Source organism: Chlorocebus sabaeus, chromosome X, assembly GCF_047675955.1.
Source record: "Chlorocebus sabaeus isolate Y175 chromosome X, mChlSab1.0.hap1, whole genome shotgun sequence".
Lineage (NCBI taxonomy): Eukaryota > Metazoa > Chordata > Mammalia > Primates > Cercopithecidae > Chlorocebus > Chlorocebus sabaeus.
Window position 1 is genome coordinate 9,249,733 of NC_132933.1, and position 72,089 is coordinate 9,321,821.

Here is a 72,089-nt window from a genome sequence, read left to right on the forward strand (position 1 = left end):
GTTCAGTCTGCTATTTAACCCATCCAGTGACATTTTATTCTTCAGTTCTATAATTTACATTTGATTATTTTTTATAACTTTGTTCTTTTAGTAAGATATTTCATGTTTTTATGTGTTTCAAAAGGATTTGTAATTGCTTTTGAAACATTTTTATAATGGCTGCTTTAAAATCCTTGTAATATAATTCCAACAGTTGATTCACTTCAGTATTGGCATCTGTTGATTACCACTTCTCATTTGTGTTGTGATATTCCTAGCTGTTGATATGATAAATTTCTTTCTTGTATCCTGTTTGAGATGTTATATTATGTAATTCTGAATCATGCTTAATATTCCTTATTAGCAAGCAGCCCTCTCATTGAAGTGTAGTGCAAGAGCCTCACGGGTGTGTAGGTTTAGCTTCCCAGTGGGCCCCACCAACACTTCCAGCAAAAGTGAAGTGCTGACTTATACAGCCTCATTACAAGTGGATAGACTGGAAGTTTAGCTCACCCCTTCACCTTTCTGATCCCTTCACAGAGAAAGTAGGCACCAACTCACAATGTCTTATTTCTTCTTCCTGCGTATTCGAGCGGCTCCACAGTGGGCTCACTGACATGAAGTAAGAAGAAGTTAAGTTGTTAGCCCCACTTTACAATGCTTCCTTCTGCCTCAGTGATGCTAACTGGGGGTAAGCACTCAATACCATACCTTCTAGCACAAGGTTAGGCAAAAGGAGCTTAGGAATACCACCTTACCCTGCCTCACACCATATTCCTCAGTCTATTGCTGCCAGTTGTGTGTAAACATTATTTATCACTGGGCCCCACTGACACCAGCAGTGACATATAGTGTCACTTAAACTGTACTCATTCCACTTTGTTCAGTCTTGTTCCAGCCATTTGAGAATGGAGACTCAGCTACCAGCTGGATCCTGCTAACACCTGGTACAATTAGTAGTGAAATGAAGTGGAGTAGCAATTTTCTCTGATTTGAACAGCCTCACTAACTTACCTTACAGAAGGGTGAGAGTTGAGGCTCAGTTTGGTGAGCCTTGCTGATAATCAGAGTACCACCTGATTTCACTGGGTGGGGAATGGAAGATAAATTCCCGACTCAATCCCAACTACACTAAGTTGGTTGAGGGAATAAGACTATTATCTATTTCTGCTAAGCATGGAATGGAAGATCAGCTCTCCACTTGGTTCCACCAACACAATTTCCCTAGAGTAACCAGAGAATTCTGCCTGTTTCTATGGGGTTCGATGTTGGACATTGGGGTGGTTGTATGGAATATCAGCTCCCTGTTCAAGCCAGCTGAAACTTCCAGAGGTGGAGATGGTGGTTATATGCATTTCTGCCACATTTGTTGGTGTTTGGCTGGAGTAAGATGGGTATTGTCAAACGTTTTTCTGATCTTAGGCCTCTCTTTTTTCAGTCCTGTGGCTAGGGGAACAAGCCTTTCAAGAAGATTATCTGTGCCTCTTGATAGTCTAGGTTTAATTCTTTTCAAGAACTCTATTAGGGATATGTGAAAGGCAGTTAGGAAACCCAAGAAACACACAATCATGTTATTAGTCAAATCCCAATGTCTCTTATGCAGTCTGCCTTCTTTTCTTCCACCTTTCAAAGACTTCCTATGTTTTTTTTTTGTTGTTGTTGTTGTTGTTGCTGTAGAATTTTTAGTTGTAAGCAGGGGACCTGAGAGGAATGGAGTTACTCCATCTTGACTAAAACCAAAAGCAAATAAAAATATCCATCAATATTTTTAACCTGCAATTGAGTAATAGAAAGTCAAATAATTTGTTCTCATGCTACTTGTATTATGTTTAATCTTGTTAGAGTTTCTTTTTCACCTTGCCATATTTATACGTCAATTTGCAAATGGCCTAATTTCTGTATTGTATGCCTACAACAGTATATTACCCTCCAGCCTTTGAGACTATCTTTCATGAGCACAGACAAAATTTAATTGTGGCTCCCAAACCATAGTAACCCAGATTAGACTTGGCCATTGTATGATGGGAGCTAAAAAGCGGAATTCAAGCCCCCCTCAGCCTTCTTAGCAAGGAGTGTTTTTTCAAGCCTTTAGTAATCACAGAGTGGAACTACTGCAGTTTCCCACTGATGGAATTTTGCCTGATGAATTTCAGCTCAATGTCCATTTAAATTGTGTCTCCTCTCCCTCCTCTTCCTTCCCATTTTCCTCCACCTCCTTTTCCTTCCTTTCTTCTTTTCTTCATTATTGATTATTGTCAGTATCATTATTATTATTGTTGTTACTACAGGAATTAATTCTAAATAGTTACAATGGCAAGTGAACTGTCTCCAGAATAAGGCAGCATTTCCCAAGCCTTTCCCTTCTCCAGATCTTTCCCAGTTGTATCATGCATTATAAGACACCAGAAGCAGCATCCCAAGGCTACTTTTAGAGCATTTTGACAGCACAAGCAAACCTATTTGTTACCAGGAAGCTGAACTAACGTTTCTTTAATCTCCTTTTACGTTGTGTCTCTGGACATTCTGAAGCCAGAACCTAGCAACCTTAACTATGATTCCTCTGTTCTGTCCTAGTGGCAGATCATTGTCTTACATATTTCCTTGCTGAGCTTCTCAAGATTTACCTCTTCTTTAACTTTCAGGTGAAACAAAGGCCTTGGTAAGTGATGAGGCTTTGTAAGGTTGGGGTATTTAATAACTTTCCCTGTAAAACAACAGGTAGTGGAAAGTGCTACATTTAATGGATGTCTGAGGAAAGACTTTGGTTTGAATGATGGTATCCCATCCAGAATTCATGTAGAAACTTAATCCCCAATGCAACAGTATTTAAGAGATGTGACTCCTGGAATGTGATTGAGTCATGAAAGCCATACCCTCATGAATGAGTTAGCATCTTTATAAAAGAGCTTGAGTTTGAAAGGAGCACTCTCCTGCCCTTCCATCCCTTCTGCAATGTGAGAACACACTGATATGTGAGGAACTCCCCTCTGGAGGATGCAGCAACACACTACCATCTTGGAATCAGAGAGCCACCCTCATCGGACAACAATGCCAACCTTGATCTTGGACATTCCATCCTCCATAACTGCAATAAATAAATTTCTGCTTACAAACTACCTCATTTCAGATATTTTGTTATTGTAGAACAAGTTGACTAGAACAGGAAGATAACAAGAAACCAAGTATGTAGATAAAAATAAGAGTAATTCAATTGATTGCCTCGCTTTGGCAATACATGTCTACTTTAATACAAGTTTTTACATGCTTCTTCGAAAGCTTTCAAAACAGTGAAACATTTTATTCAACCACTATTTAGTGCAAATTATAAGTCAGAAAGCAGAATTCCTGTATATCTTACGTTAGCAATTTTCAAAGCATTTGTTTTTGAAGCTTCTTTAAACTCTTAATATTCTGGATTTCCAAAAGCTTTCTCTCATATAATTCATGTTTATTAATATATACTACATTGTAAATTAATGTTGAGAATCTTTAAAATGTTTATCAATGCATTTTTAAAACTAATAATAAACTTGTATATTGACAAATCATGAATTTTATGAAAATAAATGTTTTATAAGACAAAAAATTGAGAAGAATGTACTTGTTTCACCTGTTTGCCAGTATTTTTCTTATCTGGGTCCATAGAAGAGAGCTAAATACTCATATTTCTACATTCATTTTTTTGTGATATGAGATATTGTAGAGAATTCTTCTATACACTTGTAAGAGAACCAGAGTTTAAAAGGTAACTGTTTTAGTATTATGAACATTCTTATGACCATGTGGACATATGAAAGAGTTTTATGAACCTCCCAAGCTCCCAAGACCACAATTTTAGAAATATTGTTTAACTTCCACTCTGGATCTGAACCATTTTGGTGATACCATAGTATACCATGGTCTCTGTGAGGGCCCTGATAGAAATGATAAAAGTTATTATTCCCCAAACGGAATATATAACTAGTGTGCAGAGAGTATTAACTGATTGACCTCTCAAGATCTGGTCTCTACCATTCTTCACCCTGTTCTTAGCTCCAGAAGTTGACCTATATGGTTGGCATCAATTGGATTTCCTTGCATTCTGCAAAAGATTAAGAATGGATATAGAACGAGGTTTGGGGATTCATTCCCTAGGTTCCCTCTTTGATGGGCTTTGTATTGATAGTGGCTGCCCCTCTACAAAAGGCCACAGACCTCTCTTAGAAACCCATTCACTACTATCTCTGCTTTGTAATAATTACTCTCTCCACTTGCCCTTCAGGCCTAGGGGTAGTAATGGCTGCCTGCTGTTTCAAGCCTTATGACATTTTATTCTATAAAGTTGGTTGCTGTTAATTGTCTTCATTTCTTTCTTTCAGTGTATTATCTGTTTTTTTTCCATAACCTGACTAACATATCTAATAAGTAAGATACAAAATAATAATAAATGGCTTACTTGAATTATTTGGACCTGTATTAAATATTCTTAGAATAAAGAAAAAAGCAATATTTTTGTTTTAATAAAAATACTAGTAATATAATCATTACCATTTATCACTGTTTAGTATGTGTTTGTATATTTATTTCATGTTTACCATCACATTATTATATTAACTTAGTCATTCAATGACTATTTGAGTGCCTACAATGTGCCAGCAATTCAGCAAATTATATGGGAGATATAGAGGTGACTCAGTCATTCAACTATTGTAATGAATTCTACGGTATGTCTCCTAGAGTTTCAGTCCAACTTTAGGACTGAAAAAACCTCATTGCTCCAGCTGCTATTATAGTATTGGCAGCTGCTATTTATCGGCCAAGACTCTCTCTGAAAACTGTTCTTATCTGAAAAGGACTACCTTGCTCAAGGTCATCCCATCTTTGCAGATGAGATATTGTAGAGAAATCTTCTATACACTTGTAAGAGAACCAGAGTTTAAAAGGTACACCCAAAGAGCGATTGTTTGCTGGAGTATAAATGTGTGGATATCTTTCGAAAATTTAGACAACTCTGAGTAGTCCTCCCAGTTCAAGTGCTCCCTTCATGATGAGCTGAAGCTTTTGCTGCAACTGTATGGCAATTAAACTCTTCCCTCCAATTATCCCTACTTCCCTACTTTTTTCACTTCCTCACAGTTGTGAAAACTCCCCCTAATAAATTTATTGCATACAGTTCTCCACCTCAGAGTCTGCTTTCTAGGAAAACCAACCTGCAATTTCTGCCCTTAAGAAGCTTAGAACTTAGGTAGAAAAACTTTATTTGGGGGCTTATTTCTATGAAGAAAATGAGCAGTGATGTTATGAAAAGCATGTAAATACATGGTATGTAATGTCTCAGAATGCTATTATAATTCATTTCAACATGTATGTAGGAAGGCCTCATATTTACCATATAATTTTCAGACAACCTGAGGTATGAATATATATACATAAAATGCAGTATCTTCAAGAGTTTACAGGAATTGAAATAGGTCATTTGTGGGCAGGGCAACGAGGTGGCTATATTATGTTCTACTTATTTAGGGTGACAGCATGTATGTTGTACCCTAATATCTTTTCTGTCCATATTCCAGGGGTTCTGTGACTTCTACCTGTAGAGTAGCTTCCTTCTATGAATTATTTGATGAAGCATATCTCACCAATTTTGTTTCCCAGGCCCCAACCACTGTTAAGTGACAACATGCAATAAACAACCATGAGGAAAAGACCTACATCAGTGAAGAGAAAGGCCTGCTTCTAACTATTCCACACATATAAAATACTGGTAGAAATGGCTGAGCCTTCAATTACAAGCAGTATTAACATTGGCAAGAAGTGGTTATTAGAAGGAATTATAGATGAAAACGAAAAAACAAGGCAATGTATAAAGCATGAAGCATTATGAAATAAGATTTTGTAAATTTTGGAATGGTGTGAAAAGCCACTTAAATGTTGACATTTACCAAATAAAGAGACATTAATCAATGCACATTCTATAATTCTGAAGACTGGGATCAGTGCACAGGTGACCATTTTCTATAAGTCAGTGAGGTTTCCAAAATGCGGCTCACAGGGAACTTGAGTTCTAAGGAGTCCTCTTATTGGCCACCCCTGAAATATTATTATTTATAAAGATACCCCTAAGATTAAAATAATGTACACATGGAGTTGACAGTGTTTCATAGCAAAAACCTATACAATAACTTGATAAAAATAACATAAATTATTGAAAAGTTATAAAAATTGAAAACTTATGCAATTTACCTAAAGTTTAAATATTTTTAAAGGCATGAAGGCTATAGATGTCAAGTGATTTTCCCACTGTTGCCTAAAGATATATTCTTGAGAGTTGCAACACATTCTTTGTTTCAAAAGTCTATGGCACCAGACAAGATTGATAAACTGAATAACTGATTAAGTAAATTTGCACGTAGTCATTAGCAGTAACTCTAATGAGGATGCTTACAGAGACCTTCAAACTTTGCTCCTAATTTTAACCTTGAACTTCAACTCTTAATGATACAGATTTCATATGATTATCAGGAGATTCAGACACCCCATTAAAAAAATATTCGGAAGATTCACACAATTGAGAAGACATCCAGTATTTCCTTCTCTGTGTGAAATGTACATGGATTTAAAATGTTCGGAAGCATGTTTTCAACAAAAATGAATCCAGATCACTTTTCTAAAAATACACCTTGAATCTCCAAACTTTAATATGTAAATTTTTCCCATAAAAGGAACTCAAGAAATATATAATATTTATAGCTTTATGATTATTTGCCCATATACATATATGTCTGTTTTCTCCACACAATATTCCTGAGAGATACAGAAATAATTACAGCCAATCCTCATTTTGAGATGAGAGAATTAAGCCCCAAAGAATTTGAATGATTATCGTAAATGCATATGAATAACTCACTGTTAAAACCAGCATTGCATGTAGGTTATTCAATCCACATTCCATGCTCTTATGTACAATAAAGATGTAGTATATGATTCAAAATAGCTTGAAACATTTTACAACAGAAGCTACATATAACAAAAATCATTATTCTGGAAATAAATACCAGTAATATAATAAATATGCATGAAGTCATAAGCTAATCTATATCCTGTGGACAAGCATTTACCGTTGACCTATTCTTTTTTTTTTTTTTTTTTTTTTGAGACAGGGCCTCACTCTGTCACCCACGCTGGAGTGCAATGGTGCAATCTTGGCTCATGCAACCTCTACCTCCTGGGCTCAAGTGATCCTCCCATTCAGCTTCCCAAGTAGCTGGGACCACAGGTGTATCCCACTACAGCCAGCTGATTTGTAGATCTAAATTTCATTGCAACAAATCAAAAGGCATTACATAATTTGTATCATCTGATAAATAGAAAACAAATCAGGTAATGTGATATCATGTTACACCATGTTAAAAACTCTTCCAGTGGCTCTTTTTATTGCATTTATAGATACTTCAAACTTCACATCCTAGCCTACAAGGCCCAACATAATCTGACTTCCATAATTTTTCTATCTTCACCAACTATAACTTTCCCTGTTGTGACCTACACTCTGTTCTTTCTGTTTGTTCCTTCAACATGCCAATCTCATTCCTACCTTCAGGTCTTTGAACCCACTGTTGAATCCATTAGCAATACTATTCACCCATTTCTTAACATGACTAGCTCCTTTTCATTATGCAGACCTCAGGTCAAAAGTCCCAGCTTCTCATTATTCAGTTCTCTTAGAAATCATACCTGATCATCTTATCTAAATTAGTCATTGTCCCAGCTATCCCCTGTTTAATTACTACAGTCTACTTTCTTTATAGTGCTTAGCCCTTTGTGAAATTTTCATGATTATCCGCATTTTTGTTTACTTCTGTACTTAGTCCTTTGTGAAATTTTCATGATTATCTGCATTTTTGTTTACTTCTGTTCTTTCCTTCCAACTAGAATGAAAATTTCATAAGAGCCAGAAATTCATATATCTTTACTTACCCACTATTACTTCTTGAGCACCAAAGAAAGTGTCAATTGGACACTCAAGTTGTAAATGAATAAATGTAAAGTCATTGACAGCGACATCTTTTTCTTTAAACTTAATCTTAAAACCATTTAAACTCATGAATTATTTAAAAACTTTTAAAACATGATGCATTATGGCTTTAGCATCTCCTTTCTAGAACATGGAGCATTAGCCAGTGAGATGGGGGTAGAATGAAGAGAATAAAGCAAACATAATGGAAGATCAACAAAATAGACTCCTCTGAGGAAGATCAACATGCAGTGTACACAGAGAAGAAAAAAAATCAGTAAGGTTAGTGTTACAAATCAAAGTAAAAGGAAAATTTTAAAAAGTAGGTCATGAATACTGTAAATGCCTGAAGAGTATTCATTGATTTTTTTTAATAAAAATGCTACTAGTGACCTTGAAAGAAGCAAATTCAGTGAAGTAATAGTGACAATGAGAATACAATTGCAGTGGATTAATGAGAAAATATAACAAGGAATTTCAACATAAAAAATAGATGACACGGTTTTATGATGGACATTTTTAGAGTATATTCCCATTTACCTGATTTGACCATTTAAAGAATCTCAACTTGGCTCTATTTAAGAGTTTGTTTTAGAGAAAAATCGCCTTGCGATTAATTGAATACCTGCAAATAAGTTAAATATTTTCCCATCAACCAAGCTTTTAAATATTTAAATATTTACATGTTGTACTCCTTAAATCCTTTCTATAGACTACATATTTATAGATTCTCCAACCATTCTCACTTATGACCTAGTTTTAGATCCTTTGTTTACATCCTTATTGTCCTTGACTACTCTAGTTTGTCAATATCATCTTACAGTGTAATTTCTGGAAATATTTAAGGGTATCACTTGCCTTTTCAATTACTTGTAATAATTCCACATTGCCCTATTCATTCTGATTTTTAAGACCTTCAACACTCACTTTCGCAAATATTCTTGCGCATTATCTCCCATTCCCTCTCATATTTGCAATACACAGACTACAATGGGATCAGCAAAGTTTTTCTGTAAAGGATCAGATAGTAAATATTTTTTGCTTTGCAGACTATATAGACTCTGTTGCAACTACTCAATATATTATAGACAATACAATACAATACACAATACCTATATAACAGATAATAATAATAATTAATGAATGTCCATGGCTGTATTCCAGAAAACTTTGTTGAAGGAAACAACAGGCAGAAGGCTTCAGTTGGCCCTAAGCCATAGTTTGCCAAACTGTGGTCTAGACAAATAAAATGCCTTGATATTTTTTGGGTGCTTTTAAATCAATTCTATGCTTTTGCTGATACTCTCCACTATTCCACCTGATTGTTTAAAATAAAGGCTATGCTAATATAGCCAACAGATTCTAAAATACAGAAGTTTACATGAGAGAAAAAGTTTTTTTTCTTCTCACATATCAGTCCTTGCGTAAGTGGACCAGATTATCTCATAGCTCTGTTCTGCAAGATCACTCAGTAACTGAGCTTCCTCTCGCTAAAGTTAGCAAGTAATTCTTAACCCATAGTGACATACTGGCACTAATATTTTGTCTCTTAATAATCAGTTCTGCTAGAGATATAGGCACATATACCTTTGTTTTAGCTTCGAAATATTGAAAGATGGCTTTGCCAAATGTTTTAACCATATAAAACTTGGGAGTCAATTTTCCCAGTCTGCTCATATTGTCATTGCCATTAAGCCAGTGATGCATGCTTTAGACTTTTGCTATAGTAATTCCTTTTTTATGGTACTAATTTCTATATAAGGGAAAGTAGTGTGTGTTAACAAATAGACTAAAAAATTTTTTAAAAACCCACCTAACATATTAAAAGTTAATTTCCCAGGTGATATGGTTTGGCTTCGTGTCCCCAGCCAAATCTCACCCTGAATTGTTATAATCCCCACTTGTCAAGGTCAGTACCAGGAGGAGGTAACTGGATCGTGGGGGCAGTTTCCTGCATGCTATTCTCATGTTAATGAGTGAGTTCTCATGGGATCTGATGGTTTTATAAGCATCTGGCATTTCTCCTGCTGGCACTGACTCTGTCTTGCTGCCCTGTAAAGAAAGTGCCTGCTTCTTCTTTGCCTCCCACCATGATTGTAAGTTTCCTGAGGCCTCCCCAGCAATGGAGAACTGTGAGTCAATTAAATTTCTTTCCTTTACAAATTACCCAGTCTCAGGAAGTTCTTTATAGCAGTGTGAGAACGGATTAATACATCATGGATTTAACAGTTCAGAGTGGTTATGGGTTACTGGAATACTCTGCTTCATGGTCATTCAGGGACCCAGGATGATAGCAGCTCTACCATAGTCAACATACATCTTCCAAGTACAGCTTGGTGGTTGCCATAAGAGTGTGTTATACGAAAAAAAATAATAAGAAAGGAGCTTATATAAAAACGTTAGTGGTATGGCACAGCATTTTCTCTCATGTCCCATTGGCTCTCACTCTGTTAAATAACCATATCAAACTGCAAGGGAGACTAAGACATGTAGTTTAGTTATATGCCTAAGAAGACAAAAATGATTTATGGTAATTGGCCAGTAGTTTCTGTACACCATCTATCAAGATGCTACAGTGTTACTTCATTCACGATTTCTTCTCTTAGTTCCCTTTCTCTTTTGTATGAATCGCCACACTGTTTTACTCATAAACCTTCCCAATACACTTTCTCCACCTGATCTACAGATACTGGCTTGCCTAAATTTGATGATTATCAAAAGCAGGCACTCTGGAAGGATGCCCTATAGATGTTGTACAGAGGTGTAAAAATGTAGCATTAGGCCTGGTGGCAAGGAAGAGCAGAAGGGCAAATCGGACCTTGGGTGTACTCATCTTTATATCACTTATTTCCAGCATAAGGCATTTTAAGAAAAATGGAATCTCAATGGATGTTGAAATGGTTTAAATTACTCTTTATCATCTCCCACTTCTCTTGAACTTCACTGAAATCATAGACTTTAACTATCGACTTACAGTAAACTCTTCTTGGGATAGCCATGTGATTTATAATAATTCTCCTTTTCCTTGAAACAACCTCAAAACAGAAAGAAATTCAGTGCAAATAATTAAATGAACAAATATGTCACCATAGCTGACTGATCCATAGACCAAATACAATTCTCTTCAGCCTATTTAAAGACCTTTAAACCAAGACTGAGAGTCTTCAGAGCCAAATCATGTCAATGTCAAAATTCGAGGGAGAGCATTCACAGTTTTCTGCTGCTAGAGTCCCACATCTGCCATAATTGCAGCCTTTCCTGAGTCTTGGCTATTAAAATCATTCTTCAAAACTGTGAGAAACAACAGTACCCTTTCAGTGTACTTGACGTTTTGCTGAAACACTAGAATTCTTTTCCTAGGCTTGCTACTAAAAGAAACTTGTTATTCTCCTGTCGCTATTAGAAGACTTTTATTTGTTGGGGTAGATCCAATAGTACTTGGATCATTATTTTTTATCTTAAGTGTATGTTGACATTATACCACATGCCACCAGCTAGTAGCCTAGTCATTTCATCTTGTTCTTGAATTAAATAAAGCCTTTTTTATTGCAACTGTCTTTTTAACTTTTATTTTAGGTTCAGGGGTACATGTGCAGGTTTGTTATATAGATAAACTTGTGTCACAAAGGGTTTATTGTACAGATTATTTTGTCACCCAGGTACTAAGACTAGTAAGGAATAATTATTTTTTGTTGTTCTTCCTCTTCCTGCCCTCCACTTTCAGGTACACCTCAGTGTCTTGTTCGCCTCTGTGTGTCCATGTGTTATCATCATTTAGTTCCCACTTAGAAGTAAGAAGATGAAATAATTGTTTTTCTGTTCTTGCATTAGTTCACCGAAGATAATGGCCTCCAGCAACATCCATGTTGCTGCAAAGGGCATGTTCTCGTTTTATCCTTTGGTTGCATCATATTCCATGGTGTATATGTACCACTTTTTTTTTTTTTTTTTTTTTTATCCAACCTACCATTGATGGGCATTTAGGTTGAATCCATGTCTTTGCTATTGTGAGTAGTGCTGAGATTGACATACGTGTGCATGTGTCTTTAGGGTAGAATGATTTCTATTGCTCTCGGTGTATGCCCAGTAATGGGATTGCTGGGTCAAATGGTAGTTTTGTTTTTAGTTCTTTGAGGAATCACCATACTACTTTCCACAAGGGTTGAACTAATTTACCATCCCAACAACTGTGTATAAGCATTCCTTTTCTGCACTTCACCAGCACTTAGCACTTCACCTTCACTTAGCTTTGTAAAATTATGTTTTTTGCCTCTTGTCATGCAATGTATCCATAGATATATGCCATTACAGAAATAACAGAGTTGATGAGAAAAAACATATATTTAGGCAATTAGCAGACAGCATGCAATTCCCCAAATGTTTATTATTCCATGGCTATATAGAGCATAGATGTTTTCTTTGCTCCATATTGAGATCCCACAGAGAGTGGCCTACCTTGGCCTGCAGGCTGGATAGGAAACAAGACAGAGAAGAGCCTCAACCCTAAGGTATTTACATAGCTGTAGGATGGCCAAAGAAAGTCTAGAGGACAACTACTTTCTATAAGCAATGAGAAAATAGATCAAGTAGTCTCTAAGTCCAGAAACAATACAAGATTATTAATATGCATACTAAAGGCCAAAGTCTGCATACTTAATGTGAGCCCTGGGAACCGCCTTGCAGCTAGGAGGCTGACTTCAGCCAAGTGCTATGCTCCCTTTCTGGAAACTGGTTAGATCCAGCTGAACTACTTCCCCAGGAGACTCCAGGACTATTCAAATTTGCCTCTTTTCAACTTTGTAAGCTCTACCCTTGCCCTTGTTCTGGTAGGCAATCTTCACAAGGGCTGCCCTCCTTCTTTCATGCCTAAATGTAAATACCCAGCACGTAAACTGTCTTGGGGATATTCTTTCACAGTAATATGAAGACTCTATCCCATAGCCAACCCCTCCATGCTGGATCAGATTTTCTGTGCCTTGCCCAGCAGTCAACCCAGCTTAAAATTCATGATGTCTTAGACTATTTGTTATTCTTTTATCATAACAAGCCAAGATGAGTAATAAACAAAGTTAAAGTATTTAAGGTTCTTATATTGTATTATTCAGAACGATATTAAAGATAATGACTAACATAACTTCAAGTTAAGTAGGGCATATTGACAATTACAAGTATAACAATTTGTAGAAATACATTGTATATTTTCTGAACCAGTAAACTGTACGAAAAAGTGAAATAGGAGAAATAAAACACCAATTCAAATAACAGCAAAAAAGACAGGAAAACAATCGAGGAAAAACTGCAGAATGATGCAATAAAAATTAAAATAGAATAGAAAATAAAACAGAAAGAAAATCCGACACTGGGGCATACTTGAGGGCAGAGGGTGGGAGGAGGGTAAGGATAAAACAAACTACCTATCAGGTACTATGCTTATTACTAGGGTGACAAAATAATTTACACATCAAACTCCCGTGACATGCAATTTACCTATGTAGAAAACCTGCACATGTACCCATGTAGCAAGATATTTTGGCCTGAGGACTGAAAGGTCAGAGCTGCCATTAATTAAGAGAAAGGTAAAGACTATAAGTGGAGTTGACTTGGAGAGTAACATGAAGAGCTTGGTTTAGTACATATTAGGTTTAGGTTGTTATCAGATACTCAAAGGATGATATCAACCAGGATGTTGGAAATACAGGTCAGGATTTCCGAAATAGTACTGTATTCTTTCAAACATGGTCAATCTACTACATAACTTGAGTACAAAAATTAGTAACTTAAATGACAGGGTAATGTATAATAACACTGCAATTGATTATCCTAGTCTTTCAGTATACTTGGAGATCACAGGGGATCCTCAAATGGAAAGACTATATAGCCGTTTAGCTCTTCTCACACAGAATCCATACATTTAACATGGGTGGGACATTCATATATATTCTAAAAATGAAGTTTTTAATTTCTTAAAATTTTATCAATGGAAAATTTATGTTCCCAATACTTTTGCTGCTGTTGTTGTTGTTGAGATGGTGTTTCAGTCTGTTGCTCAGGCTGGAGTGCAGTGGCGTGATTTCAGCTCACTGCAACCTCTGCCTCCCAGGCTCAATTGATCCTCCCACCTAAGCCTCCCAAGTAGCTGAGACTATAACTATACAATGCCACACCAGGATAATTTTTATATTTTTTGTAGAGAAGGGGTTTCGCCAGGCTGGTTAAACTGGACTCATGAAATCCACCCGCTTTAGCCTCCCAAAGTGCTGGGATTACAGGCATGAACCACCGCACCCAGCCACCCAATTAGTTTTAATGGTTTGTTTAAATGGCGTTTCCCAATCTAGTAATTATTTTTGAAAATCTGAAGACTCTAAACATATTTTTAATTCAATTAACATTCAGTGAATTGAACCAAGTTACAGTTTCATGGTCAGAACTTTTTATTTAGATTCTATAGTTGTTTGCCTGCAAGGAAATATTAAATACAACATATTTTAAGATAGTCATTCTATAGTCATTCTGTGTATTTACTTAATTAGTAACCAATCCACACAACTATGTTCTTATGTTCTACTACAGTCCAAATTTAGCCGTGTGTTTCATAACAAGAAAAAACATGAGTAAAATTCTTCCTAAAATTTAGATACAGTGTATTTCTAATATGAGTTATGAGGGAAGATACAAGTTCTTATTCATTGCTCCAAGTGTATTTGTCTGTTTTCACATTGCTATAAAGATACTACCTGAGAATGGGTAATTTTAAAACAAACAAACAAACAAAAATTTAATTGACACACTGTTCCACACGGCTGGAGAAGCCTCAGGAGACTTACAATCATGGCAGAAAGCAAAGGGGAAGCAGGCACCTTCTTCACAAGGTGGCAAGAGGGGGAGAGAAACTTCAGGGGAAAGTGCCAGACACTTATCAAACAACCAAAACTGGTGAGAACTCACTCACTATCACAATAACAGTATTGAAGAAACCACCCCCATGATCCAATCACTTCCCATCATGTCTCTCCCTTGATATGTGGGGATTACAATTTGAGATGAGATTTAGGTGAGGACACAGAGCCAAACAATATCATTCTGTCTTTGGTCCCTTCCAAATCTCCTGTCCTTTTCACACTTTAAAACCAATAATGCCTTTCCAACAGTTCCCCCAAAGTCTTAAATCATGTCAGCATTAACTCAAAAGTCCACATCCAAAGTCACATCTGAGACAAGGCAAGTACCTTCCAACTAGGGGCCTGTAAAATCAAAAGCAAGTTAGGTACTTCCAAAATACAATGGGGGCACAGGCAATGAGTAATGTTCCCATTTAAAATGGGAGAAATTGGCCAAAACAAACAGGCCACCGGCCCCATGCAAGTCTGAAACCAAGTGGGGCAGTCATAAAATCTTAAAGCTCCAAAATTTCCTTTGACTGCATATCTCACATCCAGGGCACACTAATGCAACAAGTAGACTCCCATGGGCAGCTCCACCCATGGGACTCTGCAGATTACAGCCCCTGCAGCTGCTTTCCATGTGCTGGTGTTGAGTGCCTGTGGCTTTTCCTGGCACATGGTGTGTATTATTCCATTCTTACACTGCTAATAAAGACATACCTGAGACTGGGTAACTTCTAGAGGAAAGACGTTTAATTGACTCACAGTTCCATATGGATGAGGAGGCCTCACAATCATGGCAGAAGGCAAATGAAGAGCAAAGTCATGTCTTACAAGGTGGCAGGCAAGAGAGGGCATGTGCAGGGGAACTCCCCTTTATAAAATCATCAGATCTCGTGAGACTTATTCACTATCACAAGAACATCATGGAGAAGACTGGTCCCCATGATTCAGTTACCAACACTGGGTCCCTCCTACAACATGGGGGAATTATGGGAGCTACAATTCAAGATTTGGGTGGTGACACAGCCACACCAGATTACAGTGCAAGCTGTTGGTGGGTCTACTATTCTGGGGTCTGGAGGAGAGTGACCCTCTTCTCACAGCTCCACTAGGAAGTGCCCCAGTGGAGACTCTGTGTGGGGCTCCAACTCTACATTTCCCATCCTTACTGCCCTAGCAGATGTTCTCCATGAGGGTTCCACTCCTGCAGCAAACTTCTGCCAGGACATCCAATAGTTTCCATACATCCTCTGAAATCTAGGTGGAGGTTCCCAAACCTCAACTCTTATCTTCTGCATACCCACAGACCCAATACCACGTAAAAGCTGCCAAGGCTTAGGACTTGCATCCTAGAAATGGGTTTTTGCTTTCTAACACACGGTCAGCCTGCAAATTTTCCAAACTTTTATGCTCTACTTCCTTTATAGACATAAATTCCAATTTCAAATTATATCTTTCTGTGCACATATAACTGTATACTTTCAGTAACTATTAGGTCACTTCTTGAATGCTTTGCTGCTTAGAAATTTCTTTCACCAGATATCCTAAATAATCTCTCAAGTTCAAATTTTCACAGATTTTTAGGACAGGGGAAAAATGCTTCCAGTCTCTTCACTAAAGCATAGCATGAGTGACCTCTCCTCCTGTTTCCAATAAGTTCATCATTTGTATCTGAGACCACCTCACCCTGGACTTCATTGTTCATATCACTGTCAGCATTTTGGTCAATGCCATTTAACAAGTATCTAGGAAGTTTCAAACTTTCCCACATCTTCCTGTCTTCTTCTGAGCCCTCCAATCTATTTCACCCTCTGCCTGTTACCTAGTTCCAAAGTCACTTCCACATTTTTCAGGTTATCTTTATAGCAGTACCCCACTCTGCCGGTACCAATTCTCTGTATTAGCCTGTTTTCTCACTGCTGTAAAGATGCTACCCAAGGAAGGGTAATTTATAAACAAAAAAGGTTTAATTGATTCACAGGTCTACATGACTGGGATAGCCTCAGGAAACTTACAATCAGGGAGGAAGGCAAAGGGGAAGCAGGGACCCTCTTCACAAGGTGGCAGGAGAGAGAGCAAGGGCAGAGGAAAGTGTCAGACACTTATAAAACCACCAGGTCTTGTGCGAATTCTCTCAGTATCATAAGAACAGCCTGTGGGAAACTGCACCCCCATGATGCAATCCCCTCCCAACAAGTCCCTCCCTCGACATGTGGGGATTACAATTAAAGATGAGATTTAAGTGGGGACACAGAGACAAGTCATATCACCAAACAAATAATAATACTAAATACTGTAGATAGTTAATAAAAGAGAAAATTGGCCTGGTGCAGTGGCTCAACCCAGCAGTTTGGGAGGCCGAAGTGGGTGGATCACGAAGTCAGGAGTTCAAGACCAGCCTGACAAAAATGGTGAAACCCTGTGTCTACTAAAAATACAAAAATTAGCCAGGCATGGTTGCAGGTGACTGTAATCCGAGCTATCCGGGAGGCTGATGCAGAGAATTGCTTGAACCTGGGAGGCGGAGTTTGCAGTGAGCCAAGATCATGCAATTGCACTCCAGCCTGGGCGACAGAGCGAGACTCTGCCTCAAACAAACAAACAAACAAAAAAACAAAAACAAAAAAATAAAAGGAAATTAAAGTAGAAGCCATGACAGATTATAGCAGCGGTCTTCACTGATGGTGGTAAAATTGACAGTCCTGAGTGGTAAAAAGGAAGAAAGAGTTAAAAGTAGTATCTAGGTTTCTGTCTTGTGTAATGAGGGGCACTGAAGATTGTGATTTCTCAGTTCCCAAATTATCCCCAAACTAAATTTAAACTAGTTTAGAACTGTTTAAATTTTGAAGGCCTAACATAATTCCCAGGCCCCAAATTCTGATTTTCAGTAGTTTTGTGTCTGTGTTCACTAAGTAATCTAGTGAGATCCTTGCTGTAGTTCATGCCTCAGCCTGCTTGGTAGCAAAGTTCACCCCATCCCTATGCAAGGTGTTAAATTTAACCATACCAATAATTTGTCTGGTCTCTAACCCTGTGTTCCTTAAGATGTCCTTTATTTAAGATTTACCCATTCTTGGTCAGGCGTCGTGGCTCACACCTGTAATCCCAGCACTTTCGGAGGCTGAGGCCGGCAGATCACGAGGTCAGGAGATCAAGACCATCCTGGTTAACATGATGAAACCCCATCTCTACTAAAAATACAAAAAAAATTACTCAGGTGTGGTGGTGGGCGCCTGTAGTCCCAGCTACTCGGTAGGCTGAGGCAAAAGAATGGCGTGAACCCAGGAGGTGGAGCTTGCAGTGAGCCAAGATCACACCACTGCACTCCAGCCTTGGCAAGAGAGCCAGATTTCGTCTCAAAACAATGACAACAACAACAACAAAAAACCCATTCTCTGGTCAACCATAAGATGCCTTGGGATAAGGCACTCAGTACATTGATGTCAATGAGCATCCTCAAAAAACATAAACGAGGAAAAACAAAACCAATGATATAGCCATACCTCCGCACTCAAGAGGCCTTGATTACCAATAGATATTTGTGTAATTAAAAAATTATTAAAGAATTAAAGTAAGAATAGGACATTTCAGTAAGATATATCTTTTGTCATTGCAGCTATCAGTAAGCAGGCCAGAGGAACAATAATAATGTTGAGACTCAAAAATCTAATTTTACATTCATATTCAAATCTTCTACTCAGTAGTTCACAGTTTAAAAAATGCCATGCTAAACTACTTCTCAATTGCCTTCTGGATGTGCTTTACTTAGTATCATAGCCCAATGCAGACCAATGACCAATATGGAATTATTGATGTTAAGTGAGAAGATATTCTATTGTATATCTTATACAATTCAGCCTGTGCTGTACAATACATGAGCCACTAATGACATGTGGCTATCAAACATTTAGAATGTGGCCTGCCCACATTGAAATGTAATATAAATTTAAAATAATTGGCATGTTCTGAAGACATATTATGAAAACACGATGTAAAATATCTAATTAATATTTATATTGGGTATATGTTTTAAATGTTAATGTTTCAGATATATTGGGTTAGATAAAATATACTATTAAATAATTTAACCTAAATCCTTTTACCTTTTTAATGTGGCTTCTAGAAAATTTAGAATTACATATGAGACTCACATTGTGTCTCTATTGGATACTGCTGTTCTAAGCTAGTTTAAAGCATATGTCAGATAACAGTGTTGAGATGTCCTTTAATTATCTGTTGTTTCCATTAACATCATTTTTTTCCAAAGTAAATTACTGTTGAAAATATTGTTGGCTTATTTCATTATTTCTGAGGATCCTTCATTTAAATAGGGAGTTTGTTTGAAGTTAAATAAAATTTGCTGTTGTATATTGTCAGATTTCAAAATGTAAGTAATTTTATTAGCTATATTTGATATCATTAGTGATTATCAACATATAAGAAGACAGACTACTTAGGCAAATGGTGGAGACATGAAGGAGACATTCTATCTTTTCATTACTTACTATGCTTTTCATTCTTTTCAATTAGCATGAGCAATCTTCTTGATATAGTAGCAGCACAACATGACTGCATATGCTAAGTGATGTTCTGAATTCAGTCTGTGAAATGTCCTTTGGAGATTAAATTATCTTTGAAATTCTTCAGCTGAAGCAGCACGATTTTCTCTTCTACTTTGTTCTTGGCCTGGAATCTTTAGTGATGCAATTTCTTTTCATGGAAAATGCATCTAAATGGCTTTTTGGTACTCTATGGGCTTTGCATAAGTTCAGTATCAACAAAGATGATGAATGATTTTCTTTTTTTAGCTTTCCTTGCCATTCATCCAGTTGACTTCATGAATTACAGACAGAATTGTATTAGAATTGCTAGCGACCTCTTCTCTTAATACCAGGCAGAGCATACGGTCTTAAACAAAGGCTAGAGTTATGTTTATAAGCTAGGATTTTTTTTTTCCGTTTGTTAAAGTTTGTGGCTAAAATTTTCTATCAAACTCAACAAATGTATAAATAAGTTGGTCAGGAGTACCACTCCTACATACTCGTTCATAAGTCATGATTGCCTCTGATGTATCCCAGACTAATAGACCAAACTTTGATCAGCAATATAGTGAAAAGCCTGAGAAAAAATGAAAAGTTTCACTAATAATCTAGACACTTTATACACTTAGCTGTTAGAATTTACTCAAACATGTAGAAGCCCCTAGATAATAAATAAAATGCTCCGTTTCCATTTATTGTATTTTATTATTATTTTTTGAGATGGAGCCTCATTCCATTGCCCAGGCTGGAGTGCAGTGGTGCAATCTTGGCTCATGGCAACATCCGCCTCCCAGGTTCATACTATTCTCCTGCCTCAGCCTCCTGAGTAGCTGGGATCATGGGTGTGTACCACCACACCCAGCTAATTTTTGTATTTTTAGTAGAGACAAGGTTTTGCCATGTTGGCCAGGCTGGTCTTGAACTCCTGACCTCAGGCAATCCTAGTCCCTCAGTCTCCCAAAGTGCTGGGATTACAGGCGTGAGTCACTGCATCTGGCCCAGTTTTCATTGATTAATTTGGCTCCATCCAGATCCAGTCATGCTGTAAGCTCTGACTCACCATAAAGTTATCATGAATTACCTCTTCTTCTTTTTAATACAAAGAAAATTCAAAGTGTAAGCAGCATTTATTTAAGAATTTTCATAATCCCATACTAATATCAGCATCTGCATGCCCAGAGAAATTGAAAAAGTACACTTTGAAATCAGGTTAGGTAGACCTAAGTGTCCTGTGGAGTTATTCCATGGAACTATGGTGCACATGGTTTCTGAATCATGCATATTAAATATGAGTAGTTACAACACTTTTGGTATTATATAGTATTGCGGTGGCTTTCTCATAGCACGCTGTTGCCTGTCTTTCTAATCTTCGTTTAATTTTGTAAAAATTAAATTGAGATATAAAACCTTTTATACATTTTATGTCTATTGAGATGTGAGTTACATAATACACAACTCACACATTTAAAGTACGTGATTTAATTTTTTTAAATATATTTACAGAGTGGTGCAACCATCACCACTAGCAATTTTAGAAAACTTTCACCACTTCTGAAATAAATCTCACGCAACTTAATAGTCACTCTCCATTCCTCCGGCACCCCAGCCCTAGATTGTCAATAATCTTACATTTATTATCTAAACATGTATTAATTCTGGAAATTTTGTGTACGTGGAATTGTACAACATGTAGCATTTGTATCTGGATTCTGTAATTAGCATAATGAAATCAAAGCTCATCTGTGTTACAGCACGTATCAGTACTTTGTTATTTGTATTGGCAAATAGCATTACATTGTATTGACATACACATTTTTTTTTTATCCATTCAGCAATTGACATTGCGTTGTTTCCATTTTCTGGAAATTGTAAATATTGCTGCTATAAACATACACACACGTCTTTGTGTGTTCATAAGTTTTCATTTCTTTTGGTTGCACACCTAGGAGTAGAATTGTTGGTCATGTGAAAACTTTATATTTAATATTTTGAGAAACTGACAGATTATTTTCCACAGAGGCTATAGCATGTTACAGTCCCACCAGCAATGTATGAGGATTCCAATTTCTCTCTATTCTAAACAACAATTGTTATTTTACATCTTTTTCATTATAACCATCCTAGTGAGTGTGATGATATATATCTCACTGTAGTTTTAATTTGCATTTTCTTGATGACTAATTATTTTGATAATCTTTTCATGCATGTATTGGTCATTTATTTAACCTTCTTTGAAGAAATATCTATTAAAATCTTTTACACATTTTAAAATTATGTTATTTGTCTTCTCATTTTTGAATTGTAGTTATTTATATATTCTGGATATAAATTCTTTATCACATAAATAATTTGGAAAAGTTTCTCCCATTTTGTTTGTCTCTTGATGATATCCTTTGAATGACAAAGTTTTAAATTTTTATGAAATCCAACTTACTTATTATTATTTTGCCATTTCTCCTTTTGATTTCATATCCATAAAATCATTGCCTAACTCGAGGGCATAAAGGTTTACTTCTCTATTTTTGTGTAAGAGTTTTATAGTTTTAGCTCTCATAATTAGGGATTTTTATGTATTTCATGTTCATTTTTTACATCTTGTGAGATACAGTTCCATTTTCATTATCTTGCATGTTCAGTAGTCTCAGTACCATTTTATGAAAACACTATTTTCCCCTATTGAATTGTCTTGGCACGTCTGACAAAAACTAACTGACTATAAAACTAAGAGTTTATTTTTGGACTCTAAATTATATTTCATTGATTTATACGTCTACCCTTATGCCCATATCATACAGTATTGATTATTAGAGCTTTGTGATAAGTTTTGAAACCAGGAAAAGTGAATCCTGAGACTTTGCTTTTTAAAAGACATTTTTTGACAATTCTGAGTCTCTTGATCTGGTAGACAGAATTTGCACCCTCCACAGATATTCTAATCCCCAGAGCCTCTGAATATGTTACATTGCATGGCAAAAGGGACTTTGCATATATAATAAAGATAACTATCTCAAAATGAAGAGTTTATTACTATTATTTAGATAGGTCCAACATAATTACAAGAATACTTATAAGAAGAAAACAGTGCGGTCAGACTCAAAGAAGGAGATTTAATAACATAAATAAAAATCAGAGTGATAAATCCACAAGTCAATGAATGTGGGCAGCTCCTAGAAGCTGGAAAAGGCAAGGAAATGCATTTATCCTAGCATCTCCAGAGGAATGCAGCCTGCTGTTTGTGTTGTTAAGTAACTAATTTTATGGTAAATTGTTTCATAAGCAATAGAGAACTAATACACCTACACTCATATTTAATTATAAATTTTATAATTGGCCTATCAATTTATGCAAATAAATGACAGTTTGGATTTTGGCAGGAAAACCATTTAATCTGTAGAACAACTTTTAAAATATTGCCATCTTAACAGTATTATATCTTCCAATCCATGAGCGTGAGGTGTTTTCTTCCTTTTAATTTGGTCTTTAAATTATTTTACTGATGTTTTGTGGTTGTCTGTATACAGGCTTTGCATTTATTTAGATATATTTATTCACAAGTATTCTATTCTTTTTGATGATATTGTAAGTAGATTTTTGTATTTGGGTCATTTTAAGGTTAATTCTAAGTTCATCGTTTTTATTATGTTTTTATGTTTATTATATCTAACATGATTTCAATAAACTACCTAGGATTTTCTATATTCAAGATTACATCATCTTCAAATGTACTTTTATTTCTTTTGTTATGTCTAAATGCCTTTTATTGCCTTTTCTTATGCAATTACACTGACTAGAATCTCCAGTACAATGTTGATTAGGAATTTTAAGAGCAGACATCTTTGTCTTCTTCCTGATCTTAGAGGGAAAACATTTAGTCTCACTATTAATTCTGATATTACCTGCAGGTATTTTGTAGATGGTTTCTAGCAGCTTGAGGAGGTTACTTTGTACTCCTAGTTTCTTAAGTGTTGAATTTGTCAAACACTTTTCTTGTGTCAAGAAAGCCTTTTATTCTTTGTTCATCCTATGGTGTAATACATTGTAATACATTGATTGATTTTTGGATGTCAAACCAACCTTGAATTGCAGGATAAATCCCATTTGGTCTTTGTGTATACTTTATTTTTTCAAATTTTGCTTGATTCAGGTAGCTGGTATTTTCTTTAGGAATCATGAGCCAATATTCATAAGAAATATCTGTATTCATTTTTTTTCTTTCTCATGATGTCTTTGTCTGGTTTTGCTATCAGGGTAATACTAGCCTTATAGAATGTGGTAAGTCTTCTCTCCTTATATAATTTTTGAAAGAGTCTGTGAAGGATTGGTATTGATTTTTGTTTAGATTTTATAGAATTTATCAGGGAAGCAATCTGGTCCTGTGCTTTCGTCTGTGGGAAGTATTCAAATTGCCAATTCAGGTCTACAATGATTATCTATTTCTCCCTATGTTGGCTTTGTATCTATTTAGGAATTTGTCCATGCTGTTTAGGTTAGATAATCTGTTGTCATATAATTGTTTATACTATTCCCTTATACTTTTTTTTTATTTCTATAAAGTCAGTAGTGATGTCTCTTTTATTTCTGATTTTATTAAATTGAGTCAACTCTCTTTTTTTTTTTTTTTTTTTTTGGAAAGTCTAGCTAAAGGATTCTAAATTTTGTTGATCTTTACCAAGAGGCAACTGTTGGATTTATGTATTGCTTCTACTTCCTATTTTATTTATTTCTGCTCTAATTTGTATTATTTCCTTCTGCTTGCTTTCTATTTATTATGCTTTTCTTTTACTAGTTTCTAAATGTGTGAGTTTAGGTTATTGATTTGTGGTATTTCTTAGTTTTAATATGGATGTTCTTTATAATGGTCAATTTTATGTTACATTAATTTCATCTAAGTGAAAAAATATTAAGTTATTGAGCAGGTTTATGAGATGTAGTGATATTATCAGCACAGTAGAAGAAGTGGAAAAACTCTCCAATATTACAGGATGGCTTATGGAAGAACACAGTAGTGAAAGTATTATGCCCTCCTTTACATAAGGGCAAAGCTTTTCAGAACAGATATTTATAAGCATAGTGTCTAGCATAGTTCCTTACATATACATAGGTTCTGAGTAAAAATAGGAAGAAAGACAAGAAAAATAAAATGAGAAAAGAAGGAAAGAAGGAGGGAGGGAAGGAAGGAAACATGGAAAAGGAAGGAGAAAAGAAATAAAGATGGTCTGGTAAAAGGCACAGCTAAAAGGACACTTTACCTTCTGAAGATAAAGAGAAAATATGAGGTTTGATGTGCATAGAGGGACTAGCTCTGGTGGGGCGATGGTGTAGGAATGGAGAGAACTCAAATATATAACACTTTAATGATCTGATCTAAATTTTCCTTTTATGTGAGTTAGAGTATTTATCCAAGCATGATCAGGGTTGAGCTTAGCCATGGAGACTTGATAGAAGTCATAGTTATCAATATTGAGGTGGTTGGAAGAGATAGGTAAATAAAAACATGTAAATGAATTGAAGTATTTCATTGAAGACTCAGCTGAAATTGGAAACTGTTCTTTATTATCAATACCTAACAAATCAGCAAAATATAGTAGCATAAAAAAGCAACCCTATTGTTATTCTTACAGATTCTGTGGGTTAGGAATCAACTGGGCACTTCCTGCTTGGGATCTCACATTTACTTGCTCCAGAATACTGAGAGAAAATATAATGACCAAGAACTAGGAGATCTCCTTGAAGTCAAATAATAATCACATTGCGAGTAAAATTACAAGCCATCAAGATTTCAAAGCTGGAGAAGATCTGAGTTGTGATTAAATCTATAATGTGACCATGCAAGAGAGAGATTGATACAAGGTAAGACTGGAGATAAAAGATGATTATAGATGCTGAAGTCAAAGAACTGAATATTCATGTTAAAACTCTAGTCACCCACATGAATACAATAGTTAATAGGAATGATGGTGGGAAATAAAGTAGAGAGGGAAAGTATGAGGCAGACACTAAAATCTTCAATGAATATGAAAGACTTTGGGACCCAGAGCAATCTTTATGGTTACTAAAACATAGATTCATGGCATGGAGGCTATACTGGGTGTAAGAGGATACTTAGTGACACTCTTCAAATTTAAGTGCACATTATGTGGAAAAAGAAAAAGTCTCAATTTTGGTAAATTGTTGGAGGATCGTGTATTACAAAAAAAGTCAGGCTTCTGTTAATGCCAGAAGTGAAAAAGGAGCAGTTTTGAGAATAGATAAGAGAAGTGGTGCTTTGCTTCCAAGATTGTTTTATAGAAATTGATAAGAATAATTTAGAAGGGAGGAAAGAAACAGGACATTGATTTGGTAGAACATATCTTAAAACTGTGTAAGAATGAGAATATGAAAGAAGAAAAATGGCAAGATGGGTTTCTATTTGGGGAGGTGACAAAAGTAGAAAAGAACGTGAGGCAGCAAAAACTAATGTGCTGCTGGTCTTCATCATGTTACGATTTTGTACATAGTACATTTGAATGTGCCAGTTATTAATATTATGAAAGTTTGAATAATAATTTACTATACGCTCAATATACAGTTGATTCTTGAATAATACAGGGGTTGGGTTGCTGACTCCCCACACAGTCAAAATTCCACTATTACTTTTGATTTTCCCAATATTCAACTAAGCCTACTATTCATCAGAGGCCTTATTGAAGCAGGAAATTTTCCCTGACTCCTTCACAGGTGGGAACTGGAGTGCACAGATGCCAGCAGGGGTGAGCTCCACTCAGTTTTACCCCGCTGTGCTCAACCCGTCATGAGAGGGAGTGCGCTGGTGAACAGGTGCAGGAGCTGGGGTGAGTGCTTTTGGGTGCTGGAAGGAATGAACTTCATATTGGCCCTGCAGCAGCATCTAGGGGGATGCCCACGACCCCTGAAGCCCCAGAAGGAGCATTACAATCAGTGCTTTTTAGCTTTGCCATCTACGGATAGCTTAAGTGTCAACAGCTCAGTGGAAGGTCAGTGTGACAGCCTTTTGCACCATGCCTGAGTTCTTTTCCAGTGTCCAGGAGGAATGAGGTCACATGAACAAATTTGAAGGATGATAAGTGCTGGGGATTTTATTGCTGATGAAAGTGACTCTCAGAAAGAAGAGGAGCTGAAAAGGTGATGGAGGAGGAAGATAATCTTCCCCTAGAGTCCGACCATCCCCAACTGGACTCCTCTCTGAAGCTACGCCATCAAGTTGTCCCTCTGAAGTCAAGCTGCTTCTCTCTGACCATAGTCTCTGATGTCCCAGTATTTCTCCTATTCTCCTCTCTCTGGTGACAGAGCCTGGGGTTTTTAATGGGCACAGGATAGGGGGTGGGGCAGGCCATGGATAGTTTTGGAAAAGGCAACATTCAAGTGGGAAAACAGGGATGTGTGTTCTTACTCTGGGCCTCAGTTCCAGGCTTGAGGTTAGGGCCCTCAGCAGGGACCCGCCCTCTTCTGCCCACAATTTCTCTGCCTTCTGTCCCTATAATTACTGATAAACAGTTGCTTAACACATATTTTGTATGCTGTATGTATTATATACTGTATTCTTACAATTACGTGAGCTAGAGAAAAGAAAATGTTAAGACTATCATAAGGAAAGAAAATATATTTCCTTTTCATTAAGGAGGAGTAGATCATCATAAAGGTCTTCATTCTTCTCATCTTCATTTTAAGCAGAGTAAGGAGGAGAAAGAAGAGGAGGAGTTGGTCTTACTGTCTCAGGGATGGCAAAGGTGGAAGACACACCTTGTATAAGTGGACCCACGCAGTTCAAACCCATGTTTTCCAGGGGGCAACTGTATATTAAGATAAAAATCCAAGCAAATGTTTGTGGAACACATGAATATCACCGAAAATATTTCTGTTTTATATAGCGAAAATGAAAAATCACTGGCGTATTTAAATGCTCAGGTTCTGGAGTAAGAGCCTTGTGATCAATCACCTTTAGGAACTCAGGAAATTACTTCACATATTTTAGTTTCAGTTTCTTTATCTGTAAAACTACAATTATATCCACCTAGTACACAGGGTTATGTCAGAAAGTAATATGATAATTGAGAGTAGCTAGCACAGTATTTGTACATAACTGATATTCATAATAGTTCACTTAGGCTTAAAGCATATACAGACTAGAAATTATAGATACAATACTTTAGAGTTATTTGGTGTCCATGTTTCCCACACTGCCACAGGAAGGAAAAAGTAATGAAAATTCCTTTCTCTGGAAAGTTAACTAGAGTATTGTACTTTCACAGCCATTGTCGTGCTCTTTTAGCTGAAATTGACAATTACATATATACAGAATATCATGGTATTCCAAATCCAATTCACTATGCAGCAATATGGATGGAACTGGTGGCCATGTTCTTAAGTGAAACAACTCAGAATCAGAAAGAAAAATACTGTATGTTTTCACTTAGAAGTGGGAGCTGAGTAATGTATATGGAGGCCCCTAATAAATCAATAAGTTCACAGAAACTGGGAAGAAGCCCCATGCTGGTGAAACAGGGGCCTAACCCCACTTGCAACCACTTTGTGTAGAAAAAGCGCTGCTATTGTCTTGCAACTCCAGAACAGAAGGCATGCTGGTTGCAAGATGGCTAAAAGTAGCAGAGTGTTTCCCTCAGGCACCTGGAGAGGAAAGGCCTGGCAGTTAAAAATTCCCCCAACATATTCTTAGCATACAGCACAATTACACTTGCATGTAGACTCCTCCAACACTGTCCTATAAAACCCCCTCACATTTCTGCCTCTTGGCGGATAGCAGCTCTCTTGCAACTGCCTATTGCTACTATATAGCAGTGTTCCTCCCTAAAAATTCTCTTCTGTTGTTTTATTTCTGTCTTGGTAAATTCTTTTGCCACCTGGGAAACTGACCCCAAACAGTTATTGCTCTCAGCAGTGTGGACTGAAAGACATTGGAGGCTGGGATGGATGTGGGGATGAAAAGGCAGAGGGGTGGATGAGGAGAAATTATTTAATGGGTACAGTGTACATTATTCAAGTAATACATACACTAACAGCCAAGACTTCACCTCTATTCGATATATCCAAGTAACAAAATTACAAATAAAATATAAAATATACAAATTAAAAAAAATTCAATTCACCTTAGACTCTAAATGAAAATCTTACTACTCTGATATTTTGAATTGTGATTACTGTGGTAACCATATGTCAACAAAAGAGTCAAATTCTGTAAAATATTTGAAGAGATTTGTTCTGAGCCAAATATGAGTTCCCATGGCCTGTAACACAGCCCTCAGGGGGTCCTAAGAACATGTGCCCAAGGTGGCCAGGTGCAGCTTGGTTTTATACATTTTAGGGAGATATGAGACTTCCATAAAATACATTTAAGAAATACATTGGTTCGGTCCAGGGAGGCGCTTTCAGGTTATAGGTAGATTTAAATTTTTCTGGTTGACAATTGGTTGAGTTTATCTGAAGACCTGAAATCAATAGAAAGGAAATGTCTGGGTGGTGAAAAGAGGTTGTGGAGACTAAAGTTTAATCATGCAGATGAAGCCTCCATGTAGCAGGCTTCAGAGAGACTAGATTGTAAATGCTTCTTATCAGACTTAAAGGTCTGTGTTGATATTAATACTGGAAAGGCATAATGAGGCACGTCCAACCCCACATCATGGCCTGAACCAGTGTCTCAGGTTAAATTTTGAAAGCACCCTGGCCGAGGGGAAAGTCCATTCAGATGGTTGGTGGGCCTTAGGATTTTATTTTTGGTCTACACATACAGTAATTTATAAAGCCAATGTTTAGATTATGATAGAGATCAAGTGAAAAATGAGTATTCAAGATAGGGAACTGTGGTATACAGAGTAAGACCCGTTATAATAGGCGTCAGGAGATAAGGACATGCCTGAGTGGGAGATTCCCTGAGTTGAGGCTTTATATATAATACTCAGTACAGAGATGATGTGATATTATGCTCCAAATAAAATAACCATGGAGAACAAAAACCATTATCGGCATCATACCTTGTATCAGTTTTCTACTCTCGTATAATAAATTACTACAAACTTTGAAACTTTAAAAAAGCACCAATTTATTAGCTCATACATTTTGTAGGTGAGAAGTCTGGACAAACTGTGGCTGGATTCTCTGTTCAAGCTCTCATGGGGCTAAAAACAAAATGTTGGTTATGGCTGAGTTTTTTATCTGGGACTTAGAATCTTCTTCCAGGTTAATTGGTTGTTAGAGAATTCATTTTCCTGTGGTGGAAGCACAAAGATCCTTTCCCTCCCATAAGTTATTGGTCTGAGACCACTCTCATCACTTCCTAGAAGCCTCCCAAAGTTCAGAACCACAGGGCCCACATTAGCAATTCACAGCGACTTCCTCATCTAAAATCCTTGGAGAAAACTATGTTTCAAGGGATCACATGATTAGGTCAGATCTACCCAGATAATCTCCTTATCCTAAGGCTAATTTGGGATCCTAATTACATTCACTCAATTACTTCATAGCAGTACCTACATTAGGATCTAAATGAAAAACGAAGAGGTATGTATAGTAGGGGCCAGGAATCTTGTTGGGGGGAATCTTAGAATTCTGCCTGGTACATAGCTCATTTTAATACACTTCTGTTCAGTAAATGACACATCAAGCACATATAAATTCAGGAGGACTTCTAGTGCAACTTATTTTATTAATAGAGCAATGCCTTTCTTAATTATGAACATAGATGGTCTTACTTTAGTACCAATCTTAGAAAGTTTTTAGTCTTTATTAAAAGGTAGAGAAAAATAAAGTAAAAAAACCCGACTAGTTTCTTTTAAGCATCCATTCTCACTAAAAAGAAAGTAAAACTTCACCAAACTATTCTTTTTATGTAAGTGCTACAAATACGCCAAGAATTGATTCAGTGATTTCATCTAAGTGAAAATGAAAATATGGGATTACCTCAATATGTAATAACTGTTACACTTATGTACAGCAACACAAATTTTTAAGAATAAAATAGAAAAGATAGGGAAGCTTAAAATAACCTAATTAACTGAAGCTAATGGACACATATGGGAATTTGTACTGTCAAATCAAAGACGCACATTCTTTTCAAGGATGTGTGCAATATTTACAAAAATCTACATATTGATAAATAGATAAAAGCCACACACATATTAACATGTAAAGACACCCCCTAAATTACTCATAATTAATTAGAATATATTTATAAATATATGATAATAAAATCATATATACAAATCTTTCAGACTGCAGATAAAAGGTACTTAAATAAAATTTATAACATGAAGTGCTAATAGTAGAAAAGTGTGTTGAAAATTAGTTAACTAAACATCCTACAAAATATATTAAGGAACAGTACAATTAACTCAAAGGAAGTAGAAAGAAGAAAATAATTAATGAAAGAGCAGAAATAAAAGAGAAAAACTATGTAATAATAAGAATCAAATGAGCCAAAAGGTTCTTCTTTCAAAATAATAATCAAATAGATACAACTTGGCCAAAAGCGGTGAAAAAGTAAGTATAGAAAGTAATATTGTGAATTAAAAACAAGATAACAATTAAAACAAGGCAAGTATTTGAAAAAAATTATAATATTTATTTTAAACAATTGTATGCCAATACATTTGTAAAGTTGGATAAAATGGAATTTCTTTTTAGAAAATTAGAATTTTCCAAGACTTAGTCAAGGTTAAATGAAATATATAAATTAACCTAGAGTTCCTTCAAAGAATAGAAAAAGTTGGAATATCCAGAATGAAATTTACAAGGTGCATAAATTTTATGACCAGAGAAGAATTGCCAAATAAAATAAAAAGCAGCAACACTTGTGAATATAGATACAAAATCCTTAAATAATATAAACGAGCTAAATTCGCACACACACACGCACACCCTATGTACAAATTAGAATTATTATAGAATAATACAGAGATGATTTTAAGGTTTAATATATTGATGTAAGATTTACCAAATTGGGTTATAAGGGTGCTTTCTCCACTTGATACAGTCTATCTATCTACAAAGAAAAATACACTAGATATCATACACAAGTAGGATGATCATATGGAAATAGTTGCATGAAAAAATATGTTAATACCTGGGTCTCGGTGTGATTATTAATTGTACCTTGTGGTAGGAAGAATAGCACCCCACAAAAGGTTCACACCCTAATTACCAGAATTTGTGAATATATTACATTACATGGTAAAGGAAAATTAAGGTTGCAGGTAAAATTAAGATGGTTAATCAGCGGCCTTTTTAAAATAGAGAGATAATCCTAGATTATCCAAGTGCACCAAATAATAAAAAAGCTCATCCTAAGACGATGTATCAATTTGATTCCATTGCAATTATAATTCCAACAGAGTTTTAAGTGTCTTTAAAATTGAATGAGGAAAACAGAAAAAAAGAATCAGAGGGAATATGATTACTAGAAAGTGGTCAGAGAGCTGTAATGTTTGTAGCTTTGAAGATGGAGAAAGAAGGCCTCACCCAATCCAAGATAGTCTCCAGCAGCTGGAAAAGGCAGGGAAGCCTACAGCCTTCAGAAGCAACACAGCCCTGCCAACAGCTTAATGTTAGTTCTGGGAGATGCATTTTGGACTTCTGACCTCAAGAATGGTATATAATAAAGTTTTGTTGTTTAAAGTTGCTATGTTTGTGCTAATGTGTTACAGCAAAATTAGAAAAACTAATACATACACATTTTCACAAAAGGTCCTGGTTTGGGTGATAAATTACATGATGATCAATAAATGATATAACAGTAGTTGCATTCCTTTCAAAATGAGAAATGAGGTGATGATGGATACACTCACTCATTCTCTAAAACATCCCACTTGGGCTAGTCAGTCAATAAGAGTTGAAAAAGATATATATATAGAGAGAGAGAGAAGACATAAACTAGCTTTTTCTTATTTGCAGGAGGATGGCGATTGAGAGAAACCACAGGACAATGCAAAAAAAGACATTATAAATCTTAAGAAGATCTTAAGTAAAGGTTGCTGGATGATACAAAGAAATCAACTACATTACTACATGTGAGCAACAAAGAGTTACAAAATGTAATGTTAACAATATGTCATTTAGAGTAGCCTTCAAACTATGTGTTACAAAAAATAAATTTAACAAAGGATATGCAAAGCTCGGAGGAAGGAAATCATAAACTTTTTTGAAACAAATTAAAGTCTGCATAAATAATTGAAAATGTATGCATTTGAAGCCTAAATATTGGGGGGGGGGGAAGTTAATTCTTCCCCAAATGATGTATGAAGTCAATGCGATTGTAATGACAATTCCAACAAGTTTTTATGTAATTTAACAAACTGATTCTAAACTTTATATCAAAGGACAAAGAGCCAAGAAAATTTAAGATACTTCTAAATTAGAGAAATAAAATGAGCATGCTTGTCCTAAGCAATATAAACATTTATTATAAGGGCATATTAATTAATATATTAATATGAATATGAGACAACAGACCAAAAAAAAAAAAAAAAAAAAAAAAAAAGAGAGAGCAGAAAGCCCAGAAACCGATCTAAACATAGGAAATGTTAACAGATAATGACAGGACTGACATCACTAGTCAGCAGGAAAAGGATGGATTCTTCAACATTGGGGTTGGTGGCAAAAAGGTAAAAAAGAAAAACTTTAGTATTTTCAACACAAAGTAGAAAATAGTATTATGACTTCAGGTTAAGGAAGGATTTAACATAACATGAAGATCATAAGCAATAGAGGAAAAAACACTACATTAAAATAAAAATATATGTATGTCTGAGGACACTATAAAGCATGTCAAAAGACTATCCACAAACATGGAAAAAATGTTTTCAATCTACATGAGACACAAAAAGTTAATATCCACAGTATATAAAAACCTTTTCCAAATCAATAATGAAAGGCAAACCACCTAATACCAAGAAATATGAAAAACTGCTCAATTGGCCAGGCGCAGTGGCTCACGCCTATATAATCCCAGCATTTTGTGACGTTGAGGCGGGTGGGTAACCTGAGGTCAGGAGTTTAAGACCAGCCTCACCAACATGGAGACACCCCATCTCTACTAAAAATACAAAATTAGTCAGGTGTGGTGGTGCATACCTGTAATCCCAGCTACTCGGGAGGCTGAGGCAGGAGAATTGCTTGAACCCTTGAGGCGGAGGTTGTGGTGAGCCGAGATCATGCCATTGCACTCCAGCCTGGGCAACAAAAGTGAAACCCCATCTCAAAAAAAAAAAAAAGATAAGAAAAGAAAGACTGCTCAATCACACTAGTAATCAATGAATTATAAACTAAACAACAATGGACCATTTCATATATGTTTTATTGGCCAAATTTAAGTAGTGTTTACAATACCACATTTTGGAAAGGTTGCAGAGCAATGGAAACTACCATAGGTATACAAGAAAACAATAGTACACATTATTTATTAAAATGCATGAGTGGCAAATTCCATATTTAAAATAATATGACTTGAAAACGCTACATGAGATTCTTCTACTACATTGGTAATGTTTTATTTTTTCAGTTGGATAGGTGTTGGGTAAACAACAATTGCTTATATTTTTCTTTAAAATATTTCATGTGGTTGTTAATAGGTCATAATTAAAAATGTAAGCATACCGGTAAAAGTTAACTTGGTCTATCTCATACATTTTTAATGGGGCATATAGATACGTGTATATGAACAGTAAATTGAAATGTATACAATCTTCTTAATAAACTAAAAATAATTTTGAAATGTTTTATCCACAAAAGGGTAAAAGATTATAGTCAAACATTATCATTCAAAGGGCAGTAGGACTAGCTTACACGATGTTCTCTTTTTCCCAAAAGAGAAAGAATTCATAACTACAATAGCAAATAGCGGCACAGGTTTTATATTACTGAAGTAAAAACTTTAGTAAAAGAGAAAACAAAAATTTGGAAGAAACTTTTTCAGAATAAAAAAATGCTCAAATTAATTCCTGTTGTGACTGATTTCCCATTTATGTATGACAAGCAAAATGTTAAACGATGTTTTTCAGAAATTATCATTTTGCAATGAAATACGTATTTATTTCAAAATTATAGTTTTAAGCAAATTCCTCAAGTTTGACAAGAAATGAGTCATTTGTACATAGTCCTTTTAAAATGTCTGTCAAAAAAAAGAACAGCTTGTATTGCCTTCTAGCAATAAAAAATCCATACTTTATCACTAAAGTTCCCATCCTGCTTTAATTATACACCTCCCAGATCAGCAACTTGTGGATAAATGCAAGTAAGATAATATTTGGATGGCATAATGGCTAGTCTTAAAATTAGAAGAAGGGTAAAATGAATTCGAGGTCGAAACCTTCCAGTAACAGATATGTGGAAATATTGGTCTCCCTGGGGTTCATCCAAAATGGTGAGTATGTTCTTTGTTACGGGTTTGCAATAATTGAGTTTCCTTCACTTCGGTAGTTCTCAAATTTATTTTACCCACAGAATCTTACACTTCAGGGGTCAGCAAATTTTTCCAGTAATGAGTAAACATTAAATATTTCCAGGTTTGCTAATCACACAGTATCTGTTGCCACCAGCACACCCATTGTAGCAGGAACACAGCCATAGGCAATATGTAAACTAATGATCATGGCTGTGCTCAATAAAACTTTACATTGGAGCGCTACATAATGACATTTCTGTCAATGACAGATCACATATACATTGGTGGTCACATAAGATGGAAATGAAGCTAAAAAATTCCTACCACCTAGTGACATTGTACCTTAATGAATTACTAATGTGATTCTGGTGATACTAATGTTAGAGGAAATAGAAATTATTTAGGTATACAGAGTAAAGCGAGTCCCCAGCAGAAAACTTTCCTTCTAAGAAAAAGCAGCTCAGAAATAGTTCCCTTTCTAACCTCATGCAGTTCAAAGAAATCAATTCTCTTCTAACAAAAGGCAGCCTGAAAGATCAGGCTGTAAATCACAGATGAACCACCACTCTAGCACAGAAGGAGCGGGGAAGTCTCCTGAATAACCACCAAACTTCACGCTCATACAAGGGGTCCCAGTAAAAACAGTGGGCCTTAATAAGCACGTTTCTTTCCCTTTAGGCACACTAAGATGGAGAAGATAGAAGTGGACATCGGGGGGCCGGGGGATGCCTGTAACTGCAAAAAGATGTCTGGGAACAGACACAGAAATGCCCTCCCAGATAAGCAACACAAAGCAGAACAGAGCAGAGCAGACTAAGATTCTGCCTATGTGGTCAGGGAACGGGGTGAGAGCTGATTAAAACAAAACACTCTTCTCTATACAGATAGCACACCTGGTATCAACTAAACTGTCGGGCCCTCGGAGGATAAGATATCCCCTCCTCACTAGCCCCCTCCTCTCTAGCCCATTTATAAAAACCTTGACATTTTTACTACCGCCTGACAACCGGCTAGGGACCCCTCTCTGTGACGGAAAGATGTTCTTTCTTTTTGCCTATTAAACTCCTGCTCCAAGCTCACTGTGTGTGTGTATGTGCGTGTGTGTGTGTGTGTGTGTGTGTGTGTGTGTCCGCGACCTCCATCTCCTTGGCCGTGAGATCAAGAACCTTACTATTTACCCCAGACAACAAAGCTGCTTCACTGGTGTAAATAAACCTGCACTGGCAGTTGCATAAATGTATAGCACATGCAATTATGTACAGTACCTAATGCTTGATAATGATAATGAATGACTATGTTTCTGGTTTATGTATTTACTATACATTTATTGTTATTTTAGAGTGTACTCCTTGTACCTATAAAAGAATATTTACTGTAAAATAGTATGCCGTGTTACACTGGCAGCAGCCACAAACAGCCTTGTCTTTACTGTGTCTCTTGATTGCATCATTTTCTTTTGTCCTTGATTCTCAAGTGTTTTGTTTATCGTGGTTCCTAAGCATTCAAAATCCACAGTTAATATGGTAAGAGGTCACATTGATGGATTGACCTGGAAACAAAATGTAAAGTGATTAAGGACTTCCAAAGGTAGAAAATCAGTGATGGTTATTGCTGGCCAGGCAGGAATGTCCCATTCCACCATAGCTACAACCTTGAAGAACAAGAACAAAGTGACAGAAATTGTTAAAGTATCTGCTTCATTGAAGGTGACGAGACAAACAAGTTTGAGAAATGCCTATGTCAGATATGAAGAAACTTCTAATGACCTGGATTGAAAACCAGACACAGAAATATAGCTCTCTCAGCACCATGAAGACTACAGTTAAAGCCAAAGGGTTGTTTATAACGTTGAAAGAAAAGGCTGGATCTGACTACAATATTGAATTTACTGGTATTTCTGGGTGGTTTAAATAATTCAGGAATCTCCATCCATTACATAATGTAAAAGTGACTGGTGAGTCTTTGAGTGCTGACATGAAGGCAGCTAAAGAATTTTTGGAAACTCTAGATGAGTCGTGGATAAAAAATAGTTGCTAGAGTAAATCTTCAGTGTAGATGAAACCTCTCTATTCTGGAAATGGATGCCTGAAAGGACTTTCTGTCATAAAGAGGCCAAGTCAATGCCAAGTTTTAAGGGTTTTAAGGACAGGATAACAGTCTTGCTTGGCAGCAATTTTACAGGCTACAAAATGAAACCCTTTGTGATCTGACACAGTGAGAAACCCAGGGCATTCAAGCATACCAATAAGCACACATAGCCAGTGTACTACAGGAGCAACAAGAAGTCACTGATTATGCATCTCCTCTTCCAGGATGCCCTCCTGAGTTGTTATGCCTGAGAAAAATGTACTGTTAGGAGAATAACATACCTTTCAAGATTTTGCTTTTTGTTGATAATGCTCCTGCACATCTTCCTTTTATTGATCATCTTCATCCCAACATCAAAGTGGTGACTGTCTCTCTAAACACCACCTCTCTGATCCAACCAATGCATCAAGGAATTACAGCAGTTTTTGAAGGACTGCTACCAGAGAAGGACCTATGCCCAGGCTATCGCGGCAACTGAGGAAGACACTGATGCAATTCTAGAAGGATTATAGCATCAAAGATGTATCAAAAACTTTGCTTGGAATTGAAGAGATGTCGCCAAGGAATGTAGAAATGGCATCTGGAAGAAGACACTCAAGAGGCTCATTAATGACTTCAAATAATATGTCAAGGATGAGGAGGTTGTAACAATTGACAAGGCTGTGGTAGAGATGACAAACAACTTGAACCCGGATGTGGACGAATGAGACATTGAGTAGCGCCTAGAGATGGTGCCTGAGAAATTGAGTAATGAGGAGTTGTAGAATGGGAAAAGAAATGCATAGTTGAAGAAGAGGCAAGAGAAAAGGAGACTGCAGGAGAAGAAATATAACCCCCCAGAAAATTCATAGAAAAGGGTTTGGCAAAAGATTTTGTGGGCCTCAACAAGCTCCTTGAAGAGTTTAACAACATGGACCCCAACACTGAAAGGTTTTCATTTAATAAAGAGGAATGGTCGTGCTGAATGATCTGCTTACAAACAACTCTATGAAAACAAGTAAAATAAATCAAGCAAACCACCATGGACATATATTTCTGAAAAGAATATCATCTCCTTAAGAAGAGCTTCAGGAGGTATTCCAGAAGAAGACATTGTTATCATAGGAGATGACAGCTCCATGCCTGTTATTGTCCCTGCGGACCTTCCAGTGGGACAAAATGTAAAGGTAGAAAATAGTGATATAGATGACCCTAACCTGGCATAGGCCAAAGCTAATATGTATGTTTTAGATTTAACCAAACAGTTTAGAAAGTAAAAAATAAAAATAGAGAATATAGAATAAGGACATAAAGAAAGACAATATTTTGTACGACTGTAAAATGTGCTTCTGCTTTTAGCTAAGTGTTATTGCAAAAGAGTCAACAAATTTATAAAGTAAAACAGTTACAGTAATCTAAGGTTGATTTATTATCGTAGAAGCAAAAATACTTTTTTGTAAATGTAGTATGGCTTAAGTGTATGGTGTTCATAAAGTCTATAGTAGTAGAATGTCCTAGGCCTTCACGTTCACATTCACTCACCACTCGTTCACTGACTCACACACACAGAGCAACTTCTGGTCCTGCAAGCTTCATTCATGGTAAGTACCTTCTACAGGTGTACCATTTTTATCTATTATACTGCATTTTTACTTTACCCTTTTGTGTTTATAAATGTTTACATACAGAAATATTTATCACTGTGTTACAATGGCCTACAGTATTCAGTGCAGTGATATGCTGTACAGGAGGTTTATGGCCTAGAAGCAATAGGCTATACCATCGAACCTAAGTGTGCAGTAGGCTATACCATGTAGGTGTGTGTAAGTATACTCTATGTTGTTTGCACAACAGCAAACTCGCCTAATCTCACATTTCTCAGAACGTATCCCGTTTGCTAAGTGACGAATGACTGTATTTACAGCAAGAGGTGATGGGTCAGGTGGTAGCTTGTCAACACTTTTTTTATTCAAGTGAAATCTTACATCAAATCCCAATTTGATGTAAGCTATGAAATGCACTGTAAAACCACAGGTAGGTAGGAAATACCACATTACTGTCTTCCAATCACCTTCCAAATCAAGACATCTATAACTCCAATTGTTGGCAAATGTTTTCTGAGTAATTCTGAAGCTTATCCCTCCCCTTTTCTAGAATCATATGTAGAAGCAAAACAAGGTGGTGGCTTGAAACAGTTGGGCCCCATTGTTCATATGTCATCTGTGTTAACCTGTTACCACCAAAACCTCTATTAATACTGTATACAGGGTCCCTTCCGTCCTGACTTCCATGCTACTTGACTCCATGGTCAAAGCATAGATATTGGTGGAAATAATGTGAACCTCCGTAAGTGCACCATGCCGACATTATTCACTATAGCTTGCCATATATCTAGGGTGCTTCTAGGATTCTGAACCAAGATTTCACTGCAAGCAGGACAGATCATTGTGCTTTTTACCAACTTTTGAGAATCTGTCCTTTCATCCATGGTATTTTCAGTATCATTCTCTGGTGTCCTCCCTTTTCTCCAGCAAAAGTTCTGCAAATGGTTCAGGGCTTTATATAAGAAAAGAATCAGGGCTTCAAGCTGTTTCTGCCTACGTTACTGGGGAAACTTTCTTGAAAAATAAATGCAATATATAGGAGTGCCACAACTTTAATCAATTATAATGCATAACATAAAATATGGAAATGGAACTGCTGGAGTTGAAGTATCCTGAGTGTCTAGATTGCTGATCCTGCCAATACAGAGGTTCCTAGATGTATTAATTATAAATTGATGTGCATGTAATTGCCACAAACCTGGTGGTTTCAAACAGCACCCCTGTATAGTTAACAGTTCTGTGTGCCAGAACTCTAAGCACAGTGTCTCTGTGTTCTCTGCTCAGGTTTTACATGGCTGAAATCAAGATACTAGCAGGGTTGTTTTACCTCCTGGATGCTCTAAAGGAGAATCCACTTCCAAGCTTATTCAGCGCACTGGAAAAGTGGAGTTCCTTGTGACTATAAGACTTACATCGCTATATTCTTGCTGGCTGCCAGCCAGAGGCTACTCTCAACATACAGAGTTGAGAGTTAACAATACTGTGCTTTATTCCAGGAGAGCAAGAGGGGTCGCTCTGACGTCTCTCGCTCTGTGATTTCTAAGACGCAGATTTAAAGGGCTCAAGTGATTAAGTCGGTCTTTCTAAATAACCTCACACTCTTAAAATTTACTCTTCCATATAACATAACCTAAATAAGAGGAAAGGCATCTCACCATAGACAGTTTTAAGGATTATGCAGGACATTACATGGGGGGATGAAAATCTTGGCAGGCATTATAGAACTCTGCCTATCTCACTGGGGCATATACTAGGAACCCTAGATTTTCTCATATCCCAGCTTGAAAATCTCTCCCTGATTTGATCATAGATCATTTTTGAAAAGAGTTCTAATTTGTCCAGTATAATAAATGTTACTTTTCTCTCATGCCTATTTTGCTCACCCTCACTTGTCATTATTACATTTTATTTATCCTCAAAAAGAGCATCAAGTTAAAATATATTCTTTCAGGATTTCTTAAAGTTTAAATTTCTTCCTAGTTTACTAAAAGCAACATCTCCTCTATTATATTCCTCATCATTAGAAATACTTGGAGTAAATTGTACATCCTAAAAAAATACAAAAAACTAGCCGGGCAAGGTGGCGGGCACCTGTAGTCCCAGCTACTTGGGAGGCTGAGGCAGGAGAATGGCATAAACCTGGGAGGCGGAGCTTGCAGTTACCTGAGATCTGGCCACCACATTCCAGCCTGGGCGATAGAGCGAAATTCCGTCTCAAAAAAAAAAAAAAAAAAAAAAAATTGTACATCCTAAATATGTTTAGAATGATGTTATAAGTTTGATGTTTTCTCTAAGCATGGTGCCTCTGTGCTACCTCCTTTTTCCACCATTCTGTAGGTGGAATAAATACGCTCCATTAAAATATCATGTATATTAAGGGTATACTTTTTCTTTCCCCATTTGTCTTTCTATTTTACTTCATTATTCATTTATTCAAAGTTTCGAGTCTAGAGATGTACATTCTTGAGATAAAGAGGAAGTAGGTATCAATATACAGATAATGTGTATAGTAAAAGAAGACCATAAATGGAACTCTCAGATGCACCAGTATTAAGAAGATGTTGAAGAAAATGGAATCCTCATAAGATCATTCTAAGAATTGGCTAAGAGCAAGTGAAAGAAATGTTAAGGAAGCCACATATCAACATCGAATGTAAGAGAGAGATAAACTATGGATCAGGAGTGACAACTTAGAAGGACAATAGTATCTTCAAAGTATCTGACAGAGTTATGAAAACAGTTGACACCCTAGGTATTCTGAGTAAAAGGAGCTTTCATGCAGATAATTGTAAGCTTATATAATTACTGGAAACCTGAAGGGGGATGTCATTGAGAGCCATGGCTAATTTTCAGGAAATTTGGAAGAACAGGGATCACGGAAAGCTTGCCACCAGTACCTTCAGCTGCCTTCAACCCTCAAGAAAACGATCTGCAGGCAGCCAATATCCAAGCCTCTGCCCAAAGATGCCACCTGAGAATAAGGCCTTCTCTTTCTTGTCCAACTTCCAAGTCTCATGTGAATGGCTCAGAGAAAGACAGCAATGAAAAATCATGCAGGCAGTGGATCCTGGGAAAGGCAGTTTCCGAGTGATGCAGAGAAGAATGGAAAGGGGGCAGTCAAGTTGCCTAGTGGCAAAAACATTCCAGTAAACTCAATGAGAGTACTAACATTTTTGAGCAGCTTACAGATGCTAGCTTTCCATTAAACCCGTTAAGTGCAGTATGTCGTTTAAACTGAGGTAGGTATTCTTCTTACTCTAATTGCACAGATAGGAAATCTGAAACTCAGCAGCTTAAGTTCACTCAAGGTTCCATGGCTAACAGATGAAAGAACTGTGTTAGGAATTCAACCAAGTCCACCTGTCTTTAAAATCCACGTACATTCCACCTGATTATTCACATTATATCCAATCAGATAAAAGACAATTTACAAATTTACCTGAAATGGTGAAAATTTCTACCATCAAAAATTCAACACTATGTAATTACTGAAGATATCTCGAACAATAATATGCACTCCACTTTGAATGTTTTCATTCTTTTTTATTATTATTATACTTTAAGTTCTAGGGTACATGTGCACAACGTGCAGGTTTGTTACATATGTATACACGTGCCATGTTGATTCTTGATTAGTATAAGCTTGAACATTAAATCCTTGTAAATGACAAGTGTACTCTTATAGGCCATGCATGTTCAGCCTACCCCACAGCTCTGACCTTGACAGTCATGTGACTATCCTGGAAGGGTATGCCTTCTAAGGTTACCTCAATACTTGCTTTCCAAGAGATCAGTTAACTTCTCAAAAAGATAATTTAAGCATGGTACAGATTTTGTTGCTAGCTTGTTATTTAATTAGTCGGCAAAAAATCAGGATTGATTTCAGTATTGACAGAGTCTATATTGTGACTTCACCAAGATAAAGATATCTCTAGTTTTTCCAATTAGGTTAAATTTATAGATTGGAATAGATTGTGTATCTGCAACATGGCCACATTACATTAATTCGCTCATCAGCCCAAGGTCCTTATTAAATTTTTGCTTATATTATTAATATACACAAAGACACTGTTACTTTTGCTACTATAATTCCCAAAGCATCAACCTATTTGCATATCATGATAATTTTGATTATTGAATGGCTTGCTTTTTAATACAGTTTTAATGAAACAGGAAACTTTAATTCCAATTTAAGTTGTGCAAATCATAGCTAAACCTGTATTTCGTCAGATTTTATTTTTTTTAAATAAATACTATTCAATAGTCATAAGATTTGAACTATGATTATGTTTAAATTCTTCACTGGCTTCCTTAGAGTATATATTCTGATTGCTACCACCAATTTATTATTATTACTTTGAATAATATTTAAAGTTCTGTTGATTTATGTAGGAGATCAAAATTATATAACTGCAAAATTATTTAAACTGAATTTTAAGGATGAGAAAAACTATCAGGATCAGAAAAATCCTTCAATTAACAAGAAATGAAATCAACATTGAACTAGATATATTGACTGATACCCCAGAGAACGAGCTGAGAACCTGAGCAGCCATATGAATTTAATTGCAAGATACAATGTTAATCTATAGAAAAGTAAATCATCATATAGGACCCAATGAAACATTAAAGTGCATTAGGTTTTATTTGATAATTACAAATGATTTCACTTCATTGAAATTTCAAACTGATTTTGTTAATTTTAACTTAATATTGCTTTGTATGTATGGTACATCTTCCAAATCTCCTTTATTCTGGCTAATTCAGCATGTCTTTGCTGCCTAAGAAATTCAACAGCTCTATCTAAAGAGAAAAATGTGTGTGTGTGAAATTCCCAATGAGTACAATTTACATAATGAGGGACAATCACATTGAGTAATTTCTTCCTATGGAAATGATTTGAGAATTTCTTGGAAAAATCCAATAACTTTTAAAAACTTCAATGTATCACTATCTAGGCATGTAAAGAAATAACAATTTAAAAATGCATCTTAGTTATTTTCCAACCACAACCCCAGTCAAATATACATTTGGCCATGAAATTTAGAATTCCTGCAAATGCTAGTAACCTTTAAATATCTCTTTTCTATGTATTCCTACTAATATAAATAAAAAATAAATTACGATATTTGGAAAGATAATGCACATATATGATAACTGAGTTTCATTTATGAGAATTCCCGACAATCTCTTTTTTTGTGGATTACTATCTTGACTAAGTCTTTGATCAAAGAATGAAAACCTGCATCTTGCATTTTTCTCCATCAAAAATAATTATAATGAAGTGAGACTTTTTAATTTTAATTCATTTGTTTGCTAATTTCTCTGTTGTGCAATCGCTATTAATTATTTTCTATCTTGAATTCTCCAATTATTCTAACAAGGTTCATATATGAACATAACTGTCATACCCTCAGCCCACTCTCCCCACTTCGTTTCAGTAAGTATTAACAAGATAAATGTGAACAAACTGCCTGCATGACCAAATCTACAGTCAGTCTTTATTTTTCATGTATTGTATGAGGAGATGCATTAAAATACCTAAAGACTGAATTCAGTACTGCCATTTCTGAACAAGCCAGGTATTTTCTCACCTTTAGGTTTTTGACTTATTTTTTTGCTATGCATAGAGGTTCTTTTCCACAGTTCATACCTTCAAGTTTTACTTCAGGGCAACCTCCTCAGTGATGCCTACACTGTAGTCCCCCCACTTTATATCCCCTCTTCTCTACACTCCCAATATCTCTCACCCTACTCTTTTTCTTTCTCTAATATGTAAGTTCAAAATGGTAGTGATTTTTGTCCATATTATTTGCCAATGTATCATTACAACCTAAAACAATGTCTGACACAAAGTATTTGCTCTGTAAATATCTGTTATAAGATGATTTCTGCACTGAAAGTATGGTCTGAAATACCTATGAATACCCATGTGATATGGTTTGAATCTGTGCTCCCACCCAAGTCTCATGTTGAAATGTAATCCCCAATTCTGGAGGTGGGGCCTGGTGTGACGTGATTGGATCATGGGGGTGATCTAATGGTTTAACACCATCCCCCTAGTGCTGTTATTGTGATAGAGTTCTCAAGAGATCTGGTTGTTTAAAAGTGTGTAGCGCCTCTGACTCTATCTTCCTCCTGTTCCAGCTATGTGAAGATGCTTACTCAGACTTTGCATTCTGCCATGAGTAAAAGCTCCCTAACACCTGCCCAGCCATGCTTCCTGTACAGCTTGTGGAACTGTGAGCCAATTGAACATATTTTCTTTATAAATTACCCAGTTTCAGGTATTATAGAAGTACAAGAATGGCCTAATACAGCAAGTTGGTACTGACGAGTGGGGCATTGCTATAAAGATATCCGAAAATGTGGAAGCAACTTTGGAATTAGGTAATGGGCAGAGGTTAGAAGAGCATGGAGCACTCAGAAAAAGACAGAAAGTTGAGGGAAAATTTTGAATTTGCTAGAGACTTGTTAAATTGTTGTGAGCAAAATGCCGCTAGTGATATGAACAATGAAGTCCAGACTGAGGAGGTATCAGATGGAAATAAGGAACTTACTAGGAATGGTAGCAAAGGTCACTTTCGTTATGCTTTAGCAAAGAACTTGGAGGTATTGTGTCCCTTCCTTACGAATCTGTGGAACTTTGAACCTGACAGTAATAATTTAGGGTATCTGGGAGAAAATAGTTCCAAACCTTATATTTGATGAAAGGTTAATATTTAAAATATATAGGGAATTAAGTGGCAAAAGAAATCCCCCGAAATACAAGAAAAGTACCAAATAACCCAATTAAAAATGAGTAAAGGATTCAAATGGAAATTTTCCCAAATAAAATATGCAATGGCCAACAGGTATGTGAAAATGTGCTTAACATTATTTGTCATCAGGGGAATGCAAATCAAAATCATACCTGTTAGGATGGCAATTATCTAAAACCTGAGGGAACAAATGATGGTGAGGGTGTGGAGGAAAGGAAACCCTTGTTTGTAAAATGGGGGAAAGGAAAGTCTCTTTACTAAATAGTACTGGGAACACTGGACATCTATATGCAAAATAATGAAATTAGGCTGTTATCTTAAAACATCTATAAAAGTTAACTTGAAATGGACCTCGTAAGATCTGGTTGTTTAAAAGTGTGTAGCACTTACCGCTACCCCTTCTTCCTGCTCTGGCCATATAAAGATCCTGCTCCAATTTTGCCTTCTGCCATGAGTAAAAGCTCCCTGAGATCCCCCACCCCTCAGCCACGCTTCCTGTGCAGCCTGCAAAGCTGTGAGCCAATTAAACCTCTTTTATTTACAAATTACCCAGTTTTAGGCATTTCTTTATAGCAGTGTGAAAATGGACTAATATACTATGAATACACGATATACATCATATTTAATAGTTCCTGATGGTCAACAATGGTTACAATGGACAATTATATAAAATCTATAGTTTAGCCAACATTTTTTTTCTACTCCAGTTAAATGAAAACTGAACTCTGAGGCATTTCTTTATGATAGTGTTCCAGGTTAATAATGATCCCTCCACCTTTACCAGTCAATCAGTTAGTTTCCGAACAATTCCCTTTAGGCATCTAAACTACTTAAGCCCTACAAAAGCAATTCATTAATCTTCAGAAGATAAAATATTATTATGCATAACAGTTTCTTTTTTATTTCCATGTGCCTAATGGACTGATGCTAACACTACAATATATCCCTTTGGTACATATATGTTATAAATACACAAGTCTGGCAAAATGTGCAACAAGGACAACCAGAAAACTTTATTATTACAGAAATAAATAAATAATAGAATATAACAATATTATAAGCTATACAAAATTGAATTTATAAGAAAGAAATATCAATCTCTTGTACTAAAATAAATAGGTATTATTCAGCCTTAAAAAGGAAATTCTTACACATGCTACAACATGGATGAACCTTGAGAGCATTATATTTAGTGAAACAAGCCAGTCAGTAAAATACAACATGATTCAAATTATATGAGATACTTACAGTAGTCAAAATTATAGAGGCAGAAAGTAGAATGGTGGCTGCCAGCAGCTGGAGGAAGAGGGCAAAGGGGAGCTATTTTTTCATGGTTATAGCGTTTCCGTTTTGATAGAAAAAAGAGGTTGTGGATATGGATGGTGGTTATGGTTGCAAAACATTATGAGTGTATTTAATACTACTGAAGTGAACTGTACACTTAAAATAGTACATTTTATATTATATGTATGTTACTACAATTTTTTAAATTATGAAAAAAAGACACTCCCATACATGAAAAAAATGAATGAAGAACACCAAAAAATAAATGCAATTCTTATCAAAAGTCCAATGGCATTTTTCACAGGAATAGATAAAACAATCCTAAAATCTGTGTGGAACCGTAAAAGATGTTAAATAGCTAAAGGAATCTTGAGAAAGAAGAACAAAGCTGGACACCTTACACTAGTTGCCTTAAAAATACATTACAAAGTACTAGTAATGGAAACAGAATGGTACTGGCATAAAAATAGGCAGATTCATCAATGGAAAAGCATAGAGAGCCCAGAAATTTACTTACACGTGTATGGTCAAATAATGTTTGACAAGAGGCCTAAGAACACACAATGGGGGAAAGGAAAGTCTCTTTAATAAATGATCCTGGAAAAACTGGAAATCTATATGCAAAAGAATGAAATTAGACTACTGTCTTACAACATATTCAAAAGTTAACTTGAAATAATTTAAAAATTTAGATGTAAGAGCTGAATCCATAAACCTCCTACAAGAAAATGTGGTGGAAAATCTCCTTAACATTGGTCTTGGTAATGATTTTTTGGATATTACATCAAAAACACAGCACTAAAAGCAAAAGGAAACAAGTAGGACTATGTCAAACTAAATACCTCTGCATAACAAAGGAAACACCCAACAAAATAAAAATGCATCCTATGAAATGGGAGAATATAGTTGCAAACCTTGTATCTGATGAAGGGTTAATATTTAAAATATATAGGGAACTAAATGGCAAAAGAAACCCCCAAAAATACAAAAAAAAAAAAGCACCAAATAACACAAATAAAAATGAGTAAAAGATTCGGATGGAAATTTTCCCAAATAAAACATGCAATGGCCAACAGGTATGTGAAAAGGTACTTAACATTATTTGTCATCAGGGAAATTCAAATCAAAAGCATACCTGTTAGGATGGCAGTTATCAAAAACCTGAGGTAACAAGTGATAGTGAAGGTGTGGAGAAAAGGAAACCCTTGTACAATGTTAATTAGAATGTAAATTAGTACAGCCATTATGGAAAATACTATGGAGGTTTCTCAAAAAAATAAAAATAGACATACCATGAAATCAAGCAATCCCACATCTAGGTATATTTCCAAAGGAAATGAGATCAGTATCCGGAAGAGATATCTGTATTCTAATGTTCATTGCAGCATTATTCACAATAACTAAAATATAAAATGTAAACAATGTGTCTCTCAATAGGTGAATTAATAAAGAAAATATTAGAGATATAGCTAGATAGATATACAGATGGATATTATTCAACCAATGAAAAGAAATTCTGCAAATTGTGACAACATCAATGAATCTGGACAACATTATACTAATTGAATAAGGCAATCACAGAGAGACAGATACTATGTGATCTCACTTATGTGTGGAATCTAAAAACTTTGAACTAAGAAGCAAGGAGTAGAATCGTGGTTGCCAGGGTCTGGAGATGGAGAAACAGAGAGATGTTAGTCAACGAATACAAACTTTCCATTGTAAGAGAATGAGATCTGGGGATTTAATACAGAGCATGGTGACTATAATTAATTATACTGTATTGTTTACTTGAAATGTGATAATGTAACTGAAGCACTCACTCCAATTTGAAAACAAATTGTCATGCTTCTTTTACAGTGCCTTACTGTGTGCTTGCTTAAGAATTCCAGGAACTAATTGTGAGATTAAACCAAGACAGTGAAACATTCTCCCCAGAAAAAAAAAAAAAAAAAATGCTGAACAGTTAATCTTCAATCTTGTTTCAGTTTAGATGACATCAGCTAGACATCTAAATGGCCCATTACTCAAGATAATAATCACAGCCAGACATGCTGAACTGCATAGCTAACTCCTACACGTAGTTTACCAAGCCTCTTCCCCTTTAAGTCCCCTTCTGCAAGTCTGAGAAAATTGAAATATCTTTGCAAAACAAGCCCACCAGCTCCTTGGACTGCCAGCTCCTGAATAAACTACATTTTTTCCCATCCACCAATGCTTGCCTCTCAAATTTTGCTTTTGGGACGTAAGCAGCTGAATCTGAGATTGGTTACAAGAAGAAGGCAGATTTTGAGTCCTCACCACACACACACACACACACACACACACACACACACAGAATTAACCATGGTCTGTGATGAAGGTGCTAACTTGATTTTGGTAATCATCACAAAATGTGTGTATCTACATATACATTTATATATGTATATATATAGAATAATTGAATATAGAGAGATATAGATATATTCAAGTCATCATGCTGTAATGCTTGAATATACACAATCTGTATTTGTCAATTATACTTCAATAAATCAGGGAGGGGGAACAGAAGTAAGAAACTGAGTACATTCAAGAAAACAGAAACCACTATTAAAAATAGAGGTAATTTAATTAGGAAATTTGTAAAATAAGTGATGAAAGAGTTACGAGACAAGTGAGGTACAGTGAGTAAGTCAAGAGATTAGCTATGATAGAAAACCACTTGCATCCTACATTTATGGATGAGAGAATGGAGGCATCAAGAAGAAAGGCGAATTGCCTGAGTTCTTATAGTTAGTACATGGTGGGAACATATTGCATAGCAAGCAAATTGGCTGCAGAATTTGTGTTCTTACTCACCATAACAAAGATTCTCTCCAAAGAGAAATAGGCAGGTAGGAAAAACAACCAAAGTAATCTTTTACTAATGAAAAGTAATACATTAAGATTAAAAACTTCTCAAACATAGATGGATACGTAGTAGAAAAAAACAGTCTTGAACTGCTGACACCCTCCCTCTTCCATCTCTCAGCAGTGGCAGAGGAGTGTAGAGATGCTTTCTGTGCTTCAGGGAGAGGAAGAGTGCAGCAATTGTGAGACACTGGTCTCAGTGCTACCCTCAGTTAAACTGAGTCAAACTCAGCTGACATTCGCCCACGGAAGGAGTATTTAAACCTGCCCTAGCCAGAAAAGAATCGCTGACTCCAGCGATCAGAACTTGAGTTCCTGGAAGGCTTGCCACCGTGAGCTAAAGCGCTCTTGGGGCTTTGAATAAACTTGATAGACAGCTGAGGCCACAAAGACCGCAACACTTAGGTGAATTCTAGTGCTGAACTAGTCCCAGGGCCAGTGGAATTGAGTGGCATATGATCTACTGGGACATCAGCAGAGAAATTAAGGGAACGTTGGCATCACACCACCCCTAACCACAGGCTGCACAGATCCTGGTTCCAAGAGACCGTTTCCCCTGCTTGAGGAGAGGAGAGGGAAGAGTGACAAGTAATTTGTTTTGCCTCTTGGATACTAGCTTAGGCCCAGCAGGCTAGGGCACAGAACAGAGTCACGAGGCCCCGTTTTCAGGTCCTAGTTTCCAGATGACATTTCTAGACATATTGTGGACCAGAAGGGAACATGATGCCTTGAAGGGGAATAAACAGTCCTGGAAACATCACCTACTATGTAAAGAGCCCTTGGGCCCTGAATAACCAGCAGTGATACCCAGGTACTATGATGAGGACCTTGGGTGAGACAATGAGACTTGCTGGCTTCAGGTGATACTAAACACATTTTCAACTGTGGTAGCTACAAGGTGAGACTCCTTCTGCTTGAAAAGAGTGGAGGAAACATTGCAGAGGACTTTGTCTTGCACCTTAGGTACCAGCTCAGCCTCAGGGGAATACAGCACCTAGCAGGCTCTTGATGTCTCTACTTCCAGGTCTTGGATCTTAGATAGCATTTCTGGACTTGCCCTGGTCCAGAATGGGGACGATTTCCTTGAAGGACAAATCCTAGGATGGGCAGGATTCAACACACGCTGAATGAAGAGCCCTTGAGCATTAAGGGAACATCAGAGGTAGGCTAGTGTTACTCTCCATGGCCTGCGATGGCTATGGCTACAGGGTGAGTCTTCTCTGCCCTTGAGGGAAGAGTGGGAAGGACTGTATCTCATTATTTGAGTGCCAGCTCAGGCACAGTATAATAAGAACACCAGGTAGACTTCTAAGATTTTTGACTCTCGTCTCTGACTCCCACAAGGTACCTTAGGATGCACACAGGACCTGGGGGACCTCACCACCCTGAAGGGAAAGACACAGGCCTGGAGGACTTTGCCACCTGATGATTGTAGAGCCTTGGGGCCTTGATAGAGTATAAGCAGTAGCCAAGGAGTGGTTAGAGTAAGCCATGAGCATGACTCAGTGATATGATGGCTTCATGTCTGATCTAGCACAGTCCTAGCAATGGTGGCTACAGGGGTGTTTGTCACTCCACTCCCAGCTCCAGGTGGCTCAGACCAGAGAGACAGAGTGAGAGACCTTTTTTTTTTTTTTTTTTTTTTTTTTTTTTTTTTTTTTTTTGAGATGGGGTCTCGCTCTGTCACCAGGCTGGAGTGCAATGGCATGATCTCGGCTCACTGCAACCTCCGCCTCCTGGGTTCAAGTGATTCTGCTGCCTCAGCCTCCAGAGTAGCTGGGATTACAGTCATGTGCCATTATGCCCAGCTAATTTTTGTATTTTTCGTGGAGATGGAGTTTCATCATGTTGGCCAGGATGGTCTCGATCTCCTGACCTTGTGATCCATCTGCCTCAGCCTCCCAAAGTGCTGGGATTACAGGCATGAGCCACCACACCTGGTGAAAAAAATACCCTCAAAAGGGCAAATCAAAGAGTTATTGGCCTTAAAGAGGAGGTAGAAAAATAGGTAATGGTAGAAACTTTATTCAAAGGCATAATAACAGAGAACTTTCCAAGCCTAGAGAAAAATATCAATATCCAAGCACAAGAAGATTATAGAACACCCAGCAGATTTAATCCAAGCAAGACTATCTCAAGGCATTGAATAATCAAACTCTCAAAGATCAGGGATAAAGAAAGGATCCTAAAAAGAGCAAGAGAAAAGGAACCAATAACGTAAAATGGAGCTACAATATATCTGACAACAGACTTTTTATTGGAAACCTTATAACCCAAGAGAGAAAGGCATGATACACTTAAAGTGATGAAAAAATCCTTTTACTCTAACATGGTATGTCCAGTGAAAATATCTTTCAAACATGAAGAAGAAATAAAGATTTTCCCAGACAAACAAAAGCTGAAAGTTTTCATCAACACTAGACCTGTCCTACAAGAAACGCTACAGGAAGTACTTCAACAGGAAAGAAAAGGATGTTAATGAGCCATACAAAATCATCTCAAGATATAAAAAACACTGGTAGTTGTAAGCAGACAGAAAAACACAGAATATTATGACCCTGTAACTGTGGTGTGTAAAGTACTCTGAAGGAGAAAGATAATACAATGAACCAATTAAAAATAATAACTACAACAACTTTTCAAGACATAAACAGTACAATAAGACATAAATAAAAATTTTAAAAAGTTAGAAAGCAGAGAGACAGATTTAAGGTGTAGAGTTTTTAGCACATTTCTTTCTTTCTTTCTTTCTTTCTTTTTTTCTGAGATGGAGTCTCGCTGTGACACCCAGGCTGGAGTGCAGTGGCGCAATCTCGGCTCACTGTTAGCTCCACCTCCTGGGTTCACACCATTCTCCTGCCTCAGCCTCCCAAGTAGCTGGGACTACAGGTGCCCACCACCAAGCCAAGCTAATTTTTTGTAATTTTGGTAGAGACTGGGTTTCACCATGTTAGCCAGGGTGGTCTTGATCTTCTGACCTCATGATCCACCCACCTTGGCCTCCCAAAGTGCTGGGATTACAGGCATGAGCCGCTGTGCCTGGCCAGCACATTTCTTTTTGCTTGTTTGTTTGTTTGATTATGTGGTATTAGCTTGTTATTAGCCTAATATAATGGGCTATAAGATAGTATTTGCAAGCCTCATGGTAACCTCAAACCAAAAACATATAAGAGATATGCAAAAAATAAAAAGCAAGAAATAAAGTCCTATCACCAGAGAAAATCACCTTCTCTAAAAAAAGACAGGAAGGAAAGAAAGAAAAAAGAGAAGACCACAAAGCAGCCAGAAAAAAAATAAGAAAATGGCAGGAATAAGTCCTTACTTATCAATAATAACATTGGATGTAAAAGACTGAATTCTCCAGTCAAAAGACATAGATTAGCTGAATGGAGCAAATAAAAAAGACAAGACCCACTGATTTGTTGCCTACAACAAGCAGATCACTTAAAAAGACATACATAGACAGAAAATAAAGAGTCAGAAAAAGATATTCCATGCCAATGGAAACCAAAAAAGAGTAGGATTAGCTGTACTTACATCAGTCAAAATAGATTTCAAGACAGAAACCATAAGAAGAGATATAGAAGGTCATTATATGTAAATACAGTTTTCCATTCAATACAAGGATATAACAATTTTAAATATATATGCCCCCAACACTGGACCACCCAGTTATATAAAGCAAATATTCTTAGAGCTAAAGAAAGAGATAGACACCAATATAATAATAGCTGGAGATTTCAACACCCCATACTCAGAATTGAAAAGATATTCCACACAGAAAAATCAACAAATAAATATGGAATTTAATCTGCACTATATTCCAAATATTTATAATAAATATTTATAGGGCATTTTATCCAGCACCTGCAGAGTACACATTATTTTCCTTGGCACATGCATCATTCTCAAGGACAGATGATAAGGCAGGTCACAAACCAAGTCTTAAAACATTGACAAAATTGAAATTATATCAGGCACATTCTCTGTGCCCAATGGAATAAAACTGGAATTCAACAACAATAGGAATTTTGGAAACTATACAAATATGTGGTAATTAAACAATATGCTCTTGAATTACCAGTGGGTCAATGAATAATTTAGAAGGAAATTGAAAAATTTCTTGAAATATGATAAGAGAAACACAACATACCAAAACATATGGGAGATAGCAAAAGCAGTACTAAGAGGGAAGTTTATAGCTATAAATGCATACATCAAAAAAGAAGAAATCCTTCAAATAAATAACCCTAAGGACTCATCTTAAAGTTGTAAAAAGCAAAAGCAAACCCCAAATTAGTAAAAGAAAATAAATAATAAAGGTCAGAGAAAAAATTAGTGAATTATACTTGAAGAAAACAATACAAAAGAAAAGAGAGAATACTAAAATAAATAAATTCAGAGATGGAAAAGGAGGCATTACATCTAATATTGCAGAAATTTAAAGGATCATTAGTGGCTACTATGAGCAACTATATGCCAATAAAATGGAGAATCTAGAAGAAAGAGACAAATCCCTAGACACATAATACCTACCAAGATTGAACCATAAAGGAATTCAAAACCTCAACAGACCAATAACAAGTAACAAGATTGAAGCCTTAATGAGCAGTCTTCCAGTAAAGAAAAGCCTGAAACCCAATGACTTCACTGTTGAATTCTACTAAACATTTAAAGAAGAGCTAATACCATTTCTACTCAAAGTCTTCCAAAAAATAGAGGAGGAGGGAATACATCCCAACTCATTCTATGAAGCCAGTATTACCCTGATACCAAAACCAGACAAAGACACATCAAAAAAGGAAAACTACATGCCAATATATGGGCAATATTGACGTAAAAAATTTCAATAAAATACTAGCAAACCAGTTAAAAATCTGAATATAAGGAATAAAATACTAATAAACCGAATTCAACAATACATTAAAACATTTATTCAATCATTCATTATAAGCAAGTGGAATTAATCCCTGGGATGCAAGGATAGTTCAACATGCAAATTAATCAATGCAATACATCATATAAACAAAATAGCAAAATGAAGAACAAAAACCATACAATCATTGCAATTCATACTGAAAATGCATTTGATAAAATTCAACATTTCTTTATGGTAAAAACCCTCAAAAAACTAGATACAGAGGGAACATATTTCAACGTTTTAAAAGCCAGGGAAAAGCTGAATGCCCTTTCTCTAAGATGTAGAATGTGACAGGGATGCCCACTTTTAGCCTTAATATTCTACATAGTACTGGAAGTCCTAGCTAGAGCAATCAGAAAAGAGAAAGAAATAATAGCATGCAAACAGGAAAGGAAGAAGCCAAACAATTTTGTTTGTAGATGACACAATTTTATATTTGTCAAATCCTAAAGATGTTACCAAAAATCCATTAGAACTGACAAATTCAGTAAAGTTGCAGGATACAAAATCAACATACAAAATCAATCACATTTCTATATGCCAACAGTGAACAATCTGAAAAAGAATTTAAAAAGTAATCGCATTTAACATAGCCCCAAATAAAATTCAATACCTAGAAATTAACTTAAATAAGTGGAATATCTCTATAATGAAAACTATAGAATACCGATGAGAGAAATTGAAGAGGATGCCAAAAAAATAAAACTATATTTCACGTTCATGAACTGGAAGAATAAATATTGTTAAAATGTCCATACTACCCAGAGTAATCTACATATTCAATGTATTCCCTATCAGAATACCAATGACATTCTTCACAGAAATAAAAAAAAAAAAATTAAAATTTATATGGAACTACAGAAGACCCAGAATAGCCAAAGCCATCTTAAGCAAAAAGAACAAACACAGAGGAAACGTGTTACCTGACTTCAAATTAAACTACCAAGCTAAGGTCATCAAAACAGCATGGTACTGACAACAAACAAACAAACAAACAAACAAACAAAAAATCCAGACATGTAGACCAATGGAAAAGAATAGAGAACCCAGAAACAAACCCAATTCCACACACCTAATGTGAACTCATTTTCAACAGCCCAAGAATATACACTAGGGAAAAGACAGTCTCTTCAATAAATGGTGCTGAGAAAACTGGGTATCCATATGCACAAGAATGAAACCAGACCCCTATCTCTCACCTTGCCCAAAAATCAAATCAAAATAAATTGAAGACTTAAATCTGAGAACTCAAATTATGAAACGACTACAAGAAAATGTCGTGGAAACTCTCCAGGACATTGGTCTGGGCAAAAAATGCTTCAGCAATACTCCACAAGCACAGGAAACCAAAGCAAATATGGATAGATGGGATCACATCAAGTTAAAAAGCTTCTGCACAACAAAGAACACAATAAACAAAGAGAAGAAACAACCCACATAGTAGAAGAAAATATTTGAAAAGTACCCATTTGAGAAGGGATTAATTGCCAGAATATAAGGGACTCAAAAAACTCTACAGGAAAAAAATTAATAATACAATCAAAAACTGGGCAAAAGATTAGAGAAGACATTTCTCAAGAGAAAACATACCAATGGCAAATAGGCATGTGAAAAGGTGATCAACATCACTGATCATCAGAGCAATGCAAATCAGAACTACAATGAGATATCATTTCAACTCAGTTATAATGGCTTATATACAAAAGACAGACAGGCAATCACCAATGCTGGCTAGGATGTGGAGAAAAGGGAACACTCATACACTGTTGGTGGGAATACAAATTAGTACAACCACTATGGAGATCAGTTTTGAGTCTTCTCCAAAAATTAAAAATAGAGCTACCATATGATCCAGCAATCCCACTGCTAGGTATACCATAAAAGAAAGGAAATTAGTATATAGAAGAGATATCTGCACTCCCATGTTTGTTGCAGCATTGGCCACAATGCCCAATATTTGATAGCCACCTAGGTATTCATCCACAGATAAATGGATTAAGAAAATGTGATATATATACACCAAGGAGTACTATTTATCCTTAAAAAAGAATGAGATACTCTCATTTGCAACAACATGAATAGAATCAGAGGCCATTATGTTAAGTGACATAATCCAGGCACAGAAAGACAAATATTGCATGTTCTTAATTATTTGTGGGATTTCAAAATTAAAATAATTGAATTCACACAGGTAGAATAGAAGGATGGTTCCCAGAAGTTGGGAGGGGTGGTGAGTAGTATGGGGGAGGTGGGAGTGGTTAACGGGTACAAAAAAATAATTAGAAAGAATGAATAAGACTTAGTATTTGATAGCACATCACAGTGACTATAGTCAATGATAATTTAATTATATATTTTAAAATATCTAAAAGAGAATAATTGGATTGTTTGTAACATAAAGGATACCCGCTTGAAGGGATGGATATCCCATTCTCCATGGTGTGATTATTACACATTGGATGTCTGTATCAAAATAACTCATGTACCCCATAAATATATATACCTATTATGTATCCACAAAAATTAGAAAGAAAAAAATCATAGATGAATAACCTATATTGAACTGGAAGCTATCGATGATTCAGTTACCAAGAATATGTAACGAAAGAAAAAAAAAAGAAATGTAAATCAAGAAATTAAGAGATGTAGAGGAAAGTATCAGAAAATAAACATATTTCTCATGAAATCCCAGAAACAGAGAATAGGAATAATAATTGACTTTTCTTCCATAATTGATGGAATAAAGAATTATTAGGAAGGAGCACACTATTTAATCTCAGCAGGAAAAGTGAAATAAAATCCACATGCAACATGATACAGGATACTGAAAACAAACGAAAAAACCTGAAAAGCAACTGTAAAAAATTCAGTTTGTCTACAAAGAAATGATAAACTGATAACAGCTATCTCAGTAGTACTAACAATATCAGCGATTAGTTATTGAGAATACAAAATAAACCCTCAAAATAGTGTAGGCAAAATAACTAGCTTCCTAAAATTCTATACTCAGCTAGGTATTACTAAAGAATAAGATTGAAAAAAAATGTTTTCAGGAAAATGCATACACGCGCACACACACACACACACAAATCTTTCTTGTTAATTATATTACTTAGAATTATAAACTGTTCTTCTTTGTCTCATTTAATGTTTCAAAGGCTTGAATTACACTGAGTTGAATATTCAGATTTTGAGATCTAATTTTTGTTTCTATTTACCTAGTATGTATCTGCCAATCATTTTAATTTTAACCTATAAAATCACATTATTTTAAAATGTCTCTTGTGTACATTGTAGACTTGAATTGTTTCATGATATAATTAAAATTGTTTTTCTCTTAACTAATGGATTCAGCCCAATTAAATTTTATGATATGACAAAAAGATTTTGTATTTGTTCTGTCATTTCTGTGTGTCTTTTATTACATGACCTGTTTTCTTAGTTTAATTTTTAGTCATAGACACACCAAAAGTTAGAAAGTTATATGTTTTTATTTTAAGGTTTATCTTTATAATTAAACTTTCATATAATACCCTTACTCCCCTATATTATTAAGAGAGAAAAGTCCATATTATTAAAATGTCACTCTTTAGAGGATGATTAATTTATTAATTTAACATGATATCAACAAAACTACACACAGGATTTTGTTTTGTACTAGACAAGCTGATTCTATTATTCATATAAAAAAAGATAACAAAAATATACAGTACAATTCTGAAAAGAAAAATCAATGCAAAGAAATTAATCCTACCAGATAAAATATTACTATAAAGCCTCAATGATGGAAAACAATTTATGAAGCATATGAACAGGACAATGCCATGGCAGTTCTAGAAATAAACTTACATATATATTTTTGAAATAGATCAGATATCAGTTTGAGAGAAAATTTTGTAGTAAACAACTTTGAAACAACTGTACAGCCATATGAATGGAAAAAATCAAGTTGAATTTACTCATGCAAAATACCATTACTCCAATGTGACAAATTTTTTTTAATGAAATTATAAAAGTAATAAAAGAGAAAATAGACAAATTTCTTTATAACCTTAGAATTGGAGATAAACTTCTCTAATGGCTCTGAATCTGGAAACCATAAAAGAAAAAATGATGTAGACTATGAGAAAAAAAACATTAATTTCTATATTATAAAAATTTGGCAAGGTCAAAATGATAATGACATATTTAGAAATAATTTGAAACTCATATTATTACAAAGTTCTGATATCCCTAAAATAGTATAAAAGAGATCAATAATTCAGTAATGATGAGCTAAAAATATGTATAGCTTACACGAAAAGATTACAAATTGCCATCAAACATAAAAATGGCCAATGTCACTAAATAGAGATTACAATTTTGATTAGATAGCATTTTTTATCTATCAGATTGGCAAATAATCTAAAAGCTTGGTAACTTGTCGTTGGCAAGTCTGGGGTAAACACACATTCCCCTGCATTGCTGATGAAAGTGTAAAATGGTAAAATCCCACTGAAGGGAAATCTGTGAATATCTATTAAAATTACAAATACATTTATGCTCTGATGAAGCAATCCTTCCTCTTGAAATTTATTCTACAAGTATACATGCATGAGTTAAACATCAGAGAAATCTAAATTAATTCACTGTTGCATTATTTACAATGCATAAAATGCGAAAGAATTCAACTGTCCATAGTGAATGAATAAATAAACTGTGTTACAATCATATAGCTGGGTACTGTTCAGCAATTTAAAAAATGAATGAGGAACCTCTCTATATACTTATTTGAAAAGATCATCAGGATACGATGTGAAGTTTGAAAAGAATAAGCAATGTTCAGTAGTACAGTATGTAGAGTGTATGCTACCTTTCTCATATAGAAAAGAAAAAAAACAAATATTTATGTTTGATTGTTTTTGCCTAAAAAATTCTAGAAGGATAAACAAGAAGCAGAAAATTGTCACTACATGCATGTGTAGGAGAAAAATGGGACTTTCCACTGAATTGCTTTTGGTATTGTTTTGATTTTTTAACCATATAAATACTTATTTAAAGCAAAGCTTTTGAAAGATGAAAGAAAAAATTAGAAACATACGAGAAAAATAGAGAAGAGGCAACACATTTTGTTAAAGTTGGAAAGCATGCCTGATGGGAATTGCATATTTAAGTCATTAGCAGTACAAGAAGTCAAGATGGAAGCTTATTTGGGTCACAGAATTCCAGAATAGTTCAGAATTGGATGTAAGAGTAAATGGGTGGAGCTGAAAACTAGATTATCTAAATATTGGTAAAAGAAGGAGGTCTACACACCTATCCCACAACGAATAGGTGTCTAAACCTTTGTCAGCCTGGCAGGGAAATGTACTATTTGAAGATGTTAAAGCAAAATATTCTGGCTTCTTGGCACCAGACACAACTGATGCTACGGGCATTGTACCAACATGGAAGAGAGAAGAAATGGACAGTTGACAAGAAGAAGAAAGAAGGAAAGAAAAAGGTCAAAAAAGGGGGAGAAGGAAAATGAACATTCACTGAGTAATTAATGCACGCCAGAGGCTATAAGCAATTTAATTGCGTCAATTTATTTAATCCTCAGGACTACTCTATGTCACATATGAAGAAACTGAGACACAGTAAGGTTAAGATACTTGACCAAGAATGCAAATCTATTAAGTGACAAAGCATGGAATTGCCTAGACAGACTGCTTCCAAGATCATACTTTTAATACTACACATATTAAAAGGTGAAAATAAAAGACCACTCCCCATTTCAGTTTCTAGAAAACTCACAGCTGAACATGTATGCCCCTATCCTGCCTACCCACTACCACAGCCACTGGTATGACTGCCGGCACTCTGCTGGAGAGCCTAACCAGCCCAAAAGTAATCTATAGATTCTAACAGCTCTGAGTATTGCAATGAACCGCCCTCAACTCATTTTATGAGGAAGGAACAAACCTGGTACCAAAAACAAACAAGCACCATATGAGAAATATGCTGTAAATATAAGTAATATAAGTAAATATAAGTAAATCTCTATTACAATTATAGACCTAAAACCCTAAATGCAATATTAGTGAAGTGATTCCCACAGTGTATAATACTATATCATGATCAAGTTAAGTTTGACTCTAGGAATGCAACGATAACAATAGAACATATATTAATATAATTCAACACGTTACCAATTTAAAGAAGAAAAATAAACTTTATGCATAAATAGATAGGTTCTGGATTAAAAAAATGAAAAACCAAATGAGAATGGAAAGAAAAAAATATCCCAAATATGATCAACTGTTTCTACCAAATATTGACAGTAAATATCATGCTTAATTGTGAAACTGTAGGAATATTTTCCTCCAAATGCAAAAGAAGTGAGAGCAAGAGAAGTAGGTCCGATATTACCACTATTAACCTAAGACTGGAGATTTAAGATATCATATGACAAAACATATATTAGAATCAGAAAGAAAGAAGCATAGCTACCATCATTCACAGGTAAGTTTTTCTAAATAGAAAACTCAAGAGAATCTACATAAAAACACTTTGTATTAAATGATAAAAAGATAGATTCATAAGTATTCTAAGTTATAGGTTATTTAATTCATGCATTGAAGAAATATTTATTGAACACAAAGTATCTTTCAGGCATTGTTCTAGATGTTGGAAGCCCAGCAGTAAACAAAATGGACAAAAGTCCCTTCCATCCTGAAACCTGCATTCCAGGAACTAGACAGGAACAAATAGTACTTCTATATATCAGTAAAAGGAAATAAATATAGATAGATGATAGATAGATAGATAGATAGATGATAGATAGATAGATAGATAGATAGATATGTGTGTACAAATATATTTCGAATATACCACTACATTAACAGCAATACAATGAGATACCTAGGAAAACATAAGAAGACATGAATAAGTAAAATACTCATGTTCTAGCATGAAAAGGCTAAATGTTATATACATGCCAATTCTCCTTAAATTAAACCATATATTCAATCTCTAAATCCCACTCAAAAACACACCAGGTTTTCTTACAGACTGAAAAGCCTATCTAATCTTTCACGTGGAAGAGTGGGGTGGACTATTCATGGCATTACTCGCATGTATTCTCAGTTATATCCGCTCCCTTTTCAGCTTTCTCAGTATAGATTAGAAAATCTGTCCTAGTCCATTTGTACTGCTCTAACAAATACCCGAGACTAGGTAATTCATAAGCAACAAATTTATTTTTCACAATTCTGGAGAGTGAAAGTCCAAGATTAAGGCAAGAGTAGGACTTATGAGTGGTGAGGGCCCCATCTTTGCTTCTGAGATGGCCCCTGGTTACTGCATCATTCAAAGGAGACAAATGCTATGTCCTCACGTGGCAGAAAGGATGAAAGAGCAAAAGGACCTAGTCAGTTCCCCCCAGACCTTTTACAGGGTTACTAATTGCATTCATGAAGACAAAGCCCTTGTGACTTAATTACGTGTGTGTGTGTGTGTGTGTGTGTGTGTGCATGGTTTATTTCTTTTTTAAAAAACTCTTATTTTAAGTTTAGGGGAACACGTGCAGGGTGTGCAGGTTTGTTACACAGGTAAACCTGTTTTATGGGGTTTGTTGTACAGATTATTTCATCACCCTGGTATTAAGCCTAGTATCCATTAGTTATTTCTCCTGATCCTCTCCCTCTCAAAAGACCCCACTTTTAAATACTACCACACAGGGGATTTAAGTTTCAACATCAATTTTGGAGGAGACACAAACATTCAAACCATAACGCATACCTCTTCCTCGACTCTTTTGCTGCAAGATTTAAATATGAGATCCTGTTTTGCCCAGTGATACATGAAAATCTGTTAGGGGCTTCTCATAAGGCCTTTGATTTCCTAAAAATACACTGGGTAGGCGCCGCCCATTCCCCCTACAATGCGTTCAAAGTGAACATGTTACTTGGAGGTGTGGCAGACAATTTCCACTATTGAGGCAAAGACCAAGTGAATTAAACGGGCACCAGTCCTGACATAAGGAAATGGGATGCTTTCCCAACTGAAATTCGGACTTACTAGAAAGCTATAGTATTTACACAATGAGATACTCATTCACAAATAGGGAAAAGAGATAAATGGTAGGAAATGGTGCATACAGAAATAGATTTACATAAATACTTGGAACTTTGTATGTTATTATATCCTTCAAATCAATAGTAAAAGCAAGGGTCATTTGATAATGGGTTTTTGACAATTGGCTATCCAAATTTGAGAAGCAGATATTAGTTGAGTCACTATTCCATATTGTATAGGAAGATAAATTCTGAATGAATTAAAAACAAATATGAAAAAAACCTGTGGAACTTGTGAACCTCCAAAATCTGAGACAGGTCTCAGTCAATTTAGGAAGTTTATTTTGCCAAATTTAAGGATGCACTCCCATAGCACAGCCTCCGGAGGTCCTGATGACATGGCCCAAGGTGGTCGGAGCACAGCTTGGTTTTATATATTTTAGGGAGACATGAGACATCAATCGAAATAGGTAAGCTGAACATTGGTTTGGTCCAGAAAAGCAGGACAACTCAAGCGGGGAGAGCCTTCCAGGTTACAGGTAGATAAGAGACAAATGGTTGCTTTCTTTTGAGTTTCTGATTAGCTCCTCCAAAGAAGGCAATCAGATATGCATTTATCTTAGTGAGCAGAAGGATGACTTTGGATACAATGGGAGGCAGGCTTGCCCTAAGCAGTTCCCAGCCTGACTTTTCCCTTTAGCTTGGTGATTTGGAGATCCAAAGATTTATTTTCACTTCACAAACTCTTAGATGAAAATATAGGATATATCTTCATCTTCACTGCCTCACAGTACAGAAGAATTTTTTAAACAAGACACTAAGAACACAAATCATAAAAAAGAAAAATTAATAAATTATGCTACATTAAAATATGAGACTTGTTCATACTAAAAATGTCATAGCAAAATAACAAACCACAGATCAAGAGATTATGTTTGCAAATGATTAAAACAACTATTAGAAAAGTAACAGAAAAATTAAGAATAGCCATTAAAAATGAAAACATTTTCAAAGTCTTACTATTCAGAAAAATACCGTTGAAACAATACTAGGATATAATTTAACACCCATCAAGTTGGTAAAAATTAAAGCATCTCACAACAACAATTGATGATGGAAATGTGATGAAATGAAAACTCACATTTCAATAAGGCTGTATATTGATACAATAACTGTAGAGAACAGTTTGCTGAAACCTAGTTATACTTGCAGAAACATGTGCCCTCCTTTCAGCAGTTATATTCTTGGATATATGTCACAGAGAAAGTCTTGAGTTTACATGTAAGACATATTTAAGGATTTCATTCCACATCTACTATAATATCCAAAAATAGGGAGCAATCTAAAATGTCTGTCAATAGAGAAATGGAAAATTAACTGTGATATAGGTATGTATGACAATAAAAATGAATGAACTAGGTTTACTTGAATCAACATCAATAATTCTCAAAACAATAATGTTTAGTGAACCAGAGGTTACAAAATTATCTACAAAGACTAATGTAGTTTTTATTAATACTAGCCTTAAGTTTTTATTAGGCTGTATTAGTCTGTTCTTGCACTACTATAAAGAAATTCCTGAGACTGGGTAATTTATTTAAAAAAAGAAGTTTAATTGGCTCAACGTTCCACAGGCTGTACAGGAAGCATGGCTGGGGAAGCCTCAGAAAACTTACAGTTATGACAGAAGGCAAAGGGAAAGCAGGCATGTCCTACATGGGGAGAGCAGGGGGAAAAGGGAGAGGGGGAGGGGCCACACACTTTTAAATAGCCAGACTTGGGATCAGGAGAACAGCACCAAAGGGGAAATCTAATCCCATGATCTAATCACTTCCACTAGGCCCCACCTCCAAATTTGACATGACATTTGGCTGGGGACACAGACCCAAACCATATCATAGACTTACTAGTCTTTATTTCCAGCTCATGTAAGTTTTGAATCACACACAACAATACCATACATTGTATATAAACACAAATAAATATGTAGTAAAATTACAAAAAGTGACATTGGAACAATATACAAATGGGGAAAAGAAAAACTATTTGGGTTAGTGCTTCAATTTCTTTTAAATATTGGCTACAAATCAGGCAAAATTTTAATATCTTTTAAATCTGGATGGGTGTCATATTGGTTTTTTATTTTTGTATGCATCTGAAATATTCATGAATAAAAAAAGACAAAATGAAAATGGGTGAGATTCGTATAGTATATAATGACTAAAATGCAGATCCACTGGTAAGTAATCAAATTCATGTCATCGGAGTTTAATTTAGATTACTACTGGCATATTAATGTTTGTGTATACATGACACTAAAACGCCGAGTCAATTCAGTATATAAGGTTGGTCAAGGTAGGAGGACAAAAACCTTAAAACAACGTATTGGCTTGGAGAATTGACTGCTTGTTAAGTTGACCTGTTTATTTAGTCAAAATTATTAAATGACTATTTTCAAATAGGATATTATAGATTATAAGTTATAAATAACATTTCATAAGTAACCACATTAGAATAGCTTTGGAATAATCTTTCAGTTTAAATAAAGGGTTTATCAGTGGTCATTTTTATGAGATAAAATAGTAAATAAATGAGCAGATTTCGGCTGGGCACGATTGCTCACGCCTGTAATCCCAGCACTTTGGGAGGCCAAGGTTGGCGGATTATTTGAGGTCAGGAGTTCGAGACCAGCCTGGCCAACATGGTGAAATACTGTCTCTACAAAAAATACAAAAATTAGCCAGGCGTGGTGGCATGTGCCTGTATAATCCCAGCTACTTGTGGAGCTGAGGCAGAAGAACCACTTGAACCCAGGAGGCGGAGGTTGCAGTGAGACGAGATCACACACTGCACTCCAGCCTAGATGACAGGGTGAGACTCCATCTCAAAAATAAACAAATAAATAAATAAGCAAGCACATTTCTCACCACCTAAAATACTGCTTTATAAAATGGTTAGCGTATTAAATGAGCCTTCATTGAAAAGAAGAGAAATGCTGGCAAATGCAGACAGATCTTATGAAATGACCAAGTACCCTTGCAACTCCTAACAAAATTTAGGATCCTAAAAGTTAACTAATCCCAGTAAACTTCAGCCAGTGAAACATCATGGTAATGCAGGAGTAATTAGGAGGTGAATACTATGTTTTCATTTGCATTGATATTAATTGTGGTATGATAGACTGAGAAAAATTAGGAAAGGGTCTTTTTTCCAATGAATCACATTCCCGGAGGCCAACCAGAGGTGTTTCAGACTGAGGAATTCTTACGATTCCCAAGTCAGAGGGGATACTTATAAGTCACTATTGCTTTTTAGAGATTTTCTACTTCTATTAATTCATTCTATTTATTCTATCTATTCTATCATTCTCTCTATTTAATTCTATCATTCATTTATTCATTCATTAAATAAAAAACATTTATTGGAGGACAGTACTTGCTAAAAAGTCAGACACAATCTCTTACGGATTAGTTATTTTTTGCTGCCTAACAAATAGTACCAATCTTTAGTGGCTTAAAACACCAATATGTGTCCAGTACTTCTTATACGTTCTCAGGGTCAGGAATCTCAGGAGCACTTGACTGTACAGTTGTGGCTCCATGTTTCTCAACCAGGTGTCAGAGTTGAAGTCATCTGAAGGCTTCGCCCTGTGTGGGGGATATACTTTAAAGGTGGTTTACTCCCATGGCTGGCAAGATCACGCTGCCTGAGAGCAGAAGGAGTCAATTCCTCTCCATGGAGGACTCTACATAAGGCTCCTGCTTGGTCTTCTAACATGGCAATTGGCTTTTCCCAGAATGAATGATAAGAGACCAATGTGGAAGCTGCAATGCTCTTTATGACAGTCTTGGAAGTCAAGACTGCCACTTCTGCCATATTCTACTGGTTATACCAGACCAACCCTGATTCACTATGGGTGAGGACAACATAGAAGCATGAATATAATAGGTAAGGATAATCATGGGGCTATCTTAAAGATTGATTTTTATAACTTTCTTCCAAATAGCTCACATCATGTTTTTTTTTTTTTTTTTTTTTGAGACGGAGTCTCGCTCTGTCACCCAGGCTGGAGTGCAGTGGCCGGATCTCAGCTCACTGCAAGCTCCGCCTCCCGGGTTCACACCATTCTCCTGCCTCAGCCTCCTGAGTAGCTGGGACTACAGGCGCCCGCCACCTCGCCCGGCTAATTTTTTGTATTTTTAGTAGAGACGGGGTCTCACTGTGTTAGCCAGGATGGTCTCGATCTCCTGACCTTGTGATCTGCCCATCTCGGCCTTCCAAAGTGCTGGGATTACAGGCATGAGCCATTGTGCCCGGCCACATCATGTTAATTCTAATACAGTATGATAAGTGCTATGACATATTTTTTTAAATCCTTAGATTTGTTTATCTGGAGAGCAAACTGAACATTTCCAAATATCCTTCTTCAAAGACAGAAGATGCAACAGAGAGATAAAGCCTAAAATCACTCTGACTTCATAATTTTGTTTTAGTATAAAGCCAACGAATCTTAAAAGTTGTTGTTTACAGATGTTTCTCTCATTTTGGCAAGAAAGAAGTTACATTTTTAATATCAATCTTAGAAAAACGTCATTTGAATTTGACGCTGAAAAAGTCAAACCGAATGCTTCAGGCAAGCCTATATATCAAAAGTGGCAGAGAGAAACACGAATGTTGCTTTTGGAATCAGATTGTACACTTAACTTGATTTTCAGCTTTGCTTACTGAAAATAATATTCCGATTTAAAATAGCTTTTATATTTGCTTTTTAGAAGATTAAGCTTATGGCTGTTTAGAAAATAATTATTATCCCCAAATGCTGTCATATGCAAATATCATGTTTGGAGCTCTAAGTATACCCATTTCTCACAGAGGTCTCTTCTAATTGGATCAAACTACTCAAATGGATGAAAGGAAGAAAAGGGACCATAATGTCACCTGTTTTTTCCCCTTGAAGTTAATAAAAGGGCTTGTGGTGCTGAGAATTGTGGTTCTCAAGGACATTATCTAATTAGGTGAAGAAAGTTCAAAGGGAAAAACAAGGAAGTTATCAAGTGGAAAAGAGCTTGACTACATTTCAAATTCAGAAAGGTAGGCTATGAAATTTAGAAGCCAAAATGGCACGGCTTTGCTACAGATACAGAAAAGACTCTTAAGACTTTCATGGTCCTTTATAACAAATGAAATGTTTATATCAGATCCAAGTTAGCCCTACCTAACCTCTTCCTATTCAGTTTTTGTATCTGCTGTGAGCAACTGCTGGAGTCCCAAGAGAGCTATCAAGAGGGTTCCTACCTCTGACTTCCATATACAACCATTTATTCTTCTACACAATGCAGAATGGTATTCTGAGATTACAACATTTGCTTTCAAAGCTTTGCCATTTGGTTATAGCCATCGGCCTAATATGCTGTTTATATGAACCTGCTAATTTGGTACGGGAACTGTATTCCTGTTTGCTTCTTTCATTCCCATTTGGATTGAGTTCTTATCTTGTGACCTAAATCTGTCACTTTGCGCATATGCTAATGTACAATTAGGTTTGGTTCTCCTGACATTTAACTTTATTTTATTAAAGTCACTTGCATCACTGCTTGAACTATTCCTGTTAACATTACGTACTAGGTTTTGTTTTGTTGTGTGTTGTTTTATTTTCCAAGATGGCAGATTCGAGGCATTGCCAGCATACCTCTAATCTGCTATTGCTGGCATACCTCTCCTAGTCGGAGGGACAAAATCGTGAGTAGAGATTCACACTGTGAACTTTTTAAGTGATGCAGAAACTGAACAGAGAAGTTGAAGGAATCCACAGACCCTTTGAAGGAAGCAGCCAGCTGCCACCTATGCTATGAGTCAGATAAAGGGCTGTGAGTCCCCAGAGTGTAAGAGGGGGAGAGTTTGCCTTGAGGATACACACTCAGCAGGGAGCCTGAAAGTCCAGGCCACAGAGGAAAGCCTTAACCTTACTCAGCACAGGAACTGAGTTGGGAAGGGTCATAGAATATAAAACTAGAAGTAGCAATGGGAAGATGCTTATGAGCCCTCCCAATCTCCAGCGTGGATTGAGGGAAGACATTACCTATTGTTCCTCGTAGGGGACGATGTGGAGGTCAACCAAACAGTTCAGGTAGTGGTTGCAGGTTGAAGGAAGATCCCAACTGGGTTTCACAATATAACCTCTGGTGAGAACAAACCCCCTTGGCCAGGGGCAGGGGCAGGGCAAGTGAAAAGTGGGCTGCAGCCAGGAGTGTGAGTGCAGGAGTCAGGCACTCAGGTTTGCAGGCAGATGCAGAAGGGGCACAGCCTGAAAGCGGTGGTTGCTAGCTCTGCAGGGAAAGCGTATAACCTGGGGCAGCTGTGAGTTCTGAGTGCAGGCTGTCTGCAGCTTAGCTCCCTGCTGCCAGTGGAACACTGCAGGTGGGAGTGGGTCTGCCTTGCAAATTGAGTGAGATCTGTGTGGGGCTTACTGGTGCCTGCTACTCCCCACTCTTCTGTGCAGCAGCGACAGCAATACTCCGCTGTAGAACATCAAGCCAGTGGCCTGAGAACTTCCCCTATGCCCCAATGCTCACAGGGGCTGCTGCTTGCCCTACCCATGGAAAGTCAGAATGCAAACCCACCTGATCTAGCCCCCACCTGGCTTTGCCCTGTCATCTGTCCTGCTAGCTTAACACAAAGGACAGAAACTTTGAGGAGTTACATGACCCAGTCCATTGCCTGAGATACCAGGAGAAACCAGAGTGCCCTCCCCGGGCCACATAAGGCAAGCAAAAACCCCACTGCTATTGCCGCAGCTGGTGCTCTACTGCAAGCGCTACGTCCTGGCTGCGTCCACCAACACAGTTCATTACAGCATCTCCTGGTAGAATAGCACTGCATCCAGCAAAGAGAAAATAGCTGTGACCTCAGCTATCACAACTGCCTGCACCATTCCGGCTAACCAGGAGGCCCTGAGTCTATCCACATGACCAGTTCATTACTACTGTAACTTGTGTTCGAGAAAGCCAACACACTATGGCTATCAATAATCGAGGAGTCTCACAGAATCTATGTCACTCCACTGCTACCCCCATTAGAGCTGGTGCTGCTACCCACTGCTGGGAGGCTTCAGGACAGGTCACATCACTGCATCTCTTGATCACATTTGCTAGCACCAACCTGGAGTGTGGCAAGTTCACTGGATAGCTAGACCCAGAGGAACAACAATACTCACAGTAGTCTGGCTCCCAGGGATTCTTACTCCTAGAAAAGGAGGAGTGTACCCCAACAAGGGAACACCACCTAGGAAAAAGGATCTGGATGGCAGACCTTGAGCACCAGATCTTCCTGCTGGTGGGAAGTTTCTTTTAGCAGAGACACAGTTGCAGTGCTGGACTCAGCAGGGAATGTCTGCAGCCCAAATCCAACAGTTGACAACCCTGATACATGTGAAGGGTCTTGGAGGAGGGGCTGCCGTTTCTTTCTCATTCACCACCACAGGCACAGTTGAGACTTCGCCCACAGGATCTTGGTGTGGGTGCAACTATAAACAGCACTTCTGGAACATGTGAGGGTGACTGCATCCTCACAGGAGGAGCACCACCCCAGGTTCAGACTTTCACAAGAGATAGTCACAATTCCTGTCTACTTGGAATATCAACGTTCCTACAGATAAAAGGAGGTGCCTGTTTGATCTAAATAGCCAGAGCACAGGGACAGGAGTGTGTCTGATAGGTGGATTGTTTTCCTGATGACCCAGCAGGGGAGCTGAGGTGGCTGCAACGCTTTACCCGATAAGACCTCAGTGCAACTCAGTGAGAGCTCCTCAAGCAACCTCTGTCAAGGCTGGGGCCTCTGCCCAGCATTGGGTATTGCATTTACTGACTTGCTTTAACCAGAACTGGTTTCTTTCCAGGGACATCCCCCATACTGACCTGAAGCCTGAACCACCAAACCAGTAAATAAAATACTGGGCGAAAGTTAATTAAAAATTGCATGCCATGTGGGAATGAGATAAGCTTCAAGAGGCCTCTACCATTCTAACCCCATAGGAGACAGTGAACTTGCTCATACACCAAGCACATTGCTACTACAACCAACATACAAGAAATCTATCATACAAACACTCTCTATAACCAAGGACCTCTTACAGAATCTTCACTCCTGAAATCACCAAAACCCAAATTAGGCTATAATTAATTAACTATAAGCGTTAAAAGTCACATCCATAAGGGGAAAAAAGAAATTTAAAAAGCACAATAAAATCAAACAAAAATTCAAGAATAATTAGAAGAAATATTGTACCCAAATGAGAAACATCCAGAAAAGTATCTCTGGTAATATGAAAAAATAGGGTTCTATAACTGCCCCCAAAAGAGCACAGTAGTTTGCCAGCAGTTAATTCAAATCAAGATAAAAATCTTTGAAATACCAGAAAGAATTCAGAATGTTGATTATTAAGCTACTCAAGGAGATACCAGAGAAAGGTAAAAACCCTCATAAGGAAATTAATAAAAGCAGTTTATGAATGAAAAATTTGCTAGAGAGATAGATATCACCAAAAAAAGACCAATCAGAACTTCTGGATATTAAAAAAAAACACATTTAGAGAATTGCAAAATGCAGTGGAAAGTTTCAACAATAGACTAGAACAAGTAGAAGAAATACTTTCAGAGCTCAAAGACAGGTCTTTTTAATTAACCCATTCAGGCAACAATAAAGAAAAACAAATCAAAATAAATGACCAAAGTCTCCAAGAAATATAAAATTATGTAAAATGGCCAACCAAGAATCACTGGTGTTACTGAGAAGAAAAATGAAAAGTCTAGAAAACTAATTTGAGGGTGTAATTGAGGATTTATTTCTAGATTTTCTATTCTGGTCCATTGGCCTATGTGTCTATTTTATACCAATACCATTTTGTTTTCTATGGCTTTGTAATATACTTTCCAGTCAGGTATTGTGATGCCTCAAGTTTTGTTCTTTTTCCTCAGGATTGCTTTGGCTATTCAGGCTCTTTTTTGGTTCAATACAATTTTTGAGATTTGTTTTTTCTATTTCTGTGAAAAATGCCATTGGAAATTTTATACGAGTGACATTTGTTCTGTGCGGGAAATGTGCAAGGGGAGAAGAAAAGACACACACACAATACCTTTAAGGGTAAACAACCTTTATCCCATGTAAATGGCAATGCAGATATAATAAGCAAATGATATAAAAATAAGCAAATGATAGAATAAGCAGACTGATATAATAAGAAAATTGTAATGGGATGGGGAGAAGGGAAAAGATATTTACACTCACTAGACTATGGAGGATTCACCATGGGCTCCAGAGTCAGGCACTGCACAAAATTGAATATGTAGATTACTTTTGGATAGTATGGTCATTTTAATAACATTAATTATTCTCACTCATGAGCATGGGATGCTTTTCTATTGGTTCGTGCCCTCTTTAATTTCATCCACCAATGTTTTATAGTTTTTCTTGTAGAGATCTTTCACTACCTTGGTTAAATTTATTCACAGGTATTTTTTAGCTATTTTAAATGGTACTTTCTTTTTTATTCCTTTTACAAGTATTTCATCGTTTTGGTACATAGGACCTCTAATGAATTTTGTATGTTTATTTGTGTATCCTGCAACTTCACAGAACTTCTTTCTCAGCTCTAATAAATTTTGGTTAAGTCTTTTGGTATTTCTAAATATAAGATTATGTCATCTGCAAAGAGGGACAATTTGAC